The sequence below is a fragment of the Vanessa cardui genome, chromosome 5, assembly GCF_905220365.1.
Source record: "Vanessa cardui chromosome 5, ilVanCard2.1, whole genome shotgun sequence".
NCBI classification, from domain to species: domain Eukaryota; kingdom Metazoa; phylum Arthropoda; class Insecta; order Lepidoptera; family Nymphalidae; genus Vanessa; species Vanessa cardui.
Window position 1 is genome coordinate 15869720 of NC_061127.1, and position 72089 is coordinate 15941808.

At 38.0% G+C, this 72089-nt stretch overlaps 3 protein-coding genes and 1 pseudogene across 3 annotated transcripts in view; 2 read left to right on the plus strand and 2 right to left on the minus strand.

The window, feature by feature from the left end:
- Window positions 1-28643: 28643 nt before the first annotated feature.
- On the minus strand, window positions 28644-45121 carry LOC124530133 (chaoptin-like). The gene is made up of 6 exons (XM_047104141.1): window positions 44997-45121; window positions 33440-33665; window positions 32968-33103; window positions 32772-32882; window positions 29574-32545; window positions 28644-29500 (listed from the first exon to the last, which is right to left on the minus strand). The coding sequence occupies exons 2-6, from the start codon at window positions 33651-33653 to the stop codon at window positions 29202-29204; spliced, it is 3732 nt and encodes a 1243-aa protein (XP_046960097.1). The 5' UTR covers window positions 33654-33665; window positions 44997-45121; the 3' UTR covers window positions 28644-29201.
- Window positions 45122-58520: 13399 nt separating this feature from the next.
- Window positions 58521-60124, plus strand: LOC124529858 (annotated as a pseudogene).
- A 6310-nt stretch (window positions 60125-66434) lies between these two features.
- Window positions 66435-68337, minus strand: LOC124530043 (60S ribosomal protein L38). Its single transcript, XM_047104020.1, has 5 exons — window positions 68293-68337; window positions 68103-68131; window positions 67708-67768; window positions 67502-67624; window positions 66435-66499 (listed from the first exon to the last, which is right to left on the minus strand). Exons 2-5 carry the CDS (start codon window positions 68103-68105, stop codon window positions 66474-66476), a joined length of 213 nt encoding a protein of 70 aa, XP_046959976.1. The 5' UTR covers window positions 68106-68131; window positions 68293-68337; the 3' UTR covers window positions 66435-66473.
- Window positions 68338-68714: 377 nt separating this feature from the next.
- The window catches only part of LOC124529990 (NAD-dependent protein deacetylase sirtuin-7), a 5351-nt gene continuing 1976 nt past the window's right edge, over window positions 68715-72089 (plus strand). The window contains exons 1-4 of the mRNA XM_047103960.1: window positions 68715-69168; window positions 71135-71232; window positions 71376-71778; window positions 71849-72089. The exon at window positions 71849-72089 is cut by the window's right edge and continues 206 nt beyond it. Coding sequence (XP_046959916.1) covers window positions 68908-69168; window positions 71135-71232; window positions 71376-71778; window positions 71849-72089 — 1003 coding nt within the window. The 5' untranslated portion in view covers window positions 68715-68907. The remainder of the gene's footprint in view (window positions 69169-71134; window positions 71233-71375; window positions 71779-71848) is intronic.

Here is a 72089-nt window from a genome sequence, read left to right on the forward strand (position 1 = left end):
ATCGCTTCAATCGGCTCCAGGTTGTGGCGACGGAACCATTGCGTCGGCTTACGACTCGTCCCTACTTTGCACATCGTTTGCTCTAAGCTTACGGTTACTCTGTATATATAATAATATTACATGAATTATTCGCGGTGCGGAGGCGTGTATATGTGTTCATAGCTATAAACGAGAAAAGGTTATGGAACGTGTAAGTGGTTACTTGTTCAATTACTATTTACTATTGAAGTAATAAAAATTCTTAACCGTACGTGCGACGCCGGGCCGAGGACCGCAGCGCATAACATATCAGTAGAGTCGAGAGGAGAGGCCGCGACCGCGCGCCCCCACACACTCCGCTATCGCCTACATCAAAGGACGTCAGACCACCGCCTTTGTGCTGAGATAAAACAAGTGACCCTTCGCGCTAAACAGCGAATTTTGACATTCTCTCTTTGCGGTCTTTGAGTGGGGGTTAAGAAAGATACAGTCAAAGTGCCTGTCTTTTTCCTTATCGAGCACTCGCTTACTTTGAAGTTAAATGTCGCGTGACGACCCCGATCGCTAAGTACATTTCAATATCACAACATGCTGGCTTAACTCGATGTAATTACATTATCAACTCAAACAGATCAAAACATACGTGACGTCTTCGCGGTAAAACACTAATGTCATTTTCTATAGACTTTTACTATTGTCAAATATCAGTCGCAGATTTTGAACAAAATTGCAAATGATTAGTGCGTTTGTCAACTATGGTTGATACTTTAAACCTGTTGGGTCATTAATCGAAAGGTCAGTCATTTATTGATGATACTGATAATGAACAAACCCGCGACGCATAAACATAACTCAGCCTATAGTCGTTCGTCTTAAGTCACTTGCCGGCTAATTTCACTTTGCTCAACGTCCTAGTGTTATGACTTTATATGCCTGACTCTAGATGACTTCGGAGATTAGGTTATTACTATAATTTTGTTTTTTTTTGTAGACATAAAAAATATTCACCGGTGACAATACAAAGTTTAGTGAAAGCATCGGTAACTAAACAAAAAGTTAAGAAAAAATGTTAATATAATGTGATACTTCTAGGTCCACTTTTCTGCTTTACGCTGAGTTTTCTCTTTGTATTTTTATTTTTTATTCACTTATTTTGAATTTTCATTCAGAAATTAATAAATATTCGTTTAGATATAATATCAAGGTAAAAATATAAATGATTTATGTAAGTTTGAAGATATACTCTTTGAAATATAATTTTATTATACTTTATCACAGAGTTCTTCCGCTCTGATATCATGATAATTACGTAACGCTACTGACGTAAAAAGTTTCCGGCGAGCTGATCAGAGATAAAATTAAAGAAGCGGAAAGTGGGCCGAAGGGGGGAGTGGTAGATGCTATCTCACCTAATGCAGGGGAAGGACTGGCAGCTTACTTGCATATAAGTTCACGGTAAATCCCTGAAGATACCTCGGTACAACTATTACTAGATAATTACATGAGTGTAATTTTCTCCTTATGCGAAGAACTATTTCCCGTACTACGTCTGCTCCAGACTGTATACTGCGACCGCACGATTTCCTCGGCTTGCCATTTCTCAGTGTAGATTCTCTGTTTGTTTTGTTCGTAAATTGTAAGCTGTCCAAAAATATTTAAAAGTAAATCTTTTTTGGTGATATTTTAAAACACGATTCTCAAAAATTATATACAATTTAGACTATAAGGTTATTGTGAACATTAAGAGAAAATCTATATCTAAACACTTCTCATACGGTCGGAGATGGTGTTCGCTTCGTAAAAGCGCGTCTTAGACATTATTATTAAATAATAATATTTTGTACCGCTATATTTCGTTAGGTCGTGTGGCCGAAGGTGAGCAACTCCAGGCGCGTCATTTGGTCGTCTGCCCTTTTAAAGTATTTTGAGAAAAAGTACTCCAATATGTCGTAAAGTATGTTAACTCGTGTAGTTCAAGGTGCTTGATTTGTAAAATGCAGCTTGACGGCGAGCACCTCCGAGTGGCGGAGCGCTGGCGAGGGGCCAGCCCGGCGACGCTCGGCCTGCGTCGCCGTCCCATCCAATTTTGTTTCAATTCCGCTAACTGCGCGCTCGCAGCTCTGTATTCTGCGAGGCGACTCCGTTATTACCAACTTATGTACTCTTTTCTATGCAAAATACAACATAAAGCGTAATGAAATTTCTGTTTCTGTACCGACTACCGACTACCGACTACTTGATTTAGATAACATTAAGTATTATTGCCACATTACGTTCTACGTCGCTATTGTCTTTGAAATAATACATTTAATAGAATGCGAGGTCTGCGTTCATAGAATAAACGTCTGCGGGAAGAGTTATGTATCGCAATTAGCGCCTGCACTTGGCGAGGCGCCTGCTCCGAGCGCGGCTGTGTGTGCTGTCGGCTCCCTAAAGTGAATCACTAATGAAAACTCACGTTTACAACTCATATTAATATTTGTTTACGTAATGAACTAAGGAATTAACAGACAATACAGATATGTATTGATTGTCTGACGCCCAATGAACTGAGAACCTCAACTCAATATCAGAATTAAAATATACGTTTGGATATTTTTTTCGTTCTTTCAGCATTCTCCGCTCCATAGCTCCATTATTCCATTACAGCTACAGTGTCTCTGAGGCTTCGACATCTGAGATGTTAGCAAAAAACCTACTAACTATAGGGTCGACAATTTCATTCACGTTTTTGTTCATTTCGGTCGCGGCTAAAGTAAATCCGCTGATCCTTATTCCGGACTGGACCTTTTGCAAAGTATAAAGCTGTGGAAAGTGAAGCAGCACTTCAAATCAACTTTGTGCAGCGGCTTAAAATCAAATTGGTGGCGCTCCTTTCAGCGCCGTCCTGCGGCGAAGTGTCTGCGCGGCGCCTCGCCGGCGAGTCCATTAGTCCGGGCCGATGTATTGAACTATTTATTACTTATTATGTAGCTGTTGCTCTATTTTTACATTGTACATTCGTCGCAGAGTTACCGGCGAGTTTAAAAGTATCTTGTAAAAGTATTGTTTGATGGATTCTAAACTTCTTTTCGAATAAATAATTGTCGTTTTCCTAGTTACGAAACATTAGAAGGTCTTAAGTTAGAGGCACATATTACATTATGATTTGATTACTCAAGGATCAACAAAAGTCGCATGAAAGCAACGAGCGAGGCGCGACTGCACGCGGCCCCGCTTCAGCGCGCCCGAAACTATAACTGTTGCGATAAAATTAAATAGAGCTGCGGGAACTCTTTTGTTGCGCAGTTATTTTTAATAAAATGATCAGTATTTCACCGGCGAGAGTCGTAATTGAATTTAATATTGCAAATATATGTGATGGCGTAACGGTAAGCGTAACGGTAAGCGGCGCGCGTCGGCTCCCAATTAAGGAATCGACTGGAAAATTCTATGAACATTTTTCATAACGTTTTGTTAAAAAACTTAACGCCGTATAAAAACAAAGCGTGCTTTTAACCTTTATGTTCATTTTCATTTTTATAAATATACTATAATATTACTGTATGTTTGTTGTTTATGGTTCGGCCCATAGGCACGGGACCGAGGTTAAGGCTATTTCCTAATCTGCGACAGCAATCGTGCCCACCTTTCGTCGAGTTTCATTAGGTTTTATCGTAATTCATTTACATGATTAATGATAATACCGATGACTACCCGATCGTGCTCAATATGTCTGGCGGTGGGCGCACGCGTTCGTCGGGAGCTCTCCTGCCAAATATCAGTGCTCTGTGTCGCTGTATTCCGGCTGAAATAACCCGTGTATTGCCGAACTTAATGATTCTATGATAATGATCTATGACCTGTATCTGACTAGCGACCGAGGTGTAACGCGATTACATATATGCGCCGTTTTATTTATTCCCTTCTATTAATACAGTTCTTCTTGAAAAAAATTCATTGAATAATACGAACAAAATGCTAGAAAAAAAAAACTAATGATTTGACCCTCCCCGGCTGCGCACCGGGTGCAATACTGATACTAAATATACTACAGAATTTCTTTATATACAATCTTACATTAGACATTTCTAAAATTATCAGTGTTTTCTTATCTACATTGTTAATCTATTACAAACACAAACCTTCCTCTTGAAACACTCTAACTCTTAAAAAACCGCATCAAAATCCGTTGCGTAATTTTAAAGATATAATCATACATAGGGGCAAATAGCGGTAAACGACTTTGTTTCAGACTATGTATTATGTAATAATCATGATGATGTAGTAAAAAATATAAACATTTACTTTTTAAAGATACGATTGTTATTTATTCGTTGTAAAATGCATGTTACACTTGTTATAACAATTCATTATGTTTCGTTAGTAGGCTCTAGCACAGCTTTGTCAGGGCGGAAAGCAATCACTACGTTCCGATTTTATCAGTCCATCGATGTAATTAACACAACGAATAACGCCTTGGACATTTAGGATATCTATGAGCGAAGGATTACTGCAAAAAATAGTACAAGTATTAGTAGTGGGAAATGGTAAAGATCGCATACGTAGAGATAACATAAGCGCCGGTATTTATTTTAGGGATCCATGATGTACTGCAAACATTGTCATTGCAACAATTTGCTGCAAAGACAGACATACGACGCAGCTGACCGCGTCTTTTGTTCTGCAGCTGCATTCGGTCCCGGGCACACATGCGCGGCGTCGGGAGACGGCGCCTGTAATTCCATGATTCATGTACGAACACCATTCATATGTTTCCGTGTCCTTTAGCTTAAAATAATCTTCTTCGTAGTTTCGCAGGAAATTTGCAGAAACAAGATTATCTTATTAAATGATACAAAGAAATTACTAAGAATAATTGAACAATACGTACCATATCTATCTACTAATACTATTTTAGTATTTACATAACTAATGTCAAGGATTAATTATTTGAACATTTTCATTTTAATTTTATTAATAATTTTCGATGTTGGTTTGTGCCTTGGGTCTGAGTGTTTGTGGTACCGTCGTTACTTCTAATTTTCCATAACACAAGTGCTTTAGCTACTTACGTTGGGATCAAAGTAATGTATGTGGTGTTGTCCAATATTTATTTATTTATATTACCCGATGGTATGTCGATACATAGTCGGACAAACCTGGTGCTTTAACTCGGAGTCTTGGAATCTGCGACCTTTTAGATATAGCCGGCGAGGTAGTCAATGGACGTAGCCATATGTGTGAGGCGATATCAACTGACAGCATTATTCCACATGAAATAATGTACAAAAAAGTCCAACCATTCCAAACGTGCACCTTGGCTCGTTTTGTGTTTTAATTCCGTATATTTTAATTAACGAGATTTCAGAATTACTAATGAGATCATGTGCAACGGAAAGGATGAAACAAAATGGCGACTCGCGGATTATTTCCCAGGATTACTGCAATCTGCTTAACTGCTTGTTACATTAAATATTGTTTGTATTTATATTCATCACATTGTTAATTGCTTACATAAAAAACTAATTCTGATTAATATGTCTTTCCTCTACTTTCTTTCATATGAACATTGTACTTAAGTTGTGGTATGTAAATGTTACTGTCACGTGCTCCAGCGTTGTCAAGTGTTTGGCGTCAAGGTATAGGGTCGCATTTTGTACCGTTTTATTTTGTTTCCTTGTTCTTTAAGTGTTATAATTAATAACATATTAAATTGTCTCACGGTTAAGTGTGAGCCCGTTAATATCTCATTGTTTGGCAAGCTCTCCACTACACTCCTAGAAGCTAGAACACTAATTCCATGACGTCCGCGCTGTGGATACACATTTGGTAGATTTTCATCAGCTACGAGTACACGCAGGATCCTTACTTTACAAAATATTATCAAAGCACAATTGATCACATGAAAATTCAGTAGCGTCCAAGGCATTGCACTATCTCGGTTCAAAATAGAAATTAAAATCGCCGACTACGAAACAAACTTAAAGTTGTAACCGAGTATTTATTGTGTCGGTTGTAAAACTTGAAACATGAGATTTAACGTGCATGCATGATATATCCTTGGGAAGTTTATTGAGGAGTAAATATAAATAGTTGAGCGTGTTGGAATGCAGAGGGCGGGTCGGTTTAAGGTGAGTTTCCTTGCCCTCGAGTGCTGGCGGCCGGCCAGCCTCGCTGTAAGCCGTTTTATTGTGGGCTTAGACGTCAGCCACGCCAAAGGCGGGGACTGTCTCCCGTTGATGTACGTACGAGTATATACATTGTGACCTGACGGTCGCCGATAGTCCGAGAAACGACTACAATACCCAAATTGCATTTTTTAGATCTTCAATTTTTTTTTTACTTAGTGTTTCATTTTTTTACTTTTTAAACCTCATGTTTGAAAAAGTAAAAAATTGAAAAACACTTTTACTAAGACTTATTTGAGATAGACCTGTGTTTATTATTGAGATTATTAATATCTTTTCAGTTCAAGAAATGGACCTCAGAAACGGGTGTGTCACGTCAGAGGGAAGTAACTTGAAAATTTTCAGAAATCAACAATTGACAGGGATCCGCATAGCTGCACGCTCTTAATGAAAGTTTGTTTATTTTTGATGACGTAAATATAATATATAATATTCACAATGAGTCACAGAGCTAGAGCAAGCCAAGTGCTGGGAAGGTTAGCGCTGGCCTAGTGGCCGCTGCGTTCGTGGCCGCAGCGGCGGCGGCGTGCGGCCGTAGTTTGGACGCAAACGACACACGACCGAAGTTCTGCTCGAAGGCTCCGCAAGCCAAACTCAATTGTTTCTCCTTTTTACGCGATTTATCTCGGTCTCATTGTTACGCGTTGAAAAACTGCCAAACTTGTAAATGCCGATGTAATTGTTCTTACATAAATATTTTTCTAACCACATGCAATACTAAAACCAGCTTGTTTGATGTTATGACTCCGTGTGCTTCTGGTGTAATAAATAAATCGAAAGGTCATTTGTCTGTATTTTTTTGTTCCAGTCACTTGTAAAATGATTTTTCCTTCGAAGCAGATTGTAAATGTCTGAATGTGTTTTTAACTTTCGGCTTCAAACAAGAGCTGGTTCGAACGGGGTTGCAATATTGTTTGTATGGGTTAATTTCAGCCACTGCCATATGGGTCTGGTCGATATTTAAATCTATGTGAACTTCTATGTCGATGGCTGTTTTTACATTTTTTAATTGTATTGTAATATTATTCGATACAAGATTTTATAGATGATGAAAAAGCGTGGAGTTAATACCTGTTGACTTCCAAGTAGGATATATTAATTTAAATAATTGTATTAACTAACATGAGTTTGTATTTTTTAAATGTTGAAAAAGAGTAACTACTGAATTTCTTGCCGGTTCTTCTCGGTAGAATCTACTTTCCGAACCGATGGTAGCTTCACTTAATTGTAAAATGACGATTCTAAAAAGCTTGTAAGAGCCTACTTGAATAAAATTTATTTTGATTTTGATATAATTATTCATGTGCATATAAAAGTAAAAGTAAAGTAAAGTAACAGCCTGTAAATTTCCCACTGCTGGGATAAGGCCTCCTCTGCCATTAAGGAGAGGGTTTGGAACATATTCCACCACGCTGTTCCAATGCGGGTTGGTGGAATGCACATGTGGCAGAATTTCGATGAAATTAGACACATGCAGGTTTCCTCACGATGTTTTCCTTCACCGCCGAGCACGAGATGAATTATAAACACAAATTAAGCACATATATATAGTGGTGCTTGCCTGGGTTTGAACCCGCATTCATCGGTTAAGATGCACGCGTTCTAACCACTGGGCCATCTCAGCTCTTACCACTGGCTCATCTCAGCTCTTGTGCATATAATAATAGTATATTGAGTATCGCACATATCCATACAAGTAAAAATATATATAATTGCATCCGCGTTGTGTATGTAGGGCATTAGCATACGACGGGCGACCGGCTCGCGGAGAGATATTTGACTCTACTTAATGTACATTATGCCAGCACTACAGTGTACCTACTATAGATATCAGAGACTTTCTGGATAGCCGGCAGAGATTATAATTTTTTTCACTTAATTATTTGTATATAAGAATGAAGGCTCTAGTTAAAATTACTTGAATAAAATATATTTTGTTTTGGTACATTATCATCGATGTCGTGTAACGTGTTAGTCGATAGCAGATTGATAGAGTTTGTGTTAGGTACCGCCTTGGTCTTACAAAGCCTTCGTAATATCTATATAAAGTAAATCATATTTTAAAGCTCTGTGTTGCTCTCACATTACCTAATAATTACTAAAAGCTCTTTATGCATTAAGCTAACATACTTTTTACTTTTACTTTCTTTCAACAACAAAAGGTATGGAATATGAGCGTGAGGAATAGTAGTGGCACACCAAATAGACGCGGTTACACAACTGGCACGCGGTACTCGATTGGTTATTGTGACTTCAGCGAGATTCACTCAGGAGTGAAAATATTCCCAATTGTTTTCGTTCGTGGAATAATATCGCATGTCTCATCAAGAGCTGTTACAGGCGTTGCACCGGAACATTGTTGTTCATGAACTGCGAAAGGTGAACTTAATAAAAATTCTCATTACTCAGAATGCCAATTATTATTTTATTTACAAACCAATAAAATACTTTGAAAAACAATAACATACGTACATACACGAGGGGTAGCAATTTATAATTTATGTTTATAATTCATCTCGTGCTCGGCGGTAAAAGAAAACATCGTGAGGAAATCTGCCTGTGTCTAATTTCATAGAAATTCTGCCACATGTGTATTTCACCAACCCGGAATGTGAAGAACGTGGTGGAATATTTTCCCAAACTTCTCCCCAAGGGGAGAGGAGGCTTTGCCCATCAGAGGGCAATTTACAGACCGTTGTTGTTGTTGCAATCATTAGTTCTGAAATCGTTAGTTTTAAAATCAAATTATCACTTCCACAGAACATATTATTACCAGAGCTAATTGGAACGATTTAAAAAAAAAATAATGCAGTTAATAAACATAATATGTGACCACAGACTGTATTGTTCTGACACAAAGCGGCCGGTGGGAGCGGGCAGGTGGTGCGCGCACGCGAGGCGCGCATTACGTGCCGGCGTTCGCGTCGCGCGACAGAGAGGGCGCGAGTGCGTCCCCGCCATACATCACTGTCAGAACTTCGGACGAACTTTAGTAAGCTATATTATTATCTGTTGTGTTCACAATAAGACATCTCGGCTATCCCGTAGCAGTGATGGATGTTTCAGGAATTATATCCTGAAGTTTCATTAAAGTACACTAATGTCGTCGGCGCGTCAGCACGCGCTCCCGTCAGGAGATGTTATGTCTTATGATTACAGTACAGAAACATTTCAGAATGGTTTAGTTTTTATGTAATTGCACGGATAATGTAAGTTATCTGTTGCGCATAATGGAAACGCGTTATCGTAAGATACAGTGACGACAGTGCATTAAAATGATTTATTTTAAACTGATTGTTAACAGAAACTTTTAGAAAATGGTTTGGTGATATTTCATATCATTGCGTATTGCATAAAAAAATTATGTAATATGTGCAGAACTTCACATGGGACAATAAAAAACAAAGTATGAAAATCTAGATCAATCATTGGAATGCATAGTTGTCTCATATTGAATCTACTTTTGTAGACGTAAACTCTCAAAAAATACGAACATTTACATACTACACTCCATTAAACAAAATTTAAAACGTTTTAGCAGATCCCAAGCACAGAATCCAATTATTAAAATTCCAACGTCGCTTAAAACAGTTTTTTTATTTGAGCAGACCAGCGCCGGCTGCCGGCTGCCCGCGCATTAAATTTGTTAACAACGCTCGCTCCGAGTGCACATTCAGAAGGGGTGTATGATCTAATGCTTACCTCGTGCAGAAGAGATAAGTATACTTTGACGCGCATAATCAATTAATGTAAACAATGTTCCGTCGCATTAAATGAAATTGGAGGCACAACGACCGTACAAACGATTGCTTTATAACATTCCTTAATGTAGACCACGAAAGTACGCGTAACTATACAAATAACAGAAATATTTTACACAAAAAGGTGATTGTAAAAGTATAAAAAAATATTTAAATCGCGTAGATTGTCAAGAAGAGTTTGCAATATCCGCTATATTGCAAACTATTCTTGACAATCTACGCGATTTAAATATTTTTGGTGGTAACATTTGAAGGATAATGAATAGCATTATCAGATTTCTTCAAGTTTAATTCGTAAATTATACGATCTAAAACTCAATATATACACGCACACGTACATATAATATATATAGCACTCCTATTCGTGAGAGCGCCGTAAGGTAACAATGATAAAGCATAACTCGCGAGGGCGGCGCGTTACGCCAGTGACGATTCTGCGACGTCACCGTCACCGTCGGTCGCGGCCAGCCGGCGCCGTCATCCGTCTTCGTCCGCGCGGCCGACCGCCGCGTCTCGAGCTCGCTAACCACACGTTCGCGATCTAAATTCACCACACACAGGATCACACGAAAAGCGGTGACAGAATGTTGTATATTTTGCACTTTTAGAGGATGTCGTATAATACTTTGCTGACAAGGAAACATTTCGTAAGTTTCATAACATTTCGACGCGGTAAGAAAGTGGTTTATGAATTTGTAGAAAAACGAGCTCCGTATTCTTTTAAAATGCATAAAATCACTCAAGACTCTGGAAAATTGCAGCGTGTCTAATTAGGTGTACCGTTTTACAGGCGACCGCGTCTCCCGCCGCCCGGTACCCGGCACCGGCTCCCGGCACCCGGCAGCCGGCACTCAACGTCACCGGTCGCCGTCCACGCGGACCGTTACCGCTCGACCCCGTAATTATTCACATTGTAATCACTGGCCATGGATACCGGAGCTAATTTAATAAAGGATATAACATAAAACAAATTAATATCAGAATTTCTTGTTACTTTGAGTTAATTACTGAGAATTATATGAAAACAGAAAATAAATTAAACATTTTTAATGAATACCCTTTTCTAAATACTTATTATATTTTCTATTTTTGAAAATACAGAATTGGAAAAAAAGCATTAATTAAATGACAGAGTTCATTGTTCAAGTTACAATGAGTCATTAGTAAGAGATCGACGCCACCAGCGACGATGTCATATCTCAAGCGAACAGCTCTTTGAGTTGGTTTAAAACAAGTGAAGCTCAAAGTCAATGTAGCTTCAAAACGGTCGCCGATACACATGCGGGACTGAATCCAGTTTCCATATTATTCTCACATACTCAGTGAAGCGCGGTGTGTGATCATTAAACAGCATCGCTGTATCACCTACTTCATACGTAACAGCGAAAAATTGTCTTTATCGAGTCACTTTTAGGACTATTTTCCAGTGAAAGAAACAGATTATTTAAGAGCTTTCGTCGAGCAACGTTTCGGTTAAGAAGTAATGAAGTAGACTTGTACTTAAGCGCAACGAGCTGTTCTTACGCTGCCAATGCTACTGATAACGTAGTGTTCTATTTTTATATACACATACATATATAAACAAAAGTAAGTGCATTTATCTTTCTCTTAACGTTTGGTTGTTCAACAAAACTGAACTTATAAACCGGATCTGCATTTCTAAACGGGTTTAGTTATCAAATGACGATTCAAGTGCTTGTAAAAGCCTACTTGAATTAAGTATATTTTGATTTTATTTGATTTGATAGTAATATACATGTATTTTAAAGAAATCATAATCAGTATGCAATCTAATTGGAATAAACACACTTAATGAATTATCTGTACATGTATTTGTGTATTTCTGCCCGCTCTCTCCAAACGTATGAGCGTGGATGAAAACTAACGACTCACGACGTGACTCCCAGCGCGATCGAGTTATAAATGCATGCTAGCGCTGTTTTTAAAATGACTTAATTTACATTTTTCAGCGCGATCTGAACTGGCCAGTAATTAAGTGTGATATAAACGGCGCAGCTTTATCGCGTGCACGTAATATTTCGCATCAAATTACACGCTCAATCTCGTCGAATTTCAGGCTACATCGGGCCGTCCGACGCGCGCGAGCTCCGAGCCGCTCTTTAATCCGACAGCGGGCGTCGCGAGTCGCGTCGCGGCGGCGCGGGCTCGCGGCGTGTGTCAGCCGGCGATAATGTTATCGAAGTTGTTGCTCCGGCGTTTATGATTCAAACGTTGCGTGACATTTTCTTCGCAATAAAACGACGCGATTATGTGTTCCTAATCCGTTGCGTTTGTTGCGACCGAAGTTCTCTAGCCTGAAAGAAATTGATAAAATAACTTCAAAGTCGTATTAAGTAATCAAAAATTAAATTAAAGAAATAAATACGCGAGGGATCAATAATACTGTGACAATAAGTCGACACAATTATTCTGCTACTTTTAGTGCCACGCAGAGAATCTTTCTCGGCCCTAATTTTGATGTTTTGATATCCAACCCATACTTTGACATTCATCATATATTTACTAGTAATTCAGAATACATATTCTGAATTACTAGAAAATCGTCCGTCATCATCCTACCACCTTGCTTATCCCGAATGTTTATACTTCTAAAACAAATTATTTTGTCTACATAAATAGGGTTCCTCAACAAAATATGTGTGGTATTTAGGTAGAGATTTACGAAGGACTCTTTTTATTTCTTAAAATATTTCCCATACTTATGTTTTACCCTCACAGTGCAATAACAAAGCCGACGCGATTACATTATTTATGCGTTTCCAAATACGTTCCCTAATCGTATGTGACTGCAAAACGCCCCACTAACGCAAATATATGCTGCACATATTAGCATGCGGCAGGCTATACACACACGCTGCGCTGTGATTAGAGCGGCGGGCGCAGCGTGCGGCGTGCGGCGTGCGGCGTGCAGAGTGATGCGTGCGGCGTGCAGAGTGAGGCGTGCGGCGTGCAGAGTGAGGCGTGCGGCGTGCAGAATGCGGCGTGCGGCGTGCAGCGTGCGGAGTGCGGCGTGTAGACAAATATTGCCACTTATTGCCCGTGGGCGCCGCACTTTGTTTGTAAACGAGCGCGTTTACGTTACGTTACGTGTGTGTCATCATTACAATCGATGTCGTGTTTAGTGTTTCATGTCGATTGCTAAAATACTATTTATTAGTCAATCCGCGCGTCGCGTGACACGAATAACGCGGAGTGAAGCTGATGATTTAATATTTTACCATAATAATATGTTATATTATGTATTATTAAAGGACTAATAGAAGATTCTTATAGTTCTATTCGAATTTATCTTTGATATTACTTTTCCTGCTCGTAATGTCTTCCAACTATTTTTTATTTCTGACTCTGTATTAAAAGGAAATTTAGAAAGAAGCTGGTAAATGGGGCAGCAGTTGTGGAACGTAATCCACGTGAACGATAAGTCTGCAACTCTTAATACTGAGTGAGAATCTTTCAACTTCAGCCTAAACTCTAAATATATATAATTAGGTAGGTACATGTCGTAAAATGTTTATAAAATGTTTGTTGTCATTATTTGTGGCAAGCATTTGACCGGCAGAAGGTCATTTTCCCATAAACGTGAAAGAATATAATAAATATGCTACTTCGGAAGTCTCAGCCACGAGGGTCACGCGACGTCAAAGGGCATTTGAATAATCGATCATCACTGTTACCGTTATTTTTAACACGTTGAAATAAATCCCGCCTCGCCGGTGACGACGTTTGGAAATATGGTAAATAAACTAGTTTTAGCAGCCACGTGGAAACGGCGATAACAAACAAAATAAGATCGAGTTAGTGAAACCTCTTAAGAGACCGATTTGTGTGCATATCATCCGTCGCGTATTCATTCGGTGATACAACGCGGCGTAGCGCCTTCCCGTAGCGATATCGCTTTCACAATCCAAAAGTTTGGTGTTTTACGAATAAGTCGCCTATGTTGGACTCAGCCTAAAAACAATTCAAATAAGTTAAATATTTGCACCGGAATGCCCGCGATACCTTGTTAGGGAGTCTCAATCGAAGAGGAGCGTTAGACTGCCACCGTTGTAGCTTAACGTACATGACCTATATTTCTACGTCACTGTCTATTCTAATATTACAAATGCAAAAAACACTGTCTGTTACCTCTTCACGCTTTAACTGCTGAACTAATTTAGATGAAATTGGGTATAAAGATAGTTTGAGTCCCTTGGAAGGACTTGTTTTAGGGTTCACTTTTGTTTTATAAAATTCACGCCAGTGAAGCGACGGGATGGGCTGATAGTTATAGTTGAGTTGAGGTATGATACTCAACATAACGATCTCGCTAGTAGTGCTTACTCGATAAGAAATCAATTAGACGTAATTAACAGCATATCGACAACACAGACAGCGCCGCGATAAAGACACTCGGTAGCTGATCGATTAATACATCTGCTTCTAATAATTACAGGTAATCGTTCCAATCACAGGCGCGGTGCGTGACTGGGCGCCGTCTGATGTGCGACGCGCCAGCTGTTTCATCCTCGTCAATTCAATTGTGTTCCCGCCCTGGCCGCTCTTAGAAACGCAAACATCGCACACAATGCAGCTCGGCGGGGAATATTGTTATGCAGGACGTAATCAAATTGTTCACAACAATGGGATTTTGGTGGCAATTTACTTTAGGGAATAAATAAATATAAATATAAATATGAGACAACATCACATACATTACTCTGATCCCAATGTAAGTAGCTGAAGCACTTGTGTTATGGAAATCAGAAGTAACGACGATACCACAAACACCCAGACCCAAGACAACATAGAAAACTAATGGTAATCTACATCGACTCGGCCGGGAATCGAACCCGGGACCTCAGAGTGGCGTACCCATGAAAACCAGTGTACACACCACTCGACCATGGAGGTATTCAAAATATTCAAAATATTTAATTTTAATGATAGAAATAATTAAAAGTCAAAAACCTTAAATTATTTGTATCACGTAAGCGTCATAGTTGAACGCATTTTAATAGCAATTTTTCCAGAGCTGTTTTGAATTTTTTTAAAGATAGTGACGTAATTTGTTTAATTTAACGTTGTTATATGTACTTTAACACTCGTAACACAATTTGCTTTTCGGTATAATATTGTAAACAGCATATATATTGTAGGTAGCGCATATGAGACGCATACAGTTCTAGTCACGCAAATCGTACGCCGTCGTATCCGCGGTCGCAAACACAATAAAATCAATGCTACGAGTGCGTGAGTTATCTGGGCCTCAAATCTCAATAACCGTCGCGTGAGAGCCTCGGATGGCTCCATATTGATCCATCCGGAATCCACAACAAGTATAAATTCCAGCGAGGTGAAGCAAGGGCAGAATTCACATAACGAGGAAGTGTGTTGAAATAAAATGTCTATTAATAAACTTTTCACTTGCGTCAGTGATGAAGCTCATAAACTCCGCGCTCCGGATAAGGCTCCCTGTGAGTTGCGTAAGTGTCAACGGAACTTTACGAAAAACCTGTTGTTTTAACTTTTTCTTGACGTAAACAACTTTTCCTTAACAAGCATTTCCTGCGTTACGTTATTATGTTATGGATATATTTGGTTAGAATATTTCCATTACATTATGAAGAAATGTATGATAACAATAGAATGAAGAAAGTTTTGCTCCTGTTTTAAAAACTCAAAGGCAATTGATACAAATCTGATCGACCCAAATCATCGTCTCCACAAGTAATTGCTTTGAAGTTTTCACGTTAAATATTTAAAGACGTTTGGTTAGGATGCATTAGCAGTCTGCGGGAAAGAAACGCAAAAAATAAAATGATTTAGTTTTTGTTCAGAAAATATTGCTTGCTTGCTTAGGTATATGGTTACTTTAATAGTTCAACTGTACTTTTAAAATCGTTATAATAAAAGTAAAAAAGAAAAATTAAACAAACTAACTAACCAATGAACCTGCACAACGCGAGCGCACATACAGTAGTTCGTTTGTGTACAATATTAACATTAACGATTCATTGACTAAACAGTCGTAGCACGCATGCAAAGGATGACACACCACAGCCAGGGCTGGCGACCAGGCGAATTATTTTTCATTGAAAACAAAAGTTGAAACGAGCTCCAACTTGTACATAACATGTAAAAACTTGTAAAAGGTTATGAACCAAAATGCATTAAGTTACTTGTAAGGACTAGCACTTGTATCAGGTGGTATATTTTAAATTATAAAATAGTACAATATATTATAACAAAACTCACAATATGTATGACTGTGTGTTAGTTAAGAATCCCGTTGCAGTAAACAGTAGGTAATCCGTTAATATGTTTTTACAGTTATTAGGGTTTAATATTAGTAGCAATTACAGGCCTCTCGATACCTGGATTGTGAAATTATAATCGCAATACTTCCTGCAGCAGTCAACCCTAGCCGAAGTTGATGGACGTGCCCTAATGATGAAATAATTATCGACCAAATTCACTTTATTTCTAATCTATTACAACCTCTAAAAGATTTATGGTTAATAGCGCGGCGCGCGGTCGACTGCGACGCTCACACGTGGTTGTATGCACGAATATGTATAGGTGTTTATGCTGATTAATTAGCGATATCCTTCAGTTTCATACAACTACATCGCGACCTCGGAGGCCATTTCATACGTATTTCAAGAACCTAACGTTATCCTATGATCATTCTTACAAGGAGCGATCATACTTTTCAACATTTATGCAAACAGCGTTCACTGTCTTGCGCTGTAACATTTCCCACAAAGTTGTCACGTCTAGGATCGACAGCCGTGACTAAGTTTCGTTTAAAATCACTTTCGTAACAACATCACACTCGCAGAACGCAAGTACAGCAATCACATTTTACATATCAAATGCAAAGAATACGTGCTTTTTAATGAAATTTCAAATAATAAAATAGAATTTACAAGAACATACAAAAGGAAGCGCGCTCCTGTTTTTCCTTCGTAAATGTTTGCTCAGAAATAGTTTCCAGCGCGCGGACAGCGCCTCGCAAGTTGGTCGCTTCCAGCATAACAGAGCGGAGACAGGTGTGAGATGTTAGGATACCGATGTCGACTCGCTGATGTTGTGCCGGTCGCTGTGCCACGCGCTCGAGCAGCGCCTCGGGTTTTTATGATCAAACACAGAAATAAAGTGATTGCCTTTTACCATTTTATATAAAGATAACATTTCATTAAACATTACAAAACCATAACCAGCCTTATAGTGGTGAACCGCCACCACCAAGTCATCCTATGCCTTCAAACATTGGTCCTGAACTATCAACGCACCGCTAGTCGCGTGAGCAACGTTTTTCACAGGATTATTTTGTGCTTACTTTAAGTACACACTAGAAAGGATTTTTAGAAAACCGATATCCAAAGAATATTTAACGCGTATATTTGGATACGTAAACAGTAAACACCACTGAGTCTTCGGGCTTTTTAAAGCGTGAAAAGTGATCAAATAGATGAGACGTGCGGCCGATCATTGTAGAATGTATCCTTTGGAGCTTTTAATACTTTTTATAAAATGAAACAAAGAACATATTTCTTTAATACTGACCTAACAGACGTCGGCACGTAGGGCATATTTCCTTGTTCAGTGTAGAATTATACGGTAAATATTCAAAAAACATATATTAATAAATGTAAATTCGGCTAAAAGTTGTATTTAAATTTTATTTCGAAGCCTATTTGCATTATAATTAGATTTAAATTAAAACGGGAACCGCTGTGGCATTAGGCCAAAACGTGCTTACAATTTCAGACCTAACGCGCCGAGATCGCTGTTTTTGTAGATTTTTAGCTTTATGTGTGACTTTAATTTCGCCCTAAGACGGGCGGAGAGCTTTTGTTTAATTTTGTATTTTTTTTTCTCTTTGTGGTCTGTTCTTTTTAAAAAGGCTGATATTTAACGAGCGACTATTTATTTACTATGTCTTCATGGGTTTGAGCAAAAACGAGACTTCAGAGGACTTCAGAGGAGAAGACTTTAGAGGTGTTGTGTGTGTTGATATATCAATATTCTGAGATGTAATGACGATTCGTATATTACATACAGACAGGCGCTATAGTTGCAGCGGAAGTGAACTGTGAACAGTGAACTGAGTTGCTAATATAAGTTAAGGGATCGGCTATTAGGTTCGAATTTTAAAGGCTTATGTCTATACCGGCATGGGCGGGCGTATGTGTGATCAAGGGTTTCCCTATCTTACGTAGCCGCGCTGTATCTCAGTGTAACTAACTGTGAACACGTGCACACTCGCAGCTCCGCAAACACCGCGTAACTACTGGAGCCGGACACTTTGTTTGTCTTTTGACCGAACTTCAGCACGAGGCCACACACCTCCCTTGAATTTAAATAGCTTATTAGGTGGAGGTACATATTGATATTCGTGATTTACTTAAAGGTCTCGAATGGGTTAAAGCGTTGCGTTTTTCAAGGCACGAATCTAAAACAATAAAGAAAACAGGAGATGCGAGCGAGCGCAAAGAGCACTAATTAATATGAATGTAAATGAACATAAATCACGCTGGCTACAGCTACAGTACATTAAGCAATTAGCCGGCGCCGGCCGGAGATGAATGCGCGCTGCGTCCCCGCCGCTGGGCGCCGCCGCTAGCCGCTCGGCGCAGCGCGGAGCACGTTCCGTCGAGACGCAGAGATTATAGCGGAACCGGGACTTGTATGCATATTAAGCTATTCTAATCGTGCTTAAATTTGTTTTTGTGAGATCTAAAAATAACAATCCTTACAAACAAATCTCAGTCCTTTTATTTACATAACATGAAGCTACGCGTCCGCACCTTGCCCGCTATAAATATCAATCACGACGAAACGAACACAAGAAATATTTTAAATGAAACTTAACAAAGGAGTTTGTACGAGCCTTCACGACGAACTCGTACGTGATCGTCGTAACGTATATACGTGCTGCGTATATTTTGTATCGTTTATTTGTTAAAAGAAAAACAGATCTGGACGCGAACGTAATAAATTAGCATCTGCGAAGTCGGAATGATCTTAGTAGAGCCTGATCAAGTGAACGCATCACAGCTCGCGGCGCCGCGCGACTCGACGCGACAGGCGCTCGTGTTGCTCGGAGGAGCATTTAGTGAGATCACAGTCTAGTCCGCGAGCTTCGGCAGCAGTGGGCGGCGGCGCCGAGCGTGCAGCGGCGTGTGGAATGAAGTGCGCCGATAAATTCACGGCTTACTCGACGCCATTATCGCTCCGTATCCATTTGCTCGAACGGAATAAATGGCTTCGGTAAATGGAAACAAAACTTTTGCACATCTCGCCTCGGAAGTGTTTGGTATGCTCGGCTGCAGCGCTCGCACGACTGACTGCATTATACTGACGTTTTATTCTTCTCCCTTACGATTGCTACTAATGTTTAGTATGTACCGCTGTGCGAAAATAATCTTCGATACATAAAGATACGTCTTTAACCACTTTATCGAGCGAAATTATCATCATGAGAACATCCGAAATAAGAAAAAAAAATAATAAAAGAGCTACTTAGCAATAGATATAAAAAATCAAATATGTTGGTGAATACATACGGGGCTGCGAGCGTCCGGAACTGCGCGATGCCCTCGGGAAATCGAGCAGTCGAACGGGATACAATAAAACCTAACCTTTACCATTTACCCACAGTTGACCACCTGTCTGGTTTATGTATCGGCTTGGACGTACAATTGGATAATCTTATATTTTATTAAACATCAAAATCGTTTTATTTTATTTTTGTTTTACCTGTACTTTAGGATTCCGTATGAGAGTGTGTACGTGTGATATATCTGTACGAGTGTGCTCTTTGGCGCTAGATTTGTAATAAATATATTGTGCTCCAACTAAAGACTTCGGAGTGACGTCTTAGAAACTTCATCTTCTAAATCATACTGAGCCAACATCTGGTGTGAACTAACTCTGAGCTAGACTATGCGACAGCAAAATTAATAATCCAGCATTTAGTTTGAATTTTAAGCGAGTTGGCTAACTAGCGGATGGCGGACACGAGGCGCGGCGGCCGCGCGTTAGCTGGCGCAGAGCTGGCGCGCCGCTCCCGTGAGTGCGCGTGACGCCCGGCGCCGCCGGAGCCGCCGCCGCCGTTGACGAGCATTTACATAATTCCACCAGCCGTTATTGAGTTAGTTAAGAAACTATTTCTCTGAATGTAACGTTAAATATTCAATGTTCTTATTTGCATTCCTGTTCTAACGGAATTCTCGAATATCGACGGCGAGCTTGGAGATCCAAATCCCAAATTCCGGTTATAGCTTATCTGCTCAGTGCAACGTGAAGTTTCAGTTTATCTCTATTAAAATAAAGCAAGCTGGGTGCGCTGAGTAACAGCAGCTACTTAACATAATACAAAACTTAGCTCTTACAGCGGATCAAACTCGCCAGGCCGATAAAATAGCTATTTATTCGCGCAACCTACATACAGTCTCAGAGCTCCTTTGGGATGCGTTTAACGAAGTTGACACACCACGTTGACGTCGCAGTATGTTGACGGCGATAATGTGGAAATGTTTACACCCACAGCAATATTAACGAATGAATATAAGAAAATTGTGTGTGACCAATACTTCATAGTTACAAAAGGACTGGTCAAGAACTGATTGTAACAATAAATTCCGCCAAGACGATGATAAAAACTGCGTAAGTATTAGAGATCATTGATTGTCAAGCAGAATGAATAATAAAAAGTAAATTGAAAATAGCTGCCACTAGAGATGTGATGGTTCTTTTCTACGATGTCTAGATTTTAAAGACGAGTAAGTACCTACTCGTCTTTTAATTTTGTTCAGTGGACCGAAAATTAAAATTGTTATTAAGAGGCTACTTGCCTAAAGTGTATTTTGATTTAATTTGACCTATTCACATCGAGGTCTGCCCGGTCGCACCATCTTCGACGCTTACTTAAATATGTTAAACGTGTCCCGAGAGCGCCTCCTCGCTCGATCCTGGCCCGCCTTAGTTAAGTGGTGCAGTGCTCTGCAGCTGCGAGTGGCCTGGCCGGCGCGGGGTAACGCTCTCCGAAGTGAGTCCTTATCTCGCGCTCCGAGCGCCCGATGCGCCGCTTCCTACTTTATTTCCTTACTATATCGAACATAAGACTTTTCTTTACGAGTTATCTTGTCAATATTTTAATATAAATACGGATAATATTGTGATTTCCGTGGTATTAGCAATATACGTGATCTTTGGCAAATATTTTGCGATTAGGAATATGCATGTCTTACGTTTAATCGTGCAGTGAAACCAGTTTCCAAGAGTTAGATGACAGGGCGTGTCTGATCGTGACGAGGCTCTGCGTACACGCCGCTAGACACACGGCTCGGGGCAGCAGCTCGTTGTGAACCATTATTAATCCCTTAGTCCTTTATAGATTCTTTCCTCTCGAAGTAACGATACGGGAATTGAATAAAACTGTAATGGCTTCGTGCGGCGCGGACCGCCGCATTATAATACGTAATTGCTTGTTACCGCAATACTTAATGTCAGGGCTTACAGAGATTTCTATTATTGACTTCGTTGCGTATATTTCCCTTATAAATTATTCATTATGGTAAGAAAAGTTAAAATTATATTATGTCGATGACGTTTATTAAACGAGTATGCTTTCCGCTCTTTATAACTACCGCACATTAGGGAGACTACTCACTAGTTGTCAACTAGTAGTCTTTCTAACTTAAGCTACTAACATTCTCGTTATTTTCAGGAGATGGTCTGTAATCTGGCGATTTTATTAAAATATATTCCATGCTCTTTTCTATTACACAATTATTATGTTTTTTAAATACGCGCGCCAACGGAGAATAATCATTCACATTATCATATATTGTCACTGCTTATTTTTTACAAAATATTTAATATAAGGTATTGAAAACGTCGAGTGTTCAACAGCCCTGATCCGCATTCACGGATTACATGTTACACTGGAAGTGAAGGCGGCTAATGGTTTAGCGGCGGCGGAGGCGTAGGCGACGCTCGGGCGCGATCCCACACGAGCGGGCATCGCGCGTGACTTACAACACGAGTAATCATAATCATTCTTACTTAACACACTCTCTGCGTGCAGCCTGGACAGGACGTCAAGCGGGGTTATAATTTTGACTTAAACAAAACGGAATAGTGATAATACCTAAGTGGTCATTAGTCAGTTATGAAATTAAGCGACGACCACAATCATATCAAAGACCGATAACGTTAATTTTTTAAGTAAATCGACTCAAGCTAAACTAGGTTCGATTTGTTATTAAAATAATGTATTTAATAAATATGATTTTAAATTAACATAGTGATTGATGTCGGGATATATACCATGTTTTTTATTTTTGTTCGGTGCATTTTCTACGTCTTATTCACGAAACGTGAAATCAAAATCAATAACTTTAATAATAAAATAATGTAATCGGTAAATTTTGTAATCATCTTTCAATATTCAGATAGTTAGATGGACCATACACTCTCATATAAAATTATCCGTTGTGCATTTAATACAGATCAATACGGCTTTTACAGCTTGTAATTTGAATGAACAAAACTTTCCGAATATGTATATATATAAATTTAAAACGCACAACATAACAGTTTGTACTGTCTAATGATAAAAAGCTTTGAACGACTACGGTATATTTTACAAAGATGTTCTTCGTTAGTCATTTTAAATCAGCATTGCACCCGTACGAAACCAGGGTGGGTCGCTACTAAAAAATAAATGAATAGTAAAGTAAAAATAAAGTAACAGCCTGTAAATTTCCCACTGCTGAGATTAGGCCTCCTTTTCCATTAAGAAGATGGTTTGGAACATATTCCATCACTCTGTTCCAATGCGGGTTGGTGGAATGCACATGTGGCAAAATTTTTATGAAATTAGACACATGTAGGTTTCCTCGCGATGTTTTCCTACACCGCCGAGCACGAGATAAATTATAAATACAAATTAAGCACATATACATATATAGTGGTGCTTGCCTGGGTTTGAATCCACAATCATCAGTTATGATACACGCGTACTAACCACTGGGCCATCTCCTTAGGCCATTTCAGCTTCCTAAAAAAATAAATGAATAAAACCTATAAAATATTTTGTATCTTAATATATAGTACATCAGAAAAAATGCCCGGATAGTATGACGGCTGAATCTCATGTAGTAATTAATTATTTTTTCCAATGTATAAAGTTTTAAATATTTTTAATTACTTTTTTCGTGTTCCTTCTCGGTAGAATCTACACTCCACGCCGATGGTGACGCTCACGGAGAGTCCTTGTAAGAGTTTACTTGAATAAAAATATTCTGTTTCGACGTAAGATGATTGTTTAAACGATTCGCTACACCGAAACGATAAAGAGATTTATGGCCAGGGCACGAGAGCACATCTTCGAGCAGCGCTTACGATATTCCACTCCACGCCCGCATTATATACGTATGTGAATAACATTAATGTTTGTTTTACGAGGAACGTCTCGGCTGCAATCGCGAGAGTGTGCGCAATATTTATAGCGCCTGCATCTTTACTGCGCCTCGCACTTCGCAATATGCCTCGCTGCAAATTGTATGCAGCGAGCGAAAGATTGCTCGAGAACAAGAGTGCTTTAAGACGTGAATAAATATCTTTAAAATGTATTACAAAGTGCAGCTCGCGGCGGCTCGGCTGGTGCACCGAACGCGGCGTAATCGCGCCCTGATAGCTACTGATATGGTTCTACGCATCTGTATGCAGTACTGCTCGTAAGAGTACGTAAACGTCTGCTTGCTAAAGCGAACTCTGAGCTTATATTCGTGGAGACAAGGAACGAAACATCTTTCAGCAGTAGACGAACACACAAAGCGCTCGAAATTTTTGATCATTTGTAAACATTGCAGTACTTCATTTCATTTTCATACAAGCTATTAGAAGTAACGAGTATTCTCAATTAATGAAATGTATTTGTGTGCGAGTCTGAGGCCAAAAACGCATAAAATAAAGTAGTCAGTCTGCGCCCGCAGTCCAACGCTCTAAAGGTACAACGACAACGACATTGTCTCGCCGCCGAGTCCGCCCGAGATGCGGCGAACAGTAACTTTACACTTAATTATGGACTACTTACAAACTTACTCCCAGAGTTTCAATTTAGTTTTGCGTAAATGCGCAGCGTTCCTTACTTTGAGCGTAGTGACATGTGCTCTGTAGTTTGCGTTTCACATCTCTACAACGAGTTTAAGTGTAAAAATAGAAGTATGGAAATGGCACTGTAGTTAATTGTACCTAAATTAACGTTTTCAACATTTAAAATACATACTTCATTAGCATACACGAGTACAATATACACCAGATGGGAGGAGAACAGCTTGTAACGATGTAGATGTTTCACGTCTAACGAGAAGGTTGGTCGTGCACTTCTTATTCAGCTGTATTTTATAATGACGGATTGAATATAACTCAATAAAATATTACTAAAATTAAATATTGAAAACATTCAAACTGCATATTAAACTAAGTTTCACATTGCTTGGTTTTTCTATATATTATAACAATATTTGTACTTCGGAAATGAGGAGCGTCGTTGCACAGGAGAATCGAGGCCGGCTGCTATACAGTAATCTATATATAACAATATTTATTTTAACAGAAGTCTGCTTTAATTGAATATGAATTTATTTCGCTAGTTGCTTTACCTTATTATTGTGTATCGATACACACTTTATTATCTATTATTCGGTGTCATTGAAACCAAGAAATAAATTAATCATTAATGCGCCGCCGCATCATATAAATAATGTAATTTCCATATTATATATTATTTCTTAATGAAAATAATGTCCAAAAATAAAAAGTAGTTTCCAAATTAAAGCTATAGGGTTTATAACAATGTCGGTCGCAAACATATTTTGATTTCGATTTAATTAGTGTATGCGAGGAGCAAAGGCGCTTTACAGGTACAGCGCGGACAGCAGTGACCACTTAGACTTGTGTTTATAAGTCGATTCTCGAGTCTCGAGTGAAGGTCTGGTTTTACGTCTCTTTAGTATTAACAAATGGTAGGCGGCTCCAATACAAAGCAAAGAAAGTAGAAAATAGTTGGTTGATCTTGCTAACAGCACACACTGTCATTAACTATAATAATAATTCTTGTATTTTTTCCTTTTTGATCTGATGTGGATATCTTGATATTGTAATAATATCACAACATCTACAAAAACAAAACGACGACCTCCGTGGTCGAGTGGTGTGTACACCGGTTTTCATGGGTACGCCACTCTGAGGTCCCGGGTTCGATTCCCGGCCGAGTCGACGTAGATCACCATTAGTTTTCTATGTTGTCTTGGGTCTGGGTGTTTGTGGTACCGTCGTTACTTCTGATTTCCATAACACAAGTGCTTCAGCTACTTACATTGGGATCAGAGTAATGTATGTGATGTTGTCTTATATTTATTATTTATTTATTTATTTATTAAAAAAATGTGAAAAAATAGGACATGAACTAAATTAAAAAAAAAAAAACAATAAAAATAAGTTTTGCACAATATGCGTCGAACAAGGCAAATTTGTTTAGTTCAAATAATTGTATAACGCAAGTGATCATGAAGAGCGAACGATATCAAACCGGAATAACAATATTCAATTATATTACAATTTTACTTTCGCAGCGCGATCGCTACGAGGCGTTCCCTGTTCCCGTTTGTTTAGTGCATTTTTAAATTTCCGAAAGCATTTTAAAACATGTTAGTTTTATTATTTTTACTCCAACTGATTTCCAAACGATAGTACAGTCCACTACTGTAAGCGAAGTTCCAAACGGTGAAATATATGCAGGTGCGATATTAATATAAAGCCGAGTTTAATGAAAGCGGAATAGCGGGTCCAAAGCAAGGTAATATCGCAAACTGGAAGCTCTCCGGTATTTGTGGGTTAAAAACAAGCTCAACGATGCACAAGAGGTTTGCGAGGGATTTATTAGTTGCCAGGTATTTCGGCGTCCGTCGCATCGCGTCTCGCCGCGCCGCACCGCACCGCGCCGCACGGCACCGCACCGCACCGCACCGCGCCGCACCATGCCGTAAACTACTTCATTAGTATTCAATCCCGCGTGTATAAGGCTAATTACACCGGCACCGAGCTCACTTTAATGCGAGCGTGTTGTACTATCAAAGTAGGTAAGTTCTCTTTGGGGAAGTGCACGAGAGAGCTCCTAACTTAGATTGTATCCATGTAGATTATGTTACGAGGCTGCTCGGCTGAGGGATTTATTCTTTTACCACACAATAGTTTAAGCAGCGAGCGTATTAACCCGCGACATTCATGCGGTGCGGCGCGAGCCCGAAGCTCTGTGTCTTGCCGGCTCGAGATAGGGTGGAACATGGCGTGCGCGGTGTAATCCCAGCGGGCGTGACATGTCGCCCGGCGGCCGGCTCTGTCACACCGCACCGCTTATCTGTCACGGGGCGTGTCCGAGTCCAAAAGGGTACTTGAAACTCGTGAGATATTTTTGTAACTTAAACAAAATACCCGTGTATTTGTTCCCCAAATCTGTGAAAATATTTTCATTCGAATGATGTAAGACTGAGAGCGTGTGGCGGCTCGGCAGCGTGTTTATTTAACTCGATATGTTTGCTCCCTGTGTGTACATCATTCTTCCGCTTCGTTTAGTGCTACAATTGGAATGTAGGTTCGTTATTAAGGCTGGAGAAAATAAGGAAATGTGAAAAATAGTATATTAAATTTGCATGTGTGTAAAAATAATTGGTAGCCCTTTAGGAATAGGTCCGACTTTGAAGCTGTAATGGCAAGCGGCATGTCGCTCTCTTGTCCCTCTGTACCGCCGCTCTACACTCCCTTGTTGCTAATATATTATAAAAAATAATAAAAAAGTATATAAGTAAAATTGTATGTTTATGTGACTCTGGTTTCTTGAAGCATTAATTCCTCCAATAAGCATCAATATGACCGCTCCCCGTGACGCCAACTTTTTATAAAAGGATGTCTTTTTTAAAAAACGCTTTAATGGTCTTTAATTCGTGGCTCTCCCCTTACAGTCTGTGTCCGTTGTAAAACTGTAAAAGCAAAAACAAAAAAGAAAGGTAATATAAAATTAAATTCCCTGAATGGAAGTTGAGTTTGTGCCAAATAAGTTTTTCGATGAGTCGACAACCGCCGCTGGAATTGGAAAGCCGTGTAGAGACAATGAAATTTTCTAATAAAAATCGATTATAAGAATTCAGCGAAGCGGATGTAACTCGGATTCGAACTAAAAATAGTATTTCAAAGAAAAAAAGCTTCCTCGAGCTACTTTTGTCCACAAAATGTCGAGAAACCAAGAAGTAAAATTTAAAAATATGATTAAGTGTTTCGCGAAGTGCACGAGTCCGCGCCGCCAGGAAACCCGCGTTCGCTTCGGTTCGACTTGGCTCATTTCGGGCAATTAAGTAGTTTCGATTGTTTGTTTTAATTATTACATTTTATTTTTCATTAATTGCCTAATTATCATTTTTTGATGCGCTACTAATTTTAAAGAACAACAAATGTAGACGCCGCTACACGCAGTCGGGCAAAGGAAGTTAGATCGACGTTCCTCTAATCTCGAGTTTGCAAATAAATATTGCGTCCGTCTAAAGTACAATTTATTTGTAATTTACATCAAATACCAAAACAGACATTGGTTAAACCCAGATAGCTCAGTGTTAGTTCATCTTAATCGAGATTACGGATTCAAACTCAGAAAAGCACAACAAATTTTTCATGCGCTTAATTTGTGTTCATAGTTATCTCGTGTTCAGCGGTGAAAGAAAACATCGTTGGAGAACCTGTATAATATATCTATTGGAGCAGCGTAGTAGACTATGCTCCAAAATCTTATCCGCAAACGAAGGGTAGGCCTTAGACACCAGTAAGATATAAGTATAGTCATATGGATTTTAGAATTTATTTATTATTCATTTCTACAATAATTCAGAGCGCAAAGTCGTGTATTATCTGAATAAAAAATATTGCCTATAATATTCAAACCCTGTATCGTTTGCGAGTGACCTGTTTCTCTAACACCGTTTTCCCGTCTCGTGATACATTTAACATTTACAAAATAGAGAGTTCGCATCAGCATCTCGCATCATTGTCTCCCCTCGAATGAGACGTTTTATTAAATCTGAATCATAATTATTGGTTTTATGATCTAAGAGGAGTCTTACAATTTAAGGACCATCGCATCGTTTATTCGCGATATATTGTCGCCGTCACTTGCTTCATATTTGTACGCGTACACAAAAAATGCAGAGGCGACTTTATTAATCATTTAATAAAATGACACACACAAAGCGCCGCAGCGCTACTTTCATGAACGTCTCGTAAACATCATCTGGGCGGATAGCACAGCTGCTTTGGTTTCTGATTACGAGAGTAGGTATCGAGTTAGCAGCGCTATGTAACAATACTTTGTCTACACCAATACGTTGTTTTTTTTTCATTACTAAGTGAAATATAATCTCCACTACATCTGTCCGCAAAATATTTAAATACTCGTAAATAAGCCAATTAGCGACCGTTTACCCTCGCTCTGTTACTGGAGATATATTAATTGTAACTGTATTGTTTTAGTCTTCAATTTTTTAATAAATTGTCTGATAGTTTGTATAAAAAAAAATTGTGTACTCATTTTGTTACTTTTAAAAAAATAACAGGATTTTAAAAGAAACTCTACAAGTTTATAAAAATATTTATTTAAGTCTTACTCGTCACGACTCATCACATTCCATTGCTTACAAACCAACCGACTGTGTCAGTGGACCCAAACTCATAAAACATAACATACTCAATGATCAATATAACTATATAAACTTAATATACCTCACAAACGAGTCACCTGAGCTTTGCATTATAGAATACTCAATCAGGTACATAAGGACAAAACAATTACAGATAATTCAATAGGCGTTATAATATTTCTTGTCGCGTAACAATTAATCGTGTAATAAACTTCATCGGAACTGAAATAACAGAATATATATAGGTTTCGTTGCTCGATGTCGCGCCCGACGCGGCTCCGCTCTTCTTGTCGTTAATAATATAAAAGTCTAATTTAGATATCTACACATATTTACAAGTGTTATGTACAATTCAACAGTATAAACAGGACGCAGTCACAATTCCTCAGAGCTTTCACGTGAAAATGTCAGCTCCAGCTCATCTTCAATGTTGGTATTAAACCAAAATGTCTCCTTAGTTTTAATTCGAAGCTACCATTATATAAATATAAAAAAGAATAATATCGTCATAAAATCGTGCCCCTTGAATACTAACTGAGTGAGAGCACTGCACTGAACACTAAAACGAAGGAGTACACCAAACCGGGCGAGCGGAGTCTATGTGCACGACTGGACAGCGCGCTCGCGTGACACTCGGCCTCGTCGGCGTGCAGCTCGAGCAGCGCTCGCGGCGGCGCGCGCGGGCCCGTCACGCACGCGCTGCGCCGCGCCGCCGCCCGCGCACTCCTCGTGCCGCCGCCCACTTCACTCGTCCACCGCCTCAGCCACGCGCCTACCCAGGATGCCGAGCATCCACAGCGAAGTGGGTTTCCCTCGAGTAGCAGGCCTCCTGACAACAAAATGGGAAATTCTTACGTGGAGAATAGAATACTAAAGTAGGCAATTGTCACAGTTATACACACCTGGTAAAACTTTTGTGGCGAAACGATTCCAACCGGTCAAATTTGGGTATAACACTGCTGGTCCAAAGTTAACAAGATGATTATTAGTAAAATCGAGACTCAGATGAGGTATGCGAACAAGAGGCCGCACGAGACCGGGGGGAAGTTCTGACACAGCGGAGTTGGTTAGTCGCAAAGACAGAGAGCGTTGCCGGCCGAGTGCAGCGAAGGCGTGGGGAGCCACGCGGCGCATCGAACCGCTTACTTCTAAAGATCGAAGTTTAGGCGCTCGCAATGTCAACAATTGAGAATCTAATATTTCCTTACGTATTTTAACAATCATCGCTTCTAAGTTAGGAGTGGCAGACACTACTTCCGCAATGGGGAAATCTCTAGTTTCACCGGTAGGTGATTCCAAAGTAAGTGATCTGAGTGAGACTAAGGCACGAAACGCGCGAGGTTCTATTGTTTCTAAATTTCGTAGGTTGTCCATTCTGAGGTAAAGTAACCGAGTCAGACCATCAAAGAGACCCCGCTGTATTCGTACTATGGGATTCTGTGATACGTCAAGGGAGATTAGCTGCGGTAAGGATGCCCACATTGCGGGGCGGAGGGAAGTAAATTTATTTCCAGCAATGTCGAGAGCTCTTAAATTTGAAAGATGGCGCACATCACTTTCACTGTACGAAGTGATATAGTTTCCACTAAGATTTAATTCGGTTAGGTTAGCCAGAGGAAGATGTGGTGTGCCTTTGAGGCCGGTGCTAGCCAACGAGAGGCGCCTCAAACGAGGAGCGTTGTGAAAAAGCTCTTTAAAGTTAGTTTTAATTAAGTTAAAAGAGAGATCTAGGCGACGCAGTCGCGGCAACCCTGCAAGTGTGTTATCTGAGAGGACAGTGAGGGCGTTATGCGATAGGCCCATCTCGTGCAGGAAAGCAGTCGCGTGGAACATGGCAGCGTCGAGGTATTCGATGCGATTACGGGAGAGCTCGAGGCGGCGCAACGTGAACCCTACTTGAGTGAGAGCGCTGCTTGGAAATAGAGCCAACTGGTTATTACTCAAATCTAAATACTCTAAGACAGTGTTTTTAAAGACGTCTCGCGGCAGCGCCCGCAGCTTGTTTTTGTCTAGGCGCAAAAGTTTTAATCTGTGTAGGCTGTGAAACTGCTCCACGGACAGTTGTCCTATTCTGTTTTGTGACAAATCCAAAATTTGTAATGAAGGCATGTCCGAAAAAGTACGCCTTTTTATTATGCTTATATCATTCTCCTGCAAATTTAAAATATTTAGATTAGGTAACGATCCGAAAGCAGAATTATCTAATAACGTAATTCTGTTGTAAGCGAGGAAAATTTGACGAATCTGTTCTCCTAAAGAATTAAAAAAATCTCGCGATATGGTTTCAATAAGATTATGCGATACGTCTAAAATATTAATAAATGCAGGGCGCCCGCCGACAAGGGATGTAATTTTATTATAGCTAACATTAACTGCAAAATCAGTATCCTTATTTGATACATTTGCAAAATATTTTGTTGAAAACTCGACTAAATTGTTCTCCTGCAAATCCAAAACTTCTATTTTTGGAAGATCAGCAAAAGCTTCATCGGCAATTAGTTCTATAACATTCCCAGTCAAACTTAAATAAACTAAGTTCCGCAAATTGTAGAAACTCCGTTCGCTTATATTATTCATGCGATTATAAGATAAATCGACACTTTGTAATTCGATCAAAATCTCAAGAAACTCCGAATTAATTTTACTTATATAATTGTATGATAGCCTTAGCTCTCTTAGTTTATAGCTTCCGTTGTTTTTAGTTACCTCGCTAGGAAATTCTATTATTTTATTAAAATCCAAATTGAGATATTCTAACGAAGGAAAATTTAGCATATCGTCCGACGATATAAAATGAATGTTGTTGTTGTCCAAGCCGAGCCAAGTCAGAGCTCCCAGCGACGAGCGGGTCGATATCTCGCCGCTAAATAGAGCCGATGATAATTCTAAGATTCTCAAATGTGTCAAATTGGAAAACACGCCAGCTTCGACATAGTACAGGTCGTTGAAGCTGAGCACGAGCTCGCGCAGGGGCAGCGGCGGGAACGAGCCGAGCGCTAACTGAGCCAGCCTGTTCCCGCGCAGGCTGAGAGTGGTGAGCCCCTCGGACCAAGCTCCGAACGAGTCAATCACTATATATGAGATGCGGTTGTAGCCCAGATCTAAATATGTTAATGTCGCGGGATTCAAATCTTTTAAGCTAACAGGAATAGTCGTAATAAAGTTGCCGGCCAACGAGAGGGTATGCAGATTCGGCGGCAATACTCTCACTTGCTCCAACATATTGTAGGCTAGGGACAAATATCGAAGCCGGCCCAGCTCACGCATACTGTCGGGGAGCGTCGTGAGCTCGTTGTGGTCCAATTCCAATCGTTCTAAAGTATGCTTAAGTGCGTGCAAAGTCGATTCCGATATGTGCTGCAAGTTATTGTAAGACATCGATAACTTTTCAAGGCGACCACAGTCCAGCACGAACGACGGCACCGTCGTGAAGTCGTTCAGATCGAGAACCAACTGCTTCAGTTGAAGGTTATGATAAAATTCAAAGTAAAAGCCGTCGGTCAGCTCGTTGTTACTTAAATCGAGGGAGTCTACTTTAGAACGTTCGTTTCGACAAGTCGTGTTTGACATTGGCTGCAGTATATTGTTTCTCAAGTGAAGGTGGCGCAGGCGCGGTAACAGCATCAGAGCTCTGCAGGGCAGGTCCGATAGCAGATTGTCAGAGAGGCGCAGCAGCGCCAGCGAGGGGGGCAGCGCGCCCGCGTCCAACTGCCGCAGTCGGTTGCCGTCCAACTCCAGCTGAACTAAATGCCGAAGAGGCGACAAGGCATCCTCGTGTATCACACATATGTGATTGTTACTGAGCGACAAACTAGTTAGCGATTCGGCGAGGCCGCCCCAATCTGTCTTTGGGTCCAAATCGCTTATATAATTGCTGAAACAAATAAAATGTATTTACCCTTCTATCTGTCCAAAGTCCATTGAATATTTTGAAGCATATATTTATCTATTATATCAGTGGTGAATAGATTTAGAAATAAATTAAGTAATAAAGTGCAATGAATTCGCGGTATGCAATCCATTAAGTATATTGTCATTTACAGACTCTTATGGTAAACATGTAGTTTCAACATTTCAGTACGATAAAAATAAGTTTTTACTTTTGTAAATTCAGCCAATTCAAAACTTTCAAGTGTCGAAGCGCGTCTATTGGGATCTCTGTAAATTCGTTGTAACCTAAGTCCAGTGACGCCAGGCTGGATGCCATTGATCTGTAAACAAATTTCTTATGTATTTTATATATATGGTTCGTTAAATCTAAGGCGCTACACTCATAACAAACGGCGGTCAGCTTACGCCAGCGCGGAGGCTTCGATGTGGTGCAGCCGCGAGGCGACGAGCACGAGCGTGCGCAGGGCGCGCGCGTCGAGCGCCGCCTCCGCCAGCGCGCCCAGCCGCGCCGCCGACACCGCCACATGCAGCACGCCCGCCTCTATTCGCACCACCAGTACACTAAGCTCTCACTTCTTGCATAATTATTTATTTTATTATAACTCTAATTTATTTCCTTTGTTGCTCTTCTTTGGCTATTTCATGTGAACCTTAACCGACCAGGCTATGTTCAAAGCAAATGTCTAGACGTATTTTCGATAACTACGTAATCGGAATTATCTCACGTTCAGTGAATTAGGATAAAAATCGTCAATTCAGTTGACTTTGTGACACAAGTATGTATATCTAGTAAGCCGGGAAAAAAAAATTGTAGCAGGTATTTAATATGATTGAAATATAATGATTGTAAAAGTATTAAAGTAGTTAATGTATTTACCGGTGTCGGGGAAGCGATGAAACGGCACATAGTCGCAGGCGAAGTGATCGGCTCGGCAGACGCACAGCGGATTGGCGGCGCAGGGCCGCGGCGAGACGGCGGGCGCCGAGGCGGGGCGGGGCAGCAGCACCAGCAGCGCCGCGGTGAGCACGCGCCCGACCGCGCCGCCTCGCCCGCAACGGTACGACCCTCTCCGCCGCCATGCCCACCGCATCGCACACTGAGCCTTTTAAATTAGAAAATATTTTTTAAAATTTTTAACTGAGTTATTAAAATGTTTATCACATATAAACTGAATAAAAACCGACTTTAAACAAAACACTAATTTAAAACAAATAAATATGTACTAAAAAGTAATAAAAATAATTGCGTATTCAAAATATTTTTTAGAGTCCTCTGAAATAAAAAAATTTGACTACTTAAAAGTCGATTTACGATTATATAACGTAGTTAGAGTTATTGTTATATTTGGAGCCGGTGTCCGGTGTAAAATGGGACCACGGGGGAAGCACTACCTTTCAAACAAAGAAAAAATCAAAATCGGTCCACCCAGTTAAAAGATATGAGGTAACAAACATAAAAAAATACAGACGAATTGATAACCTCATCCTTTTTGAAGTCGTTTGATAAAAGGCGCAGGGCAAGGTTGGTGAATTAGCAAGGTAATACAGATCCATATAAATTCCATATGTGAAATAAAAAGATATGAAATAAGTCCTAAGAGTTGCAGGCAAGTGTACATTGCACAACACACGGCGCACTCGCTCAGCAAACCGAAATACAGCTGTACAGAGCAATGTTCTGGCGTTTGGCGTTTGTGAATAAAATTGATAAATGGTTGACATTTTGTATCACAGATATTTTTTCATTGAGATAATTATTTAATCATCGACAGATTTATAAATTGGACATTAATATAAGAAACTTAATCGAACTCAGAGAAAATTAACAAGTTTGAATTCCCTTATTTCCTCACGACACGACTGCTTCGACAGAAGCGAACGCCTTTGGTTTCTTTATATTATTACATTTATAAAGGAACAGAAAATACATTTTTCCGTACAGCATAATGTAATTATGCCATTCACGTGTAATTTTCAATAATGTAATTTGTTTTATACGAACAAATGAAGTCACAAAATACACTTCAACGCCTCGTCGCTCGATCCAATTGGATCCTACGCAATAAAATTTCATGACTGCTCTTAACGGTGTCTTTTGTAAATTTTATTTCAGACTGTTTATTTTATATAAAAAGAATAATGTACTCATTTAATGAAAGAATATAGCCTTGATAAACAAATTATCGAACTAAGCTACTTGAAAAAGATAATTAAATAAATGCGTTTTATTATTAATTGTAACGGAGTCAAGATGGCCCATTGGTTAGAACGCGTGCATCTTAACCGATGATTGCGGGTTCAAACCCAGGCAAGCACCGCTGATTCATGTGCTTAATTTGTCTTTATAATTCATCTCGTGCTCAGCGGTGAAGGAAAACATCGTGAAGAAACCTGCATGTGACAAATTTCATAGAAATTCTGCCACATGTGTATTCCACCAACCCGCATTGGAACAGCGTAGTGGAATATGTTCCAAACCTTCTCCTCTAAGGGAGAGGAGACCTTTAGCCCAGCAGTGGGAATTTACAGGCTGTTGTTGTTGTTGTTAATTGTAACAGGTTATTTGTCAATGTGAAAAATAAATTGTGAATTATTGTAATCAATATATATTATGAGTTTAAAAATGGTTACTTACTAACGAAAGTTGAAAATAACACTTAATTTATTCAAAAATCCATAAATAAAAATGCATTTTTTCAAACGTTTTTCACGTGACACAAAACGCTCCTGATTGGCTGGGCATATGATGAAGTCACTTTCTTCTAAACGTTGCTTTTCTACTATATGTACCTATGTACCACATATAAAAATACAGGACAGTGACGTCATCAACCCCATTGCGGCGCCATATTGTCCAAGTAGCGTTTTTGCGCGCTATTTAAATATGGAATTTTTAATATGATATTTTTCATTAAATATGTACTAGAAATAAAAAACACAACTTTTACTGGGTTCCTTAACTTCTACGAAATAATATAAAACAGTCAAATAGCCTATTGTCGCGTACTTGTAATTATTAAGCCAGCGCTCAATCAAAGCTAAATTAAACATGTCATGGTATTTATTGTAATGAATAATTGAATCAACCTCGGTGTTTTGTTTAAAATAATCTGAAACTAAACAGCAGCTGTTTTCCATATAATTTACATACTTAAGAATAAAAAAGATAATTTAAACAAAACAGTGACGCCGCGCTCACATAAAAACCGATGAGACCTCACTCCCCTGTCCGCCGGCGCGCCCGCCCTCGGCCTCAGCGCCTAAGACAAAATGATTCAATTCGTCCTCTTTACATTCGTAGGCGCGCGGTTGTGTTGACGCGCCGTATAAGTAATGCGAGGCTTAGCTAAATTAGCATCGCGGCTGAGTGTTGGCTCTCGTGAGTAACGCTACAGCGCAAACAATAATAAGTGTGATTAAACAACAACAAATGCCTCAATTATTACTTTCTCAACTTAACTTATATTATAGTCTACGGGCCTTGACTACACTTTACAATTCTCAATGGATTCTTTTAATTTACGTCACTGAACACCTCAATACAAAAATCAAACAAATGCTTTCGTAGACTTCAAAATTAAATCTTCTTCGCTAATAAACGGAATTATGTAATTGTCGTAAGTTTAGTAGAAAAAATTAAAAGTAAAAACCTTTTTTAAAAAAAACGACCCAGTTCCAGTCGGACTTGCGCACGAAGGGTTCCGTATCATTGACTACCATTGACAGCAACCAAATTACTTTTGTTGATTTGATTGATTTTACTGTTTATTAATGAAGTAAACATACAATTAAGTGTTTTGTAAATATTTCACGTGCCGACCGATAGAGGACAAATCGCGTCGAAAACATTACATATCTATATATACGGCTCACGGCTATCACGGCTCATCATAGGCTCACATCATAGGCTCATCAAGAAGGGAAATGTTTTGCGTGCCTTTGTAATATTCGTATTTATTAAGACAAACATGACTTAAGTATACGATGAATTCAACTTAACTTTCAGTACAAATTTACTATTTATTGTCTCCCATTTCTTTGAAAAATAACAAACACAGTAACTGCGACAGATGCTAGCTTGTAGCAGAGGAACGTACTGTCATGTAGATTTTAATAGAGGCTAGTTTTAGTTGTAAGGAATAAAATATATTTTCTGATGTGTTAAGCTTAACCTTTGAATGATGTGAATCACGCGAGTTTACATTTCTCAAAGTTAAGTTAATGTCATCCTAAGCAAATCTTGACAGCGCACTGCATTACTGTTATCTAAATCATACAGTGTGGCGGCGGCATTAGCGCGGAGTCTCCCGTGGCGCAGCGGACATGATTATGCGCCGCGGATGTTGAATGACTGATTACGCGCACTTTGCATGAGTTCGTAAGGACCGTTCGATTGTGTTGTGCACTTAACTTTGCTTTAATAAGATTCTGTAAAAATATGTTGGAAACTAAAGCTTCATTTCACTTTTAGAAGTACATAATAAGATTTTGTAACGCAATTGAGTCACTTTGTGGCATGCTTATGTACCTATTAGGAGCACATTATAGGATTCAATTTTGTATAATATTTGTTTAAAGTAGAATAAAACTTTCTCTGTAAATAATAATTATTTTTTTATATATTCATGAATGAAATTAAGGATAACAGAACAAGTTTAACATGACGTGAAAAATGTCGGTCAGCAGATGAAAGAAATGATTATGTAAATTTAGTTTCGCGAGTCGAGATATCCAATCTTTTCTACATTTGTTTTTCTGTCTTGTTGTTCTTCAAAGGTCGTCTATACAAATGTGATTATTATATTCTATTGTTTATTTTTATTTATATTCATACTGTTAGCCGCCCGCGGCTTCGCTTCCGTCTTAGTGTGGTGGTGGTCGTGCGTCAGGCAAAATGTAGCCTGTCCTTTCTTAGAGTTCAAGTTTGTGTCATACTATATTTTATTTATAATTAATTAATTAATTAAAGATTTATAATATTAATATTGATTGATGAGAGCAGAGTTGCATGTACCAAAACATCGCAGAAGTTTAGGATGTTTGATCAAATTTAATGGTTATACAATACAAGCTATTTCGATGACATTTACGTGTCTGTGAGCAAGTAGCCGTGACGTCATGCGGTCGTAGAGCGGGTTTCAACCTTTAGTCGCAATAAGGCTCGACGTCACGCGTCACGCCGACCGTTCAGCCGCCGCGACCGCCGCGCCTCGGGGGAGTACTTTGCTTGTATTCTCATTTATTAAAAACGTTTGGGTTCCATTCGAACTCATGTAACATGTACGAAGATAAATTTTAACAAGAATATGTTATGTATAAGTAAATAGAAAGCCATTCAGAAAAATAAGCCATAGGGATAAAAATTGTTCAAAAATAGAATATTTGTAAAAAGTGCCGCAAAAAGGACAGAGACATGGTTCTTGATCAACACCAATTTTATTTGAGTCAACTTGAAATTCGTCATGGAGAGTAATTCAGCTCGTAAATATAAGAGACATACGGCACTTTAAACACGTAACATACGGCGTTATTGTTATGTGTATTTCAGATAGTGAACCGGAGCGTGCAACACAATAGATAACAAAACGATACGAACGATTTTCCAAAGGAAACACGAACTCAATATCTCCGCAGATGCAGCTTATAGGCTGGCGAGAGCGACAGTAACTAAGCCAACAGGCGGTCGCCTGCGAGGTGTGCGCTTTCCCGGCGAGCGGCTGCAGGCGGCGCGGTCCGTATGCAGACAAACACATCACGTGATTGTTTATTGGTCGCGACCTCTGTGCGATGCGAGTGCTGAACTCCAATACTTTCAAAATAATAATTTTAATGACTTAGATATCGGTATTTATATAAGTTATTAGGCCTGGTCTAATGCCATATCTTTAATTTCACATTTATTTTCCAAAAAAAAATCTTATCGACTGCATAACTACAAATTTATCTATTAGAGAAGGTTTGAGCAGTAACGGCTGTCCGTTTTCGAACCCGCAATCATCGGTTTAGATCCATTGTTGTAACCACCGGGTCGTCGGCTCTATCAATAGCCAGAAGCGATCATTATCAGTATCTTGACTAACAATAAGTATCAGAGGTTGCATATTACATCAAGATTGGTTTAATTGCATCGACAGCTCAACAGCGCTTCAAGGGTATTGCAAAGCGCTGCCGGCCCAGCGCCGCTCTGATCAATTATTCAGCCTCGAAGTTCTCACTTTCAATATCCGACTCGATTGTGCAACGATCTCACTTTGATGTTTATCTTAATGGACAGGATTCGCATCAAACTACGCTTCATAATACGACCAGAGAAACATGGCTTCCCGATGTCCTGGATATTAGATCTCACATCACACCGAGACTCGCCCCAAATTTACATACATTTTTTACTCTTTGATCGTATGAAACCAATCCTTGCTCATCTCATTTAAATTAGAATAACACTTTAATTGCGCTATTTTACATATCCTCGTGTGATAGGTTTCATAAGACAGATGCAGCGTACGATATTTCATAACGGATCACGAGGTGAATTAAAAAAACATATTACAAGTCAGTAGTCTCGTCACAGGTCCGGATCCCGCAAACTTTGCACGCGTTCTAACCGCTAATACAGTGGCGTTTATCAAAATCAAAAATCAAAATCAAAGTATACTTTATTCAAGTGGGCTTTTACAAGCACTTTTGAATCGTCATTTAACAATTAAGTGAAGCTACCACCGGTTCGGAAAGTAGATTCTACCGAGAAGAACCGGCAAGAAACTCAGTAGTTACTCTTTTTCAACATTTAAAAAAATACAGTCATGTTAGTTAATTTTTAAGTTAATACAATTATTAAATTAATATATCCTACCTGGAAGTCAACAGGTATTAATTACATGCTTTTTTTGATGAAATAAGATCATCATCATCAAGTCATCTGCACCTCAAAGGTTTTCTGACTTCGATAAAGAAGGAAGTTATCGAGTCGGATGTATTTTTTTTTCTCATAACTCCAGCATTTCTGTGTCTAAAAGTTGTATTCATTTGTTAAAACTAAATAATGCGACACAACAAACATCAACGTCGAGATCAATGCAACAGATTGTATATTAGTAGATGACGAAAACGGTTGGAACTGATACCAGTTGTGTTTCGGACAACATTATGTTTGTTATATATCTATATGTGACATTTTTAACTTTTCCGTTTAGTAAATTCAAATCGTTTGTAAAAAATACATTGATAGAAAAAGCATATTATTCGATACAAGATTTTATAGATGATAAAAAAGCGTGGAGCTAATACCTGTTGACTTCCAAGCAGGATATATTAATTTAAATAATTGTATTTAACTAACATGACTTTGTATTTTTAAATGTTAAAAAAGATGAACTACTGAGTTTCTTGCCGGTTCTTCTCGGTATAATCTACTTTCCGAACCGGTGGTAGCTTCACTTAATTGTAAAATGACGATTCAAAAGCGCTTGTAAAAGCCTACTTGAATAAAATTTATTTTGATTTGATTTGATTTGTGTACTTAAGTGACGTAACGTTGTATTTTAAATATTTGAAAAGGGTACCATCTCAGTCGAATTTAATAATTTGAAAAGACGCGGAAATACTCGCAACATCCTACTTGAATAAAGTTCTTTTTATTTTTATTCTGGGAGTAACATGGTTTATCAACAAATAAACCTTTTTTTTTTACAATGCCCAAATAGTTTTTACTAAACAACAAGTTAATTCAGAGACAAGGATAATTTGGCTTTATTGCACATTCTCGTATATAACGTAAAGCGTGCAGAGAGGTGGAACTCAGGTAAGAAGTAGCGTCGCGCCGCGCACGGCTCCGGTACAGTAATTAATATCGTCTCCGAGACGCGAGGGTTGCGGCGCTCGCTTGTGTAGTTGGCTGTTTACGAGACAAATTAAATTAACGGTCTTAACAACTTTGCGGCTCCATACGTACCATGTACATTTTAAGCTAACCATTTAATACGAATAACAAATCAAACGACGCTACGCGACGCTCAGACGTATATAACTTTTATTCATTCGCAATGTTTTATTTATTTACGGTATGTGACAAAACAGATATACTTTATCGTGTAACAGGTAAAATACCACACAGAAATAATAATAAAATCAAAAGAATGTATGTACAAAAGGCGGTCTTATCGCTAAGATGATCTCTGTCAGAAAACCTTTGAACAGAGGACACGAAATAAAGTAGAGATGCGGGCTGATACTGCATCCTAATCTCCACAAATACACAACAACTGTACACGAACAAGCGGCGACATTTATATTAACTTCTAAAATAATATTCTTCTTTTAATTTTTATTATATAAATTATACGTAAATTCATCTGTATTACTAAATAACAAAATCTTAAGTAGGTTATTTCTAGTACAATTTTAAATGTTGCTATAATTACGTTTAGCTTAATTCATTTTATAATATTTTATACTAGTCTACTCTGGGATAGACCCAATAATGTTCGTCGAACTAATTAAGTTACTTTTGTGAGTTTGGTCAGCGAGCACTCTCGACAGAAACGAATGAACCGCGCCGGACGTGCGGAGCAGCGGCAGCAACTGAGTGAGGAGAAATTTTTCAATGTGATTAGAACACAAAAATCAATCAAATTTATGTATTCAAAATACCCAGCAGCGCGCGGGACGGCGCGGGCGATCCGTGTAAATTAACTCGCAACACGTCTGAGGCATCAGATGTAATAAATAATACGAACAGCAGCCGATAAGCAGTCGAGTGCGATATATCACTATCTGACAGAGTTTTTATTGGAAATAGAAGGCGGGAGGTTTAACGGTACGCGCCTCAAGTATTAGTTTTGAGTGCGGTTCACGAAAACTTTTGTGGAGATCAACACACGGTCGTAATAAAACGGCAAATATAAATGTATAAACATAAATATATTTAATTGAACTTATACCATGAAGGGATAAAAAAAAATGCAGACAGACATAACAATCAGTGTAGAGCCGAGCGATCTCTTCGGACGCACTCAGGCGAGCGCTTTTATGACGACATCTCACTCGCAAGTGTTCCGTGGCGGGTTATTTCCAGTTTTAAAATCCAGGAAACTGTTGGTCCGAAGTAAATAACTATTTGTGAATTAAACATGTTTTAAATGTTATAATTATATGTATAGACTATAAGGGTATAGATTGAATTATCTTTATCTTTAAGTTTGTACAACTTTCTTAATCAAATGCTTCTAGAATATCTACTTCATTTGTGTTAGTGTTTTCCGCTCGTAACGTTTCCATTATTAGCTTTACTTAACGAAATACACAATATACAAATAAACCATAGAGCCGTCACTTGTATGAAGGGCTCACCTTGAACTTTGAACTTTGGAAGTTTTGCGTCAATTATTAATGTATTATGTATGAACCCGTAGACCAAAGAAAACTAATATCTTTATGAAGAAAGCAACAACTGCGACTACCGACATTTTCTATGACTTTGGGGAACAACGGACCGAGCCCATGCAGGCTGGCTTGAGTATCCAGAATCCATACCAGCCTGAATTTCAAATTATATATACAATTTATAGAATATAATACTTTGATGTGAAACCCCACTCTCGTATAATACGCGGTGGTACCGACTCGTCGCCGCGACAACACTCGGCCTAGCTAAAACAAAAACACTTGTGAGGCTGTGTGATACAGCGCGCTTAATGTCCTTAGCTTAACTAATCCTATCAGGTCTATCATTACTAAGTTTTTTACAACTGGAATATCTGATTTCAGTTAAAAGGCATAATTTTGGGGCTCGACAGCGAAGCGCATTACATATGTAAAAGGTAAAGGTCGCCACCGTGTTCCCAAATTACACAAAGTGAATGACAAATCAAAGCGAACAAAACGTCTGGACGTACACGGCGCCGAAGATTCAAATGTAAATCTGAGCTCGTGTTTAGCGCGCCCTTATAGAATATTCACCGGATAAACTATACGGAGCTACAGAATCAGGTGCGTGTGTGCGTAGAGCTACGCGCGCGGAATAATCAAATATCCGTAGCGCCAGCCAGCTACGACTGCGCAACCTAACACATTTATGTAATAACCTGGCTGTTATTCATACACATAACTCATCGTAAAGTTGATTTTGGCAACATTGTTCTTTGCAAATTGTTAAAAAGGACCGACTGGGCCAATCTCTGCGCAAAATAATCAGTAGAATCCATCCCACTATCCAACACACTAGTGGACGGATTCTACTGTCTCACTAGAGAACGTTGATAAAAGTATTCGTTTTTTTTTTATTATAATAAAGGCTTGTAATTTATAATTACAAATTCTTATAATGTATTTAAACAGCTCTTTGAGTACAATAGTGTGTTAACAGTGAGTCCTTTGTTTAGTGCGAGCAGGAATCCGATCGCTCGCACGAGTGTTAAGACTCATTAAGTGTCTGTCTCACGAATGTAATTCCGTGTCGCACATAATTATACCTCGCTCCTGTCTCATTATACTGAGATTAGCGAATCTGCTCAATGCGATAATAGTGGAAGTTAGCAATGAATATTAATTAGACGACGTGACACATGCTTCCGAGAGCGTGCCTGCGGGTTAGCGCCGCGCAGTCACCGGGTACGTACGCACACCGCACGACCAACTTTACTATGTTATAAGTATTTATAGGTCGCATAACAAGCAATTGATGATTAATTGTGTGTTGTGTGACCGGAAATAGCTCAGTGGTTAGACCTTGCTGAAAAAAGTCATTTATTTATTTATTCGCTCCATTATTCCGTCTGATATATCATTTATTGACTTTAATACTAAACTAAATAGTATTTCTTACACCCTCTATATATCAATGCCCAATTTTTTATTGACTCTCTCGCTTTATAAACCGATTCTAAGTGAGAGCTAGAACGAGCGATGTACACGCCAAGTTCTAAGGTCAGAGTATAATTTGTCACCTGTTTCAAATGACTGCGCTCAACATTAACTAGGATTGTAGTACATCTCCATAATGTGGTGTTGCAACGACACTGGTGAGTGAGCCCGAGAGACCGGTCGCGCTGAGGCCGGCGGCGTTACAACCGACGCCTCGGTGCCGGTGGCGGCGCATTGTCTGTATAGAATGCGAGATATTTGCTGCAAAGCATCGCGTGCTTTAATAATATCTTCTTTTTACACTTTAATTTCACAAGTGAGCATATATATAGCTCTATATATATATATTTCACTCAATCTAAAGGCGCCCTGAACAGGCAACAAGATGTCTAGATGCTCATAATAAATCGTGGCCGCTAATAAGTTTAATTACTTCGGCTGTAAGTTTGCCTCGTCATGGCCGTTTTAATTTCCTTCGACCGCGTGATCGCATTGAACGGTGTATAAGATATTTTCGATTAATGAGATTTGAGTTTTGCGATACCAAAGCGGCAGTAGGCATTTACATATCTTTATGTGTATTTATACAAAAAGTTTGTATATATAATAATAAAGTAGACGGCACAGATGTGATTATTGAGTTGGTACCTGGCTGTGTATGTGATAGCAGTAAAAGTGCTTGTAAAAGAAAAAGGATATTTTTATTGACTAATTGATCCCTTTCAGAGCCGTATGGATAGACGGTGCAAGTAGTGATCGCGGTGTGTGCGAAGATGACCTGCAGCCGAGGTGACATCACGGGCCGGTGTCAAGCAACTGTGTGTACACCGATATGACATAATTAAGTCAGGACTGCTCTAAAAACGAAATAAGTAGGTTGCACTATATTTAAATAATTTCAATGAATTAGCGTTAATTTTAATTACAAGATCTATGTATCAAACGAGTCGAAATGAACAAGTTCGTATCTCAAAAGGTCTCTCGTGTGATTGCCTGAGAGTTCAAAGTAATCTTAGAACTAACTAAAATAACAATATTTCAGTCAGACACATCTAGTTACACACTCGACACATTTACATCTATTCACAAAACAAAACTAATTATAGATTATAAAACTATATAAATATATTGTCAAAGCTTAAAGTCACTAAGCTGTATATTTTGAAGGGATTCACATTGTGTTATAAATAAAGCTTGTGATAAATAATATTTAATTTTTATTATATTTTAAAAACTAAATATTATTTTCCACAAGTTTTATTTATTAATGATAGATCTTAATATTTTCTATCCAGATCCTCTCATTTTTGACCTGGATGATTTAATATCGCTAATATACTATTTAAGTAATTTATTTTTGAACTTTACCGTGGCTCGAAAGTTACAAAACGTTTCGCGTCATACCATTTTTTAAATGTATATAATAAATATAAATAGATATAAATTGCAATGTAATTTATCAAGTTTATATTCTATAAAATCAAATATAGTCTCTTATCATCGCAATATTCTTAAGACTTTATATATAAAACATGTTAACATAGTTTTATTATCGAGCGAACTTTTATACTTACAATCTTAACCGAGGCTTCCGCAATAAACTTTAACCACAAACATCATTGAGTCAACACAAGCTACTACGAGTCGTATACTACTACGAATGCTACGACAGCTACGGGCACCGTCACGTGACACGCCCGCTACGCTCAGCGGCCACGCACTCACTGAACACTGACTCCTAAGCGCTGAGCGACGCTAGGTTGGCCTTCTGTGGAGTTAGTCTTATGAACAAATTAGAAATTCGACGAAGAGCTCGATTGAGGTATGTCAGTAGTAATACATTATATATATAATATTGACTGCAGACAATATGATTTTAAAATTAAACGTTCCAGTATTTAACAAAATTTGAACATTTTAAAGATTATTGTATTTTTACACATTTTAAACATTGCTAAAACGTACCATGAACAGAAATGGCTAAGAGAATGAATTATTACAAATGAAATAATAATTTTATTAAAAAATCATATATACGTAAATACACATTTAAAATAAAAAGGTGTCTCCAGTTTTAATTGTAAAATGATTTAAATTAACGTCTATTGAATTATTCGATCAATATTATTTTGTGTTTCTCTTATTTCTTTATCTTTCTATATATAGTTCAATATTTATGCACATAAAAAAATTCACTCAAATTCCACCGATTAAGTCTTTCAATTCAATACATCACCATATCGGTGAGTATTATTATATTTTTTCAATGTTTGCTATGTATAGTATGTTCTTAATAGCTACTTTACTTATAATGTAGACATAGGCTTTGTGCTATACAATCTGCCGTCCCGACTCCATACGATTGAAGTAATAGATAACAAGATTTTAAGCATATCCTGGACCGCTGCCACGCCACATACCGCACATCCCAACTACGTGAGTCGTCGTACAAGCAAAGTCATTACGATCAGAATATGAATACTTAAAAGTAAAGTAAAGTAACAGCCTGTAAATTCCCACTGCTGGGCTAAAGGCCTCCTCTCCCTTTGAGGAGAAGGTTTGGAACGTATTCCACCACGCTGTTCCAATGCGGGTTACTGGAATGCACATGTGGCAGAATTTCTATGAAATTTGTCACATGCAGGTTTCCTCACGATGTTTTCCTTCACCGCCGAGCACGAGATGACTTATAAACACAATTGAGCACATATGTATAGTGGTGCTGGCCTGGGTTTGAACCCGAAGTCATCGGTTAAGATGCACGAGTTCTTACCTCTGGGCCATCTGAGCTCTACTAAGAATACTTAAAGTAATTTATGTCATTATTTTTGTAACAGCTATATTCTGCAGCATCACTGTCTATGATTATTATTTTTACTTTAATAAATTTAATTGCTTTCTGTGTTTTTTTAGTTTGCGACTCATTGACTGTTATGATCCAGGTGTCTTCATTCAAGGGGTGTTTTTGATCCTTGTGGAACATTGATTTCCACCGCTGATCTGATCTGATCATTGTTTTCCTTTTCTTGATTGGTCCAATCATACTGTAATAGCGGATCATTATATTTTTAATTATTACTTGTTGCAAACTGTATTTATGCATGTACGGCAAAACTGCATGCGACAGTCATACATATTCCTTTTCTGACAAATCAGATGATTTTCATTTTGAAAAGAAATAAATACTAGAGACAAGTTCTGGAGCATGAATACGGGCGTTACGGCGCGTGTGGTGTGCGTGCGCGGCGTGCTGCCGGCGTGCGCGGCGCCGTGTGTTGTGTAACGTGATTTACTCGAGGCTCGGAAATGTCCTTTGCCGTCATTAACAAAGCCGCCGGGCGCTCATGAAAGGTCGCTAAGACAAAAGCTCTTTGTGTTCTCTTTTTATGTCAGCCTTACGGCGCGTGCTCGCTGCGTACTCGCATTACGTAAAAAACTAAATAACATTAGAAATGCATATTCCTCGTTTGTTTTAATATGTACAACGTTTTTAATAATTATTTCTATTACTTTTTCAAACTTTCTGACGTAGGTAAACGTATTTAAAAATCAAAATAGCGTTAATCCACTGTTCATTCAATCAATTTTCGACGACCTCCGTGGTCGAGTGGTGTGTACACCGGTTTTCAAGGGTACGCCACCCCGAGGTCCCGGGTTCGATTCCCGGCCGAGTCGATATAGATAGATTATCATTATGTTGTCTTGGGTCTGGGTGTTTGTGGTACCTTCGTTACTTCTGATTTTCCATAACACAAGTGCTTTAGCTACTTACATTGGGATCAGAGTAATGTATGTGATGTTGTCTCAAAAAAAAAAAAATATAAACCCTTAACATACTCGTAAGGAAATAATAATTTAAAAAATGAAATGAAAAAAAATTAAATAAAAAAATGAAAATAATAATTTAAGATGAAAAGGCTTCTCAAGTGAAGTTCGATTATAAATATGTAAACAGCTTCATTCGATTCGAATTACTTAAAACAATTTATAAACAATGTGCAGACACAAGGGCTAATAAAGCTACAGTTTCGTTAGTGAGAGTTTTCACGTCCAAATCACATACGACCATTTATTAGTTGAATAACTGGGTACAATTGCTGAATCCCAAGTTTATTGTATTTTGTATTTACTGCTCTTAATCTGAAAACTTCCAAAACACTTTTGCCTAAAAGGTAAAATGATACGGATCGATAACGATTTATGATTCCAAATTTAGCGCTCTTATCGGAAGTGTCTGCAAGGAATCGAATAATTGTATAATCAATCTCAAGTTCCTTTATTCAATACTAGCGACCCACTCCGGCTTCGCACGGGTGCAATGCTGATGCTAAATATACTACAGAATCTCTTAAAACGTTCATAATGTTTCATCACTTTCGAAACAATTTTAGTTTCTCTCGTTAAACATATAAACCTTCCTCTTGAATCAATCTATCTGTTAAAAAAACCGCACCAAAATCCGTTGTGTATTTTTAAAGATCAAAGCATACTTTACTTGGTGGTAGGGCTTTGTGCAAGCCCGTCTGGGTAGGTACCATCCACTCATCAGTTATTCTACCGCCAAATAACAGTACTTAGTATTGTTGTGTTCCGGTCTGAAGGGTGAGTGAGCCAGTGTAACTACAGGCACAAGGGATATAACATCTTAGTTCCCAAGGTTGGTGGCACATTGACGATGTAAGGAATAGTTAATATTTCTTACAGCGTCATTGTCTATGGGCGATGGTGACCACTTACCATCAGGTGGCACATATGCTCGTCCGCCTACCTTTACCTACCTTTCTTTAACAACTTTTTAAATTTGGCAACAGATGCATTTTGAAAAACATCGATATGAAGATAGTCGTAGCTTAACCACCAATTAAAAACTCCCGCAAACTTTAAGAATTATTTATTGTGACAAGTTAACAATGTTTACATTAGAGCGTACAGTAAAAATAATTGAAATAATTAATTAATTAAAAATAAACAACAACAACAGCGCTTATATAGGCGTTCCCCCGCTCGCGATGACCACCACGCGTGCTTGCCACTTTTGGGACCTCCTACGCGAAAACAAAAGCGATGCATGCAGCCATCTTGCTGGGGGTGTGGTCAAGAGTGTGACGTCGCTGCGAGGACAATAGATGCGCATGCGACCATATTGCCGAAGGGGTGTACCCATACGTGTGACGACATAGATCAGACCACTGCAACATCAACTGATCAATGACGTTGTTGATCAGGTGATGTTTGTGCTGCGTTTAGACGCATTGTGCACTCGCCACAGATACATTGCCCCACAAAAAAGTTATTGACTCTATGCAATCGAATAACAGGAGTAAAAAAATTGTGCTAGTTCTCAGTAACTATCAGTATCACATTTTCTCATAAAATCATTTAGGGAAAAATCCGCACTTGCATAACATTACATAATATACATATATTGAAAAGCAACAGTTAACATCTTTCTTTTATCAAATTTATATCTTAATGATTCTCATTTATTATTCATAATTATGAACTTGACAATAATTATTCCACAATTACACACTACCGTCATGTATATGTGTGTATGTATTATCTGACAGAGACGCTACATTATATCTATCGATATCTGAGACATTTCAGTAACGCTTGCGAATGTTAGCGTTAGATGACGAGTATTTACTGATATCAAAAGAGATTTAAAAATAAGTCACCAAGCAAGCACATCATTTTTCCATGTTACATGTGTTGGGCCCTCGGTACATCTGTTAGCAATACATCTGTGGTGGGATTTCCAAGTTTCAGTTTGATCTCAGCAAACGCGTAGTCACTCAACTCCCATTCCGTGTCGTGAAACTTTTTACGCGACAAAAACTACTTTTAAATTTTGCTTTGAATTTATATAACAAGCAAATATATACATCCGACGTTGTTCACACCATATCCGATTCCCATTTTATTTATGCAGCTGATAGCGTTATCGCGTGGTTGCTTTTTAATAATATTTCAGAATAAAAGCACTCACTCAAAAATAAGTTTAGGTATATTTAAAAAAAAACCCGTGCAAGGCACTATTATATATTATGAGTATGTACTCGCGGGACAATTACCTACTAACATGAATTAAATGTACCAACTTCCACATTCATTCAGTCGGATCGAATCGGAAATATTCTGAAATATTCACGATCGTAACACATTGGTGATCAGGAAACCTCATTCATTTCATACGTAGGACGCAACCCCTGTTCTAAATCCTTTAATTACAATAGATACGAATAATCAAACTCACCTCCAATAATTTAACTAACATTTTATTTTGTCAATAAACTCTTTTTCCGTATTTTGACTTGATTATGAATATGAGTCTAAGAAAATAACCCCTATAACGAAGGGCGAGACCTTCTAACTCGAGTCTACATATACTTAACAGAAGGTCCCGACTCCACGAAATATATTAAAAATTAACTGCACAGAACATTATAGTGCTACACAGTTTTTATTATATTATGTGTTGACGACTAATGACAAAACTATGAACTTTGTATGCTATTACTCTACAACATTAGTTTTACCATGGTTGGCTGAAAAGCGAATATAATAAAAGGAAAAACTGTAAGACAAATAGACTTTTTCAGAAAGAGCAATTTCTGGTGTGTTTTCTTTACGACGGTTCTAGACAATTGATATTCCATCGCGGTACCGGACGACGGAGACCACCCGCGCCCGCGCACCCCGCGGCCGCCCCCCCCCCCCGCGCACTTAAACTGTTGTCATTTTACATAGCGGAAAAACTGCGAGCCGTGATAGAATTTTATTTGCATGATGGTTTCGCAGAACTTGTTCACGAGGAAAATGTTGAAAGTTTCTTGTTTTATATTTACAATTTTTATCGTCACTTCGCGTTTACACTTCGCTATCACCGATCACACTAGCGAACAGGCCCGGATTGGTGCGATATGCGAACCCTGTAGCACTCGGTAACCACCAAGATTTGTAAACGTGATTTTTTTTAAATCGTATTTTTAGTTCCCAAGATATCTCCTACAAAGTTAAAACTTAACACAAGCAAATGCTTTGTGATAAGTTTCACACTCAAGAAACAGAGCAAGATTGTCTTTGATTATAGCCTTAAAGGTCAAAATCTAATGCGTAAGACCTCTGTCAAGGACTTAGGAGTAATTTTTGATAAGAAATTAACCTTTAGAGATCATTATGATAGCATTATAACCAAAAGTTGCAAACTGCTTGGCTTCATCACTCGATCCACTAATGACTTTAAGAAGCCCACTAGTATTATACAATTATATTACACTATGGTTCGGAGTATACTCGAATACAATTCAGTAGTTTGGTCACCCTATTATGGTGTTCATCGCGACCGTATAGAAAAAATCCAGAGGAAATTTATGAGGATATTCTCCTACGAACATCTGAAGTATCAGCAGTTGCTGCACTATTCTGAGAGATTAAAATACTTCCACATGCAATCCCTTGAATCCCTTAGAACATATATCGACGTTTCATTTCTGCATTGTCAAGATTTATTGTCCACTATCAATTTTAACATAAACTACAGATTTAGAAATCCTAAAACCTTTAATATCAATCCGTATTTAAATAAAGTATCCCATAATAACCCCATTGCGAGAATGTGTCGTACTTACAACGATATTGCCGCTAATAACGACTCCATTGACATTTTCGAGAGTAAGTTTCGTATATTCAGAAGGTGTTTGACGAATTCAATCTTTAAGACTTAGTATGTAATATATTTGACATTTTTATGAAATATTATTTATAATTATTTTTTTTCTGCTATTTTTTATACTTATTGCCTAATTTCTCCAAAAATTTAATATTCGTGTGATTTTTTTTTACTTTAATTTTTACTTGTAATAGCTTCAGCCTTTGTTAACTGTGAATTAATGTATTCTTGCTTGATGTGTACACAAATATTAGGGTGTAACTAATCTTCGAACTTTGTAATTTATTATCTAGATATTTATCAGTTATTACCTATCTTGTGTGCCATATGTAATAAATAAATAAACAAAGTAACAGCCTGTACATTTCCTACTGATGGGCTAAGGCCTCCTTTCCCATTAAAGAGAGGGTTTGGAACATGTTCTACCACGCTTTTCCAATGCGGGTTGGTGGAATGCACTTGTGGCAGAATTTCGACGAAATTAGATACATGCAGGTTTCCTCACGATGTTTTCTTTCACCGCCGAGCACGAGATGAATTATAAACAGAAATTAAGCACATATATAGTGGTGCTTGCTTTGTTTTGAACCGGAAATCATCGGTTAAGATGCACGAGTTCTAACCACTGGGCCATCTCAGCTCACTACTTACTCCTACATACAAACAAAAAAATATCTTTTTATAATAATGATATAGAAGAGGCCCGTGATAAATAAACAAAACTCACTCGTGCGCAATTTCCATGAACATTGCCTCCATACATTCATTACATTCCGAACACATAAATACCTAATACTATTCTCAAACTTTCTTAACACCTAATTAGTTGCCATAAGTAACGGCGACCTGTTACTTGCTCTACCGGAACTACTTACAATGAATATTAACTATTTACTTTCAGGAGGCGCGCCGCCTCCGCAAAGCCAAGTTTAATCCTTGGGCTACTTCATAACTAAGTAGTCCGTTATTGGAAGGGGAATATGTGTAATTGCTTCGCGTTCGCAGATAATTAACTTTAAACATTGATCTTGACCGCGCTTCGCTGCCTCTGTAATGGTATCGCGCTCATTACCTTGCGCAGCTAATAACTGCTTAATGCTAGAAGCAACTAATAGGGAAAACGCGTGATTAAAATTTACGATCTCATAAACTCCTTGAGTCGGGTTTCTGGGGAATTATCTGGTGCTTGTTAAGGATTAAGTGCGTCGAAACCCAGACCGTAACTGCAGGTAGGAACGGGAAAATTTTAAAACGAGCATCGTAACACCTTCGTTGAAAGCATTTCATGCAGATTATACGGATCCCGACGCCGCGGAGCGGTAACGAGGCGAGCACAGCGAGAAAGTCAGTTAGCGGCAAGCTGGCGCGCCGGCGAATAGAAATAAAATTATCATAGCGAGGCGGCGAAAGTTCTCGACTTGATTACCTCTGCGTACGTCGCAGTCGGGGCGTTTGTTGCGGTGCCGGCTTCGCTCGACACATAACGCGGTGTAGCGCGCTTTGTGCGGCCGTTAAAACTTACGAGCACATCTAATCCGTGCCTCGCGCTGTAAACACTAACTAAGTATTACTTCAAATGCTAACGCTTTTATTAAATAAATGTAAAGCCTTGTCGTGCGCTGCATTAGTTGCGATTTAATTATAGTTCCTGGTATTTTTAATTATAATCTCCTCAAAACCACAACAGTTAGCCGAGAAAATATGAAATCTGTTTTGTACGGAACAGATTAACTGCTACCAGCATGGGAGTTGACCGATGGATTTGAAACGTTTTTTTCTGATAAAATAAAACAAAATAATAAATCGAAAAAAAACAAAGAAAAGATTGATATACTTCCATCTTAAATATGCATTCACTCGAGCGTCGTAGCATTTCGATATACCACATTCAGTATTTGTGGCACATTACAATTATATTAGAGCGAACAGGAAGTACAGAAAAATGTTTGGAGTATTAAAAAAAGTAATTTAAACGAAATGTCTCAACGTGAAGTATGCTGAAACCACCAGCGCTAAAGTTGTGTGGAGAATAATAATCATGATTTCATGTCCACGAAACCCAAATCTACTATGTGTGAACAAAACATAAAAAAAGAAGAAGTCACTTCCCGCTAAGAAAAAGACGACAACTTCAACTGCCCCAACGAGCATGGGAAACAAGAAGACTTGCTATGTTCGAGAGCTTCACTGCGTACGTCGATATAGCTTAGCTATTGATTGATTAAATCAATATCACCCCTCAAAACTAATAATTCTATTTTCATGAGAATTTTATGTATATCTATAGTTTTAAGATGCTAGAAAAACGCGTTTCCTCCACGAGTATTAAAGTGTTGCGTTGTGGGTGCTATTCCGGTTGAAGAATGTTTAAATGTATAAAAAATCCACAACATCTATTGTACACATGTATTAAAATGTAGATTAACGAAATCGATGATTCGAAATGAAAATTTTAATACGTTTTTAAAATATTATTTAGCAACAAACAACAACAACAGCCTGTAAATTCGCACTGCTGGGCTAAAGGCCTCCTCTCCCATTGAGAAGAAGGTTTGGAACATATTCCTCCACGCTGTTCTAATGTGGGTTGGTGGAATACACACAAAGGCGTGTGGCGGATTTTCTTTGAAATTTGTCACTTGCAGGTTTCCTCGCGATGTTTTCCTTCACCGCTGAGCACGAGATGAATTATAAAGACAAATTAAGCACATGAATCAGCGGTGCTTGCCTGGGTTCGAACCCGCAATCATCTGTTAAGATGCACGAGTTCTAACCACTGGGGCATTTCGACTCATTTATTAATTATTATTTATTATACAATATTATATAATAAATAATCATTAATAAAACCAATAATATATACCATAGAAACAAACATTAGAAATTAGCAGTAATAAAATGCTTTATTTTTCGATTGAACTGAGGGCGGCGGTATCGTGACACATCTTTTACTTGATTTTATTAATGGTGATGTATAATAAATATGATAAATAATGATAATCTCGATATGATGGATTTTATTCCTCATTGCGTTCTATATAATCTGGTACAATATAAATGACCCAAATTACAGGAATTAACGTTTAAGTAGAATCTTGGTAAAAGTTCCGATGATATTGTTCCTTACTTTATTTATTGCGTCGACATTTGTTTAAACGATAAAACGTGAAAGTTTTAAATGTAGACGACATTGCTAAGTAGTTTTCCATATAAAACAATTGCATTATGTTCATGGCCGTAGGTAGAGGGGGTTTTGGGGGTTCAAACACCAAACACACACAAACACCCTTCGAATTATAGGCCTATAGCCATCACCTCCTTGTTCTCCAAGTGGAGTCAATTATAAACTGCCAGCTTCTGCGGTACCGTCGGAGTCGTTCAGCCGGTGATCTTCTAGTTTACCTTACTCACAGATAGGCGGTAACAGTTGAGAGCAAGGGGGAGGCATTGACGGTCAGTTTGGACATAGCGAAGGCTTTCGATTGCGTATGACACAAAGAACAAATTTCGAAGCTCCCTTCCTACGGGATTCCCGGGAAATTATGCAATTGGATAACCAACCACCTTTTTGGCAGATCAGAGCATTAGAGTCGTAAAGTATGGTGCATGATCTGATATAAAATTCGACAAAGCTGGTGTTCCACAAGCCTGCGTTCTCTGTTATTATGCATTTTAATGACTTTTTGCAAATCTGTAACAGTCACTGCTGCGACGAGTGCACCGTAGATATTGGCATAAAAAAAGCTCGATGTGCTCAGCAAGGCAAGTCAGTATTTCACGTCGGCTCATCGCCTAAGACTATACAAGGCGCTGCCCCACATGGAATACTGCTCTCACTCTTGTGTGGGTGCTCGTCAGTACCAGCTCCTTCCTTTTGACCCTTCCGATCAAGCCCTTTCCGACCTGCTTGATCCTTTCGTTTTGCCTAGAGATGTTGTATCACTCTGCATCTTCTACCGATTTTTTCAAGGGGAATGTTCTCAATAATCCCGCCTGCTGAATTTCTTCACCTTCGGACATCTCTTCAAAATTCAAAGTGTCACCTGCACCACCTTGATGTCCGAAAACCCACAACAACGCGTTTTTTTAGACATTTTGCGCGATTTTTAAGACATTTTCTGAGTCGCACAACCATTCCATGGGAGCAGTTTTTCTAAACCGATACGACTTCGAAACCTTAAAAAAGAGCGTATTCCTTTCTTAAAGACTGGCAACGCACCTGCAAGCCGCCCGGTGTTGAAGATGTCTATAGGCGGTGGTAATGACTTTCTATCAGGTGAGCCTACTGCTCGTTTACTTTAAGAATTTATAAATATTTTGATTTTTTATCACATTTAATTGTACACTGCAAGCCACTCATCTACATTTGGCGCCAAAATTATAAAACTTTATTGAAATGAATTTTTTAATGTCAAATACATACGTTTTAAAAGTTAGAATAGGCACCGTGCAGAAACAATAGAGGGCGTTATAATCCCGACACCGTGCGAGTAAAAAAAGAAACTTCCCAAACACATTGGTGACAGGCTGGCAGCTGTCAAGTCTGTAAATATGATTTTAAATTATCAAAATTATAAAACATGGTTTTTTTACCAATTAACAATGAAAGTAATGGGCGCTGCAGGTGGTGGTATTTTTAGATGGGAACCAGTTATTTTGATGTCTACTAAAAGAAACAACGGCTATAGATTAGATTCAACGATCGACGAAAATTAAACTGTCTTCCATAAAACAGTTACCCAATAAATTGGTGATTTTTATATAAATAAAATCAAATAGTACTTTTTAAATACTTGAAGGTATACTTACGTGTGTTTTATAACTGCATTTATCCATTTCACTCTTTTATACCTAAGCCAGGGCATGCGAGTACTATTAGTAGGGAAATAGTAAAATTTTACACCCTTAAAGTTGTTTTTGGATGTATTACGGCATCCAGAAATACAACAATACATTTCGATAGCTTAAATTATCAAAAATTAACACGATAATTCAGAAATATTTTCCGTTGTTTGACAGTAGAATTTTTGAAATTGAGGGTAAAAGTTTTGAATATGAGTCACGAGATGGCAGAGTCATCGCTACGCACGGTGCCTATAGGAATTTATTTTTTTAGGTTTTTTCATTCTTATATGCCGGATATAGGTATGTAGAGCAGTACTATCCAACCAACCAGTAAATAACGTTCTGTTAAATTAATTATTTCTTTTATAAATTTTTATTATTTTTTTTTATAAAATTATAAAATTCAATGTTTTTTTAAGTTAACATAATAGTGGTGACTATCTCTGTGTGCCAATAGATTTAAATATTATATGAATTATTGTTATATGTATGTTACCGATGGTATTATTTAATTATTGACGATTCAAAAACGCTTCATTGTGAACATAAATTTGATTTGAGTATCTATCAAATGGTTATGGTTTATATATATATTTAGGAGATTCCTTTAACTATACAACTGGCTGGAAAGAAAAAAAAACAAAAGCGCGCGAAACCGTATCAAGCCGTCATTATTCTTTTCTTTTTGGGCGCGAGCAGTAAGATTTGTAAGCTCAACGGAGTAAGTAATTTACTTCAATATGATTAATATAATTAATAATATACTTCAATATGTATGATTTGGTGATTTATTTATGTTAAGATATTTTCGAAGTTACAACTATTTTGGTTTATTTGTAAATGATTGAAGTTGTTTACATCCTGATTAAAGTTATTTATGTTCTTGTGTTTTTTTTAATCTATTTCACTTCTGTATGCTAAATATGTATTATATTTTTAATCTGGTAATGTGAACATTGACAGGTCTCATGTCGCGTTATGGCGGGAAAAATGATTCCCAATTGTTTATATTATGTGTTCCGTTTGACGTCCGAAGTCCATTATGAGAGAGTACATCGTCTGATTTCCGCTGCAGGTCGCTAAATTTCATGACTTCCGTTTCCTACTCACGCCTACGGCGCCCCCTATACCCCTTTCTGGAACTAAACTGACAAGCAAATACACGCCGCCAAATTTGTCATTGTTGCGTCGTTTTTCCAAACGAGCAGTCGTTAAAAGTTAAATAATTATAATCAACTTTCGAGATTTAAAGTAGAAAGTTATTTTAAAACAAGTGTTGTTTGTCTTCCGTTTCTTGAAAAATCAGAATAAAAAGTTAAGTGTAAGTGTAGAGGGTAGTTCGAATCCTTCGGATATTTCATCGGATTCGTCGGAAAATGAATACGACGGACCACCAAGGGAGCGTCACAAGCGTGACTGATCGCGGGATCTGAATAAGAGGTTTGACTTATTGTCACAACAATTGGTGAGTCTTGTAAATAATATTTTAACTTAGAATTAAACTAATTGTAAACCGGCGATACCACCCTCATTCTTCTATGCGCCAAATTATAAGACTAACATGTCTAATCTAACTTCAATTTATATTCAAAGTTCGGCATATACTGACGAAAAATTTTTACGTGCGCCAGAAATAGAGGCGGGTAGTTTTGAATATTTGAGCGTTTCTGTAAAAGAATCTTCTGTACCGAAAGCAATTCAATCACGTGATGACAAAATTTCCTGTTTTTATTGACTTAAGAGTGAATGAAGAACTTCGACGTCTGGAGGACTACTTTAGTCCATTACGTTGGTTCCAGATGGAACGGAGGTGTTGCTCCGTTAACTAATGCCTTTTTGGCACAAAACGAATACATTAATACTGCCTTACAAAGCCTCGTTGACTGGTCAAATTCATCGGACGTTCAGCTTAACTCTTCGATTATTATTGAAAAATTGAAACAAACTTTTTAATAATTATTCTGGTTATAAGACAATTTCTCCCTATATTCTTCAATTCATTTGCGGTAAACGTGTCGAGGTTTTTGAATTACTCCGTATGGACCGCTTAAAGTAATTAAAGGATAAATTTAGAGAAAATACCCCCTTCTTGTGATTATATGTTTAACGCGAGTCTATTAACAGCATTTATACAAAAATATAGGTGGTATATATAAACTACAAAATCGGGTACCATCTGCTACTCGCACACGGCCCATAACCTGAATCGTCGCCTTTTACTACCAATACAAAGTCATTTCGAGCTAGGGCAAATTCCAATAAAATTAAGCAAAAACAGAGCAATTCCATCCAAATAACTCCTCAGCATATTTGTTGAGGGGGAGGGGACATAAAAATGCATCTAAGGTAATATTAAAATTAATAAGAGGTGGTAAAATTAACAACAGGAATCACATTCAACTAAACATCTCCATTGGTTCTTCCGACATTGGATGTATAAAAATTCGAAGTCTAACATCACATTTAACGTGAATCGAAATGCAGAATTTAATTAAATTAAGTTTAGAACCCGCTCCCCTGACGCAGTCTTTCATATCTCCATTTTCTATAATTCCCAAGACCAATCAAGGCTTTTGAATCACTACATGAAACCGAGACACTTTCATCTTTTCCACCATCAACAAGTCCCCGATTGCTTACAACATGGGGATTGGATGGTCAAACTGGATTTAAGCCAGGCTTATTCATCTTCCGATAAAAGAACAGCACAGGAGGTTTCTCCGGATCAGTTCTCAGGGTTGTCCCCTTAGATGATTTGTCTGTCATTCGGATTAGCTGCACCGCGTATCGCGGATTTTTGCTTCAGTAACACACTGGACGCCCGAAATACTTCGCAGGAACGGCCTGCGACTAATGGTCTATTCAGATGATTATGTACTTGTACACCAGGACCTCTGTCCTGGTGTACTCTCAAAACATCTCTATGTTTTGAGAGTTCATGTAAAGATGGCCATACGTTTTTGAGCAGCCTAGATTGGTGGATCAATTGAAGATTCAATTATGACACCAGCGAGATTAATAAACTTTCTAGAAATTGTATGGGAAACAAAATCCAACACCAAGTCTCTGCCCTTAGAAAAAATACAGAAAATTCGTCAGAATTTGCGCGTGCAGCTTGCTACCGGCAGTTGGAACCTAATGCAGGCGCAACGCCTCGTAGGATATCTCAACTTTGCAACCTTCATCACCCTCCGGGGAAGGTTGCATTGCCCAGTCCTGCAGTACCACACCAACAAGCTATCCTCGGGTATCCTAGCTTATCAAAGCAGTATCCGGACGAGGTACGCACAGAGCTGGACTGGTGGTTAGAGCACATCAGTCAGAGGACACCCATTCATCCTCAGAGAATGGCCACGAACCACGTCATCACTGACGCGTTGGACATTCAATGAGGAGCCCTTATAAGAAACGAAATGATAAAAGGGTCATGGGAACACCACCAGACCGAATGGCACTGCAATTTGAAGGAGATGTACGCAGTGAGAGCAGCCATATCCTCCAGAACAACTTCGCTCCAAGACTCGAGAATAATTCTTCAGTGCGATAACAGAACAGTTGTTTTCTATAAAAAGAACGAGGGAGGAAGCTGGTCACGACAATTGCTAGATCTGACTCAAAATCGGCTGGCTCTAGTGGACCACTTCAATGTTGTACTTCTCCCTCACCACCTACCGGTACTGTACAACACTGAAGCCGACCACCTCAATGTTGTACTTCTCCCTCACCACCTACCGGGACTGTACAACACCGAAGCTGACCACCTCTCGCGAAATCACGTCGGCTCCGAGTGGCATCTCACAGAAGAAGCAACCACGAGGCTGTTCAATCTGTGGGAAACACCAGACAGTTATATTCGCGTTACGGACAGCACACGTAGTAACAAACTATGTTACTCTAGACTTGCTAGACGCAAACGTCTGTTTTTTAAGACGTCTTCAGCAGATCCTGGCACGATCGACTGGCATGGTTGCTTCCACCGTCCAATCTGATACCCAGGGTGCTAGGCCACCTCAACTCAGCATCAGGTCAGTACAAAATAGTGGCACCCAAGTGGAAGAAGCCTTTTTGGCCTCGACCTTTAAAATTCAGAGATCTGAGCAACAGTCTGGCGGACACATTGACAATGATACTGCCTGCTTAAGTCAGCAGTCTACGCCTGGAAGCTTGTCTTATCTCTGGTGAGACGCGCTGACGGAGACATTGCAGGAGAAAAAGCTTGACGATCTCCGTGGTCGAGTGGTGTGTGCACCGGTTTTCATGGGTGCGCCGCTCCGGGTTCGATTCCCGGTCGAGTCGATGTAGATTACCATTGGTTTTCTGTGTTGTCTTGGGTCTGTGTGTTTGTGGTGCCGTTGTTACTCTTGATTATCCATAACACAAGTGCTTAGCGGCTTACATTGGGATCAGAGTAATGTATTTGATGTTGTCTCATATTTATTATTTATTAAAATAGAGAGTCTTCGATAAGGACATGCGCCCCTAACTGAAAAAGTAGGTTAGATTTTGTCAGGGAAATAGCATTATCTCTCGTATACATGAACCAGCAAATGGAGCTAGATACTTCGATTACCTGTATTTATCTGTCATCAAAACCATTCTAATTTATAAATCAGTTATAGGATCCGTTTGTGAAACTATATCTGACATAAAAATAGTGTCAAGCCCAATAGTGAAATTCAAAGCTATTTTCCTGGCAAATACCTTCACCTCCTAAATTACCTATATGGGATGCAAGAATTTTAATTTCGCTATTTAAAGCATTATAATACAGATTGTATAGTGTGTTATATCAAATGTCCAGACACATGTCACTATTTTGCTGTTAGCTTCGGGCCGCAGAGTACATGACCTTACTCTTTTACGTGTTGAAAGTGACCATTTTATAGATAATGTACTTTACATTACCTTGCGTCCCATATTTGGATCGAAAACCGATTCATCTTCATATCAACAATTAAGTTGGACTTTCGTGGCTGCTCCTGACCGAAACATCGATGCAGTATACTGGCTATGTTCTCTAGTGCACGTGACACGGCAAATCAGAGGGAATATAAAAAATCTATTTTTAACAACCTGAGGCCTTACTAGACCAGCTACTGCAGCGATGATTGTGGTTGGATAAAAGGTCTTTAAGCTGATTCTGGTATTCAAACATCAGCTGGAAGTTTTAGAGCAGCAATGTCATCTTTAAATTGGGTAGAAAATTACCACATTAATGACATATTAGGTAAAGGTAACTGGCAACATGAGCTTTCATTTAAGAAGTTCTATCAAAAACATATTATTAATACATCAAATGCAGAGATAACTACTAAAAAATCTCTTGCTCATTATTTGATTTATGTTTATTTGAATTCATTAGTTAAAGTTATATGATTTTCTTTAATGAATTTAAATTATTTACTTAATGCCATATTTCAATTAAATAATAATTAATCACATTGTTGCGTTTTAAATAATATTTTATTACAAATACAAGCCACCAGGAGATAACAAACAAGTCTCTCATAATGGACTTCGGACGTCAAACGGAACACATAATATAAAAATTTTACCTTCCAATAAAATTTGTATTATGTTTCCTAAGACGTCCGAAGTCCAGGAAAGGTCTTCCTGGTGCTATATCCATCCATTATGAGCCAAACAATGACAAATTTGGCGGCGTGTATTTGCTTGTCAGTTTAGTTCCAGAAAGGGGTATAGGGGGCGCCGTAGGCGTGAGTAGGAAACGGAAGTCATGAAATTTAGCGACCTGCAGCGGAAATCAGACGATGTACTCTCTCATAATGGACTTCGGACGTCTTAGGAAACATAATACAAATTTTATTGGAAGGTAAAATTTTTATATTATCTATATTTACGTAGGTACCCAGTAAGAAATAATTTAAAATTCTTATTCAATTAAATATTATGTGATAATGTTTCTTGTTGATTTTTCATCTGAAATAAAAGGCTCTGAGGTAGATATTAACTATAACATATTTAAAAACAGACATTTCAGTAAAATTCATTAATAACATATGTGATATTGCTCCGTGCCGTAATTTTTAATAAAAATTTCAACACCGGTTCATTTGCTCACTTGTTAAAATGTAGGAAAGTTTAAGACTTTAAGAGTGGAAACACAAGTGATCCCAGTGGAGTACCTATAGTAAAATATTTGAAAATATATTTTATATCAACTTCGTCTATTTTGATACAGATACAATTTTTCATAGTGATCAATCCAGTTTTCGGTTTAGCACTGCTTAACACGTTCAGTGCCAGCGACACGCCTAGCGTGTTCATGCGAATTTCTATAGCCACGCCGCGAACACGCTGGGCTTGTTCTAAGAATTTCAGTGATATCTTAAAAACTAGGCTAAATTATTCATTCAAACTAATTGTGTGCAATCTTCAAGCGATAAGCTACTGAGTTTTTAAGTGGCCCGTTAAAAATAATATTTTTTTTTATTTTACAAAAAAATGTCTTTCGTAATGCCGGCGACACGCTAGGCTTGTTCACTTATTAAGGATAATCATAGATTGTCAAACTGTTTTTTCAACAAACCACATTTTATTTATGGCTTATTACCAATTTGTTGAAAATTGTTTTCTCAAATTTGCGGAACTTTGTTACATTTTTTTTTTGTACAAATATCTATTATTTTAAGAATTTATACACCTTTGTAGTATAAATAAAAATTTTAACAAAAAGAAAAACCGACTTCAAACAAAACACTATTTTAAAACAAATTAATATGCACGAAAAAGTAATAAAAATAATTGCGTATTCAACATATTTTTTAGAGTCTTCCTAAGTTAAATGAAATGAAAAATATTAGACTACTTAAAAGTCGATTTACGATTATATCATGTAGTTATAGTTATTGGTATATTTGGAGCCGGTGTCAGCCACGGTGCCCTTGCCCCAACAATCAAAAGAAAGAAGCGATACGAGCCCCTTGATTGATCCAGTATATTATTGTGTAAAAGGTAATTTGTAAAAAACATATTTGTTAAAGTATTCTCGTATTGTTTTTTGATAAATATACTGTAGGGTTATAATTATTATAATCGTTAATCGACTGTGGTAACAAACATAAAAAAAAAAAAAAAAAAATACAGACGAATTGATAACCTCCTCCTTTTGGAAGTTGGTTGAAAACTATATAAGCCGTAATTCTGCCATTCCTATTTAATGACAAAGTTTATACTACATTGTCTTACTTTGTGTTATGTTGATACTGATTATGTATTACAAGTACCTATATGTTAGTTCGATTAATCATTAACTACCACATACATACACCAAATATATAAAATTAAACACTAAATAAGACTGATTTACCTTAAAAATGTAAACTCATGTCAACTTCAAATTCGTGTTACAAGAATTGAAGTAATGAAACAATAAAACGAGTTTAGCTTACATGAAGCTTGATTATTTTTTAATTATTTGTTTATTAATTATTACTTATTTAATTGTTCTTTATTATTATATCAAGACATGTGCACCGAATCGATATCCTATGACCTTTGAACATTTCTAGCAACTAATAAGAAAGTGAACGAAACAAGTGAGATAAAAATTGATTTTAGAAATTAATAAGTATGTATTTGAGAAAACAAATAAAATTTTAACAAAAAGAAAAACCGACTTCAAACAAAACACTATTTTAAAACAAATGAATATGCACGAAAAAGTAATAAAAATAATTGCGTATTCAACATATTTTTTAGAGTCTTCCTAAGTTAAATGAAATGAAAAATATTAGACTAATTAAAAGTCGATTAACGATTGTATCATGTAGTTATAGTTATTGGTATATTTGGAGCCGGTGTCAGCCACGGTGCCCTTGCCCCAACAATCAAAAGAAAGAAGCGATACGAGCCCCTTGATTGATCCAGTATATTATTGTGTAAAAGGTAATTTGTAAAAAACATATTTGTTAAAGTATTCTCGTATTGTTTTTGATAGATATACTGTAGGGTTTTATTGGCTGACACCGACTCCAAATATAACAATAATTATAACTACATGATATAATCGTTAATCGACTTTTAAGTAGTCTAATATTTTTCATTTCATTTAACTTAGGAAGACTCTAAAAAATATGTTGAATACGCAATTATTTTTATTACTTTTTCGTGCATATTCATTTGTTTTAAAATAGTGTTTTGTTTGAAGTCGGTTTTTCTTTTTGTTAAAATTTTATTTATTTTTTGATTTTAAGTGAAGCTGATGTTGACTAACTATTTTTTTTTAATATGGATAGATTAAGCGTTCCGTTTATATGAGTCAGAAACTACTTCGAGGACAATTTCAAAGGAAACTTGCGAATAAAGCAAAAATAGACTTTCGAAAATGCGGATTTAATACGTCACGCGGCCTAAACTACAAGGATCCCTCGAAAGAGCTGTAATCGAACTCAGCAAAAAAACTTTGAAAAAGACCAACTATATTTCGTACATCATATGACATCACATCACATACACAAAATTTGATTAAAGATAGTAAGAAATTCTGCCCCATATCGCACCCTAACTGCGAGCCGTATAGGAGTTCCATCACAACATAGTATAAAACAAAGTCGCTTTCTCTGTCCCTATATATTTAAATCTACGCAACGGATTTTGATGCAGTTTTTTTTAAAAGATAGTGTGATTCAAGGGGAAGGTTTGTGTATATAATACATGAACAATATAGTAAAGAAACACTGATAATTTTAGAAGTTTGCGATGTGATGTCGTATATAAACAAATTCTGTAGTATATTTAGTATCAGTATTGCACCCGCGCGAAGCCGGGGTGGGTAGCTAGTTGATTATAATATTCGACTATGATAATTACATAAACATAACCACATTACGGAAGGTGACTCAAATATCCAAATAACCTATAAATAAAAGATTCGACCGAGTATCGCTAACGTGCTCCTCAGAATTGTTCCGTTCCCTTCCGTTCCGTTACTTTGTCATGGATCCTGTGCTCAGAACCTTACCAAACTTTCACCAAATTACGCTTGAAGTATATATTTTATAATAAAAAAAGAATTATCAAAATTGGTTAACGTGATTTTCAGTTATTCACCTATTTGTCGCGCATATACGTAATGCAAATTTAAGACTTATGTCGTTTTCACATGGATACCATCATCGGAAAAAAAAATAAAAAAAATGGGACCCCACGAGAAGCACTACCTTTCAAACAAAAAAAAAATTATCAAAATCGGTCCACCCAGTGAAAAGTTGTGAGGTAACAAACATAAAAAAAAAAAAAAAAAAAAAAAAAAAAAAAAATACAGACGAATTGATAACCTCCTCCTTTTGGAAGTCGGTTGAAAAAGAAGGTGGATTTTTATGGACACTTTATGAAGCGAAATTTAAACTCTGTTTTAATTTGTATTGAAAGTTCTATTTTATTTTATTTGATTATACCTTGCTACTTTCAAACTGACCCGCGTCCTTTGCAGGGATACAACAGTAGATAACAGGTAACAGGATATATCATGAACAATTTTTTTATTGAAATACGAACTAAATCATAACGCGATAAAAAGTATATATCAAATTCGACACCAATATAAATATGATATGTTGGAATTTATTAAAAAGTTTTACAACCACTGATTACATTATGATGTTTACTTACCATAAAAGCGTTTTTTGTCATAATTCCAGGATAAAACACTGACAACATTATTCTAAACACCTTAATTATTGCATAACACAAGAAATATTACCTAAAAAGACCGTTTTAACAAAAAAATAATCATTTTTTTGTTCCTGTGCCAGTGGACACGCTACGCTTGTCCATACAATTTATCTTGCGATGCCGGGGACACGCTTAGCGTGTTCGCGGCATTATGTATGGCGGCATCGCTATGAGCATAGGAAAAATTTAGGTGGCAGTGAACGTGTTAAACATATTTACATCTTATCTCCGTATCTTTACATCGCCGATCCCACTGCCATAAGACTAAAGTCTTAAACCAATGCGTCTTACCCACCAGTTTGATGTCGCTCAGCGTACTATTGAAAGGATCGGCGTTTATCTGAGGGATCAGTTTTAGCATTGCTTAATATAATTTTGTAAATTGACAATTCAGTTGTGCTTGCAAAAGCCTACTGAATAAAGTATATTTAGATTGATTAAATTAACATTTTTATTATTACAAAACACTATATTTAAAACCGAACAGAGCCAAGCAGCAGTTGCCTTCTTTATCGTTATCTTGAAAAATGATAATACAAACAAGAACTAGTGTGTGAACTCAAAGTTAATCTTGAATTTGAATTTGAATATCAAGCAAAAATTTACTAGACTTACTGGTAATATTATTGAGTCAACATATTTACTACAATAAATTCTTGCCAAATTTTAAGTTACTAGTAATAATTAAGTAATTTCGTTTCCAATTTAGGTACTGGTCATTAGACTATTCATCCTTTGATTCCAATTCATTTCAATTGACATTATTACTATACACTTCTTTAAATAAAACAATTTATGGTGTTTATATTTTTATTTTCTTAACCCTACGTCACATTCACTTTACTTCCTTTACTTGAAGACCTGCAATAGAAAAAGAAAAGTTTTACTTACATGCATTACAAAATAAAAAGTAACTATTATTTTAATTTTAAGAAGAGAAATACTAAGAGTACATACATAATTCATAAAAAATTAAAAACAATTACAACTTTCAAATTGTTTTTTCTGATATTCACAGTATTAAAGCATGTCATTTATTTTCAGGCTACATTCACTATTTATAACACCAGCCTAACTAACAACTACAACTTTTATAATTATAATTAAAGCCAAATTATTAAAAAATATTGTGTAGGACCTAAATTAATACCATATATACTCATAAGTATAGTTCTTATATTTTACTCTAGCTGTGCCTGCGACTTTGAACGCATTTGAATAAAAAAAAATGTAACTAAAGTTACTCCTTATCGTATGCACTGAGAAAAAAAGTGCTATTTTAATAAAACAAACAGACACTCCAATTTTATTATATTACCAAAATATTGATCAGTTACTGATTTACTTTCTATTAATTTTATTTCTCAATACATAAATGAAAATGTCTATCAAAATCTTCTATGCGTCTTTTTCCAAAACAAGGGCTTTATACAAGCCCGTCAGGGTCACATTATCACAAACTATCATATATATTAGTCTGCTACACAGCATTATATACTTAGAACTATTGTGTTTCGTTCCGTTTTGTGCAACTACATAGGGAACATTAATTTTCTACACAGAGCACTCTAGAACCACAGTTCATTGGATTTGTAAAAAATGATTAGTTTCACTAGCTATATGTCATAGTGTCCACACCATCAGGTTATCCAATTGCCATATCAACTACCTCTTATAAGATTATGATTTTAAATTTGCACTTTACTGTAAATATATACACAAAAACTTGGAAATGCTCAAAAACCTATAGGACCTTTAAGGTGTATAAATTTGATAATTTTGGCACACAACTGATATTTAGTCTGTACTTAGGCAATGGATCTTGTTTATACTGAGGATACCTATGAATGCAATAATAAGTACCTGGTGGTAAGCTCTGTTTGAGCTTCTCGGCCTTTTCCTTGTCAGTGATGACCAATGTGTACAGGAAACGTGAGCAACGGACTTTGAACTTTACATTTTCTGGGTTCTTCTTTATTTTAACCGCTGGAAAAATATAATTGTTTTAGTTTATAACTAAAGGCAAAATTTCGTACTAAGTAAAGTTAATAATAGAGCATGTTACATACATTTGGCATCTTTCCTGCGGGCTTTTAGCAGGAAGTCTTTGATGTCCTTAATTTCACGGGGCTGAAAATAGAAACCAAACTATTAACTAAAATTACACATAAAAAATCTACGTATTACCTATTCTAAAAATTAAATTTGTATGATCGATAAACCTATAAATATTAATTCGATTCCTAATAAGTAACGCAGACAGTAAGGAAAGAAAGAGCTTAAAACGTTGCGAGTAGAGTTAAAGTGTAAACATAACCATGATCTTTGTTTTCATTTTATTAATATCACTTTGGTATTAATGTCTTATGATTAAGCAATATCAGTCCCGATAAATAAGAAACAATTTACAGCATTATTAATGTTTTAAATGTATTTTTAAGTAATATATGCACTTTTTTCTTACCATGTTGAAGCCGATCCTTAGCACTTAAGCTGAAAAAGAAAATTAACTATTTAAGTAAAAAATATGAATATAACTCAATACACATTAATAATGGTTGAATAAATGCGATATTTAAATATAAAATAATAGTAGTTTTTTAATAGATTTAGTTGGATTTCACTGCAGTTAACAAATACAAAACCAATCACACCTGTCAAAGTCAGCAAAAGAAATTGTCACAATAATAATCTTACAGATAAGTCTAGAAAATTTGAAATTTAATATTACAGATAAAGTATGTACTTTAATAAAAAAATCGTAACCCAAATATTGCCTCTTAAACCTCATTACAATTGTTAAATTATTTTAACTTATAGAACAATACTACATACTTAGATATAGTTACTAATTTAAAAATTTCAATTGTATGCATAATATTAATATTTTAATTTAAATGCTTAACCAAAGTCACAGTTGATACAATTTATAAGATAAACTTGAAATAATTACATGCATGAAAATATTTCTACTTTATAAATATGTTTTTACAACAATCATCGTAAAACAACTTAATATCGATTTTTTTTAAATGTACATCCTTATGTCGCGTCGAGAAATGTCATTTAATAAAATTTGACAGCTTCACAGAATAAATACACAGAGATTGTCATAACTTACAACATCGAGTCACACACTGTGATTGTATCAGAAGGGTAATCGTGCACAGCCAAAGGCTGGCGAAATGCCCGAAGAAACTCGTAAGTGGTACACGCAGAAGGACGACCAGAGTGGCGGAGGACTGTAGTCGTGCGCGGCGGGCGCCGCAATGGCGGCCCGCGAGGGAGTACGGAGCAGTGCTCGACTCAGCGGAGCGACAACAACAACAGCAGCAGCAAATGCGGCGGCCACGACCACTGGTCAAGATTCTCGCGCCGCGGAAGCTGAGCGGGCTGCGGCCGCGGCTTTGCGGAAGGCGCGTGCCGCTCGCGCCGCCGAGCGAGCCGCTGAGGTCGAGGACAGTCCGCAGGTCCTGCGCGAAAAGTGCCGCCGCCTAGCTCGAGCACTTCGTGAAGCCAAACATCTTGTGGTAAATGTTTCTGTCATACTCTTCATTTTCATTCAAGAAATTAGCTTGTTTTGTTTCTTAAAATGTTTTTGTAGTTTTGGCCTACTAATAAACTGATAATTCAATGTAGCTGTATATAATATGTTGACAGTTATTTAAATTTTTGAAATGATCAAATAATTTTAGCTTTTTTTGTTTGTGTCATTGGGTACATTCCTATTCAATAACATTGCAGTACTTATTAAAACAATTTTGTTACTTGAATGGTTAATGTGACAAAACCAATGCATTCTTGAGAAAGGTAACCATTTAAATCAAATTCATATTAAAGTGCTTGTAACAGGCCCAGTTTCAGTGTGGCTGTTATTTATTAAAGAAATACATGTTGCATCAATGAATCAACTTTGTACTGCATTTAATCCATTCACTCAGGATGACATACGAGAGATATAAATGCAGATCATTTAATTATAAATGTTTTATTCATTGGTGGTTTTAAATATGATTTCTCTCTCTTTGTCATTCAATTGTTAAGTAGGACACTAAATTTAAGAAGAAAGGTTTAGGCCAAGGATAGCTACTAAATCCCAAAAAAATATAAAAGGATCCTTATAAAAAGAAATAAGACACATTTATTTAAAAATCAGAAAAAAATGAGACTCAATTGGACTTACCTTCTATGTATACCATTAGCACAATAAAAATGCAGGGCATGTGTTTACATTGGCAGTATGAATTTAAACTTGGAATTTATGTGAATACATTTATTAACACATTAATTCTCATAGGCTTAATCTAATATTAGAATTGAACTTTATTCCAGAAAAAATACTTTTGCCACAGAAGGTTTGTCATTGCACAGTTGCAATATTTATATTATATGTTAACTTTTGTTTGTTTGCGCTTATATTGTGATTTTCGCTGTCACTATCATCTGCTTTGTACAGGTGCAATGCTGATACTAAATATGCTATGGTATGCCTTTATATGCAACATTTCCAAACAAATAACAGGTCTTTTGTCATTAGACAATACAAACTGCTGTCCCTGCATATTACAGACCTATTAGAAATATTAGAGTCTCCTATTTTAAGTGTAATATCTTTGAATTATACATTTAAAATACCAGCTGTAAAAGGTTGTATTGATGTAAATTAAATGCACAATGTATTTATGGTACTTAATTGTAAAATTATTAATGCTGTATTACTTAAAATCACTTTCGAAAATAAGCTATTATTTCTTGTAACAAAGTAAAGGATATAAATGGTTATTGTGGAATATCTCTAAGATTAACATATACCATCTTGGACTTTTTGTAGACCTTATTTACAGGCAGCGGGACGGCTGTGTTTTATAATATGTAACGATTATGTTGAGATTACTTTTGATTTCTTACATTAAGTAATATCACTATACTAGAACTAAACCATACTCCTTTTTCAATGACAATATTTTTGAAGTGTTAAACTTTATGATTTTTATAAAATTAAAGAAAATAATAAAAATATAAAGCACTATGTTGCTATGTGTGTGAACACTCATTATTCTGATATTAACGTGCCAGCTGGGGATTCAGATCAACATTAAACTTCCTCTTTATAATATTATTGCATATGCTACTAACTGCCCCCATAGTCTACTGCCTAGGAAATTAACCAACTCTCAAAATTCAAACTCAAATAACTTTATTCAATGTAGAATGTATAGAGAAGCATTACACTTTCTTATTGATGGTCAATTGAAACGGTACCACCAGTTCGGAAAAGAAAAATACCCTGACCTGAGAAGAACCGGCGAAAGAAACTCAGCGGGGGTTTTTCTTTTTTATTTGTCTCATATATTATTTAAACAATTTAATATGAGATGAAATAGCCTAATTCTACGCTCTATCTCCGCCTATCTTTATTATGGTACTAACCATAATATTTTGCGCCGGCGGAGTCTGGAGGAAATAAAATGGTAAATAAGAATGATGGGTTTGCAGGTGTACACGGGAGCGGGCATCAGCACAGCGGCCGACATCCCTGACTATCGCGGCCCGCGCGGCGTGTGGACGCGGCTGCAGCGCGGCGAAACCGTGGGGTGAGTGGTGATTGCTTACAATGTGTCGACGAGCTTTTTCTTTAAATAAATCGCAAAAATACTAAAGCTGAGAGCAAGTTTTGTAATAAAACAATATACTACACATTACATTATATAATAAAACGACCGTGTCCGGGCGGCAGGCGCGTGGAGGTGTCGCGCGCGCGGCCCACGTTCACGCACATGGCGCTGACGGCGCTGTGGGCGCGCGGCGCGCTCAAGTTCGTGGTGTCGCAGAACTGCGACGGGCTGCACGTGCGCGCCGGCCTGCCGCGCCGCGCGCTGGCCGAGCTGCACGGCGACATGTTCGCCGAGCGCTGCCCCGCGTGCCGCCGCGTGTACCTGCGCGCCTTCGACACCACGGAGCGCACGGCACGCCACGCGCACGCCACGCGCCGCCTGTGCCACGCCTGCGGCCGCGAGCTGCGCGACTCCATCGTGCACTTCGGCGAGCGCGGCCGCTCCGCCTGGCCGCTCAACTGGGCCGGCGCGCTGCGCCACGCCGCCGCCGCCGACGTCGTGCTGTGCCTCGGCTCCAGCCTCAAGGTACGCGCGCCGCCCGCCGCCCGCCCGGCCCCGCCCGAGCGCGACGCTGACGAGCCGCAATCTGCCGCAGGTGCTCCGGCGATACCCGCGGCTGTGGCGAATGCAGAGCGCGCCGCACGCCCGGCCCGCGCTCTACATCGTGAACCTGCAGTGGACGCCGAAGGACGCCGTGGCGGCGCTGAAGATCAACGCGCGGTGCGACGCGGTGATGGAGCAGGTGGCGCGGCGACTGCGCCTGCGCGTGCCGCGGTACCGCGCGCGCCGCGACCCGCTGCTGGCGCACGCCGAGCCGCTGGCGCCGCCCGAGGCGC

Bases quoted from the DNA above. Each gene is read 5' to 3' on its own strand.
- LOC124530133 (XM_047104141.1), bottom strand. From the start codon at position 33,653: ATGCGGTGGGCATGGCGGCGGAGAGGGTCGTACCGTTGCGGGCGAGGC. The intron at 32,546-32,771 runs GTAAAAACTTAT...TATTTGTTTCAG, and splicing joins AATTGGCTGAATTTACAAAA to CAATTATATAAGCGATTTGG. The intron at 29,501-29,573 runs GTGTGTATAACT...TTTTGTTGTCAG, and splicing joins CGCCACAAAAGTTTTACCAG to GAGGCCTGCTACTCGAGGGA.
- LOC124530043 (XM_047104020.1), bottom strand. The intron at 67,625-67,707 runs GTATGTAACATG...ATATTTTTCCAG, and splicing joins CCGCAGGAAAGATGCCAAAT to CGGTTAAAATAAAGAAGAAC. The intron at 66,500-67,501 runs GTACTTATTATT...TTTCTATTGCAG, and splicing joins CAAACAGAGCTTACCACCAG to GTCTTCAAGTAAAGGAAGTA.